The sequence below is a fragment of the Schistocerca piceifrons genome, chromosome 1 (genome assembly GCF_021461385.2).
Source record: "Schistocerca piceifrons isolate TAMUIC-IGC-003096 chromosome 1, iqSchPice1.1, whole genome shotgun sequence".
Lineage (NCBI taxonomy): Eukaryota > Metazoa > Arthropoda > Insecta > Orthoptera > Acrididae > Schistocerca > Schistocerca piceifrons.
In genome coordinates, this window is record NC_060138.1 from 23,724,827 (window position 1) to 23,796,915 (window position 72,089).

The following is a 72,089-nucleotide window of genomic DNA, read 5'->3' on the forward strand; positions in this document are numbered from 1 at the left end:
TTTCTGGCAGTGCTATCAGTCTTTAGGCGCTCCACCTTTGGTCCACACCTGTTGCGGCTCTTTTCTGAAGTAGTGGACATCCCAAGGTGTTCCCTATTGGGTCCACACCCGATAGGCACGATCACGTCACTATCATGGCTCTCTTGAAGTTCCTTATGGTGTCCACGACTGCAGCGAATTTCTCTCATGGCCAAGCCATTCTCCTGGCCGTCTGAAACCGGTATGCGCCTGTGTGGTGCACTTCCTGTGGCATCTGACTGCTGTTGGCCATCCTCCAAGGAGCTTGCTGCCACCTGGTATTGCGTAAACCGTTCGGTTCCGTTACTTATGCCCTTGGACGTTTGTAGTTCATTCCTGTAGGAGGGAACTTTCTACCGTTGTTTCTGAAGTAGTTCCAAAGCAGGATTCCATGCAGCACTAAGCTGATATCCTGTTTCCCGGTTGATCAAGTTCTCCCCATCTCGATTTCAATCGATCCATTAATGCCACTAGCGCAGAAGTGGGGGATCTGAGCCAGGATTCTGGTTTTATCATAATCCATGGTGTGCTCAAGGTCCAGGCAATGTTCTGCTGTTACATATTTAGTTACCTGTCGTTGCGTCTCTGCTGTTCTTTACATCTTATTTCAAGTGTCATGGTAGTCTGACCGAGTAAGACATCCCACATTGACAGGGTGTATGGTAGACACCAGGTTTCCTTGACCCCAAATCATTCTTGACACTTCCAAGGAGCATCTTTATCTTGTTAGGTGGGCAGAACACACTCTTCATATTGTGTTTCTTCAAGATTCTGCTGATCTTGGCAGATATAGGCCCAGCGTATGGAAGAAAGGCTACTTTCCTGGTCTCTTCTTCCTGCTCCTCTCCTGTTGCCTTAGGCCATCTGGTGGGTTGGAGGGCTTTGCAGATTTCCCTGGTCGAGTATCCGTTGTCTGTGAACACCCTTTGTAGATGTTCTAATTCTGCTGTCAGCCTGTCTGAGTCAGACAGTGTTTTGGCTCTGTGTATGAGTGTTCTCAGCACTCCTTGCTTCTGTGCTGGGCGATGGCAGCTGTCAGCCTGTAGATGTAAGTCAGTGTCTGTTAGTTTCCTGGACACACTGTGGCCTAAGGTGCCATCTGCCTTCCTCTTTACCAGGACATCAAAGTACAGGAGCTGACTGTCACTCTCTAGTTACATGGTGAACTTCATGTTGGGGTGTCTTGTGTTCAGATGGTCCAGGAACTCATCCAGTCTTCTCTTGCCATGTGGCCAGATGACGAACGTGTCATCAATGTATCTGAAGAAACACATCGCCTGGTAGGCAGCAGTTGTAAGTGCCTCAGCCTCGAATTTCTCCATTAACAGATTTACCACTACTGGAGATAAGGAGCTACCCACGGCCACTCCTTCAGTCTCCTCATAGAATTGGCCTTCACAAAGGAAGTACTTCAATGTCAAAATATGCTGTAAAAGCTCCAGCAACGCTCCATCAAATTTCCCACTAGTTATATTGAGTGTGTCCTGAAGTGGTACCCTGGTGAATTGAGACACCACATCAAAACTGACCATGACATCTGTGTCCAAGATCCATAGGTTGTTGAGACGTTCCACAAAGTCCGAGGAGTTGCGGATGTGGTGGACACACTTTCCCACATATGGTATCAACATCTTGTTAAGGTAGGAGGTTGTGGTGTAGATGGCTGCGCCGATATTACTGACAATCAGGCGAAGTGGTACACCCTATTTATGGGTGATCCATACAGTCTGGGTAGTACTGGTGCCTTAGCTTTTAGTTGTTTGACAACCTTCTCAGGCCATCCTGTTTCCCTAAGAAGAGAGCGGGGATTCCTGTCCATTTGATTGGTGGGGTCATTCTCTAATGGATTATAAGCAGGGTCCTCCAAAAGTTGACAGACCTTCTTGTCATAGTCAGTCTTCAGCAGTATGACAGTAGAGTTCCGCTTGTCTGCTGGTAACACCACCAAGACATTATCTTCCTGCAAACCCATGAGCACCATCCTCTTGTCAAGAGGACCCTGTCAGGGATGATTTGGGGTTAAGGAAAGCTGTGTCTACCATACACCCTGTGAATGTGTGATGTCTTACATCGGCCAGACTACCAGAACAGTTGAAATAAGATGTAAAGAACACCAGAGACACACCAGGCTTCGACAGGTAACTACATCTGCAATAGCAGAACATTGCCTGGACCTCAAGCACACCATGGAATATGACAAAACCAGGATCCTGGCTCAGACCTCCCACTTCTGGGCTAGTGTCATTAATGAATTGATTGAAATCGAGATGATTGAGAACTTGATCAACCCGGAAACAGGATATCAGCTTAGTACTGCGTTGAATCCTGCTCTGCAACTACTACAGACACAACGGAATAAAGTTCCCTCCTACAGGAATGAACTACAGACGTCCAAGGACATAAGTAACGGAACAGAATGGCATATGTGATACCAGGTGGCAGCAAGCTGCTTGGGGAGAAAGCCACAACGGGCACAGACTGAAGGTGTAACGCCTAGAGATTGATACCACCGCCAGAAATGGCCACAGTGGGTGCGGACGGCATAGGGAGCGCCACACTCCACCCAGGCATAATTATAGGACAAGGTCAGCTCATCAACCAGTCTCAAGGAACATCTGATGAAGACGCCGAGTTATGACATCAAAATATTGTGTTGGGAAGATGCATTCCACTGGTAGTACACCTGATTCTACGAGATGACAACAAATTGCTGGAAAAGACTTAGAAATTATAATTACTGTCATAATTGAAACATACTTCACATTAGAGCCACTTGTTACATTCATTAATCTGGTTTATATTTTTATATTTCCATAAGGCTTTTGACATCATTTCTCACATATGAGTCCTAATCAAATTGCTTGCCTATGGTGAATTGTCTAGTTGTGTGAATGGATTCATGATTTCCTGTCAGTAAGGTCATAGTTGACTGTAATCAATGGAAAGTCATCAAGTACAATAGAATCAATATGTAGCATTCCCCAAGGAAATGTTGTATGCCCTCTGCTGTTTCTGATCTCCATAGACAATTTAGGAGATGATCTGAGAAGCACTCTTAGATTGTTTGCAGATTATGCTGCCATTTAATGCCTTATAAAGTTATCAGATGATCAAACCAAAATGCAAAATGGTTTCAACATGATATCTGTATGGTGCAAAGAGTGCTACCTGACTGCAAATAGGGAAAAGTATGAAGTCATCCACATGATTACTAAACGGATTCTGCTAAACTTTGTTTAAAGGATAAATCACACAAATCTAAAGTTTGTCAATTCAACCATGTACTTAGTGATTACAACTACACATAGCTTAAATTGAAATGATCACATAGATAATGTTGTGGGGAAAGCAAACCAAAGACTGTGATTTATTGGCAGAACACTTACAATGTGCAACAGATGTACTAAAGAGACTGCTTACACTACGCACTTCCATTCACTTCTTGAGTACTGGTGTGCGGTGATAGTTCTACAGCAGATACAACTGATGGAGGACATCGAAAAAGTTCAAAGAAGGGGAACTCATTTTGGATTATTACAAAATAGTGGAGAGAGTGCCATGCGATATGATGCATGAGTTAGAGTGGCAGCCATTAAAATAAAGGCATTTCTTGTCACAGTGGGAGGTTCTCATGGAATTTCAATCACCAACTTTCTCCTCAGAGTGTGAAAATATTTTGTTGGCGCCCACCAATATAGGGAGAAATAATCATCACAGTAAAATAAGAGAAAACAGAGCTTGTATGGAAAGACTCAAATGTTCATTTTTCCTGACTGCTGTTTGATAGTGAAACATTAAAGAATTACCTTGAAGGTGGTTGGATGAACACTCTGCCAGGCAATTAACCATGAATTACAGAGTAATTATCTAGATGTAGATGTACCAAATAGTGATCTGAAGACTGCCAGCTCAGAATCGTTCACTCTACATAGACAGAGAAATTTGTCTTAGACTATGTTGTAATAATATGCATCATTTTTAAACAGACCTTATTACTATGAAAAATGACTATATGTATTCTCAGGACATGACTAAATATAATTCAAGAATCATTCATCAGCTTCTGCATATTTCACAGGGTAATACTTACCTGCTACAGACAACAATACATAAACCCATGTCACATAGTCACAAAACCAAATATATATCTTAAGCCTAAATTAAAAATGTCATGTTGTAAAATAAAAAAATCTTATTTTATGGATTACACTAATGCAATATTCTGCTCAGCCATTCCAATTGATCCTGTGTTCCTACAATGATGCACACTAATTCCACTACAAATAACATTTCCATAAATCTTGAAGAGGGTAAAATCCTTTAATTCAATGATGACTTGAGTTCCCTAACAAATATGCACCAGGATTTGAAATTCTTAGAATGGAAAAAATGTCCCATATACAGTGGCTGCCACATTTTGTTACTTTTGTTCAAAACGTGGGTGGCTTCTTAATTACATTTTCTTCACCACTAGATACCTTACTATTTTTTCCACTTTCTTGTCACACTTGTGCTTTCTTCTGAATGCTTTGTCTCTCAAATTGTTCAAAGCTTTCTGAACATTTTCTCCAACTAATCTCTGACATTAGCAACCTGTGTGATCTGGTCCATTGATTCATTCTTTCCCTTCATGTGAAACATTTAGCTCTGCTGTTGTGTAGTGTGTTGACAAATGAGGCAGATGATCTCTTCAAATGGTTTCATGTAGTCAATCTGTAGTATTAGCTCATCATGAGAATATGTCCTTATGAACCTCTTATGTTCTTGAAGCATCCTTCCAATTTCATTATCTAGTGCTTTCCACTGAGACCATGTGGTAAGATAGAAACCGTTGTACAAGGTCATATGTATTTCCTTGGATTATTACAGGTTTTTCTTCATTTGTATCCCCACACTGATTCCATGCTACTGCTGTCTTTCCTTGCTGGTGAGGTTCCCTAGCTCTTCTACTTTCTGTTATACTTGTAATGTGACTTCAACTTCTTTGTTCAACAGGATTAGAAATGCTCTTATCCTCTGTTGTTCCTTAACAATAGAATTTGACCTGAAAACTTGGACACTACCGTCTGTGGCTACCATCCTTCCACAGCAGCTCCACTTTAGCTCTTTCACTGCCAGTGAGAAAGAAAATCTTACCGGAAGAGAAGTCAATATTGTGTCCTCACAGATAAAATAAAGGCTCAGAATACAGTCAACAATCAAGTCTTCAGCTACTAGAAGGGTGCATGGTATTGCTACATTTTCTAGTTTTACTGACATCTCCATCATTCTAACATTTCTGGATCACATGCAAGTGCCTTCAATAATCTTGCAGTTCTGAACAGGAATGCCACGAAACTTGGTTTTTGTGGACAATTTATTGAAAGAACTTCTTGACAAAAGCTCCTGTGTCTAGAACAATAGTTACTGGAACATCCTCAATTGTAGTAGCATGCCATATTAAGTTATTTTTCAAAATATCGGCACAAGCTTCCAATTTGAAAAGGCTCTGAATAAAAACTTTCTTCCATAGTATTACCTGTACACCACTGAATCCTGATTGGGCAAGAAATACCTTTTGAAAATCCTCATACACTGAGGGGTCAAAAGAAATGTGATACCACCTAATATTGTGTTGAACCCGCTTTTGCTTGGATAATGGATGGAGAGGTTGTATGTGTGCACAACAGTAAGGTCTTCAGTGCCCGCTCCATGACAGATTGAGACAGGTGTCAAGAAAAGACTCAGAACAGTAAGATAAAACAGAACCTAAAACATAGCTAACAAGCTTGGAAAAATATGGGCCTACCTACACTGAAGCGTGGGACAAAGCATGCCGCCAGCAGTAAAACATGGACAACACAGGAAGAAAGTGGTGGAGGGAGCTAAAACAATATAGCAGATGGAAGTGGCTGGGTGACCGTAAGGAGTAGTGCACCATCTCAACATGGCATGGTCTCAACAAGTCATAGTACATCCTCTGCAGAAATATTGAGAGGTACTAACTCTATAACCATTCATAAATGCAAAAGTGTTGCCAGTGCAGGATTTTGTACATGAACTGGTCTCTTCATTATGTACCATAAATGTTTGATAGGATTCATGTCAGACACTCTAGGTGGTCAGATTATTCACTCAAATTGTTCCGAATGTTCTTCAAACCAACTACTAATAATTGTGGCTCAGTGACATGGGGTACTGTTATCCACAAAAAGTCTACTGTTGTTTAGGGACATGAAGTCCATGATTGACTGCAAAAGGTCTACAAGTAGCTGAACACAACCATTTCCTGTCAATCGTTGGTTCAGTTGGACTAGAGAACCCAGTCCATTCCATGTAAACACAGTCAACACCATTATGGAACCACCACCAGCTTGCAAAGTGTCTTGTTCACAATTGGGGTCCATGACTTCATGACGTATGTGTCACACCTGAAACCTACTGTCAGCTCTAACTACCGCAAATTGGGACTCATATGACCACGCTTCAGTTTTCCGGTCGTCTAGAGTACAGCTGATATGTTCAAAAGCCCAAGAGAGGTGCTGCAGGCAATGTTGTGCTGTTAGCAGAGGCAGTCATATTGGTAGTCGGCTGCCACAGCCCATTAATGCCAAATTTCACAGCACTGTCCCAACAGATATAATTGTTGTACATCCCACATTGATTTCTGTGATTATTTCATGTGACATAATTGTCTATTTGCATCTCTGCACAAATGCTGCTGCTCTCAGTCATTAAGTGAAGACTGTCGCCCACTGTATTTTCTGAAGTGAGAGGTAATGCCTGAAATTTGATATTCTCAGCACACTCTTAATACTGTGGATCTCAGAATATTGAATTCTCTAATGATTTCTGAAATGGAATGTCTCATACATCTAATTCCAACTACCATTCCACATTCAGTGTCTGTTAATTCCTGTCTTGTGTCCATAATCACATCAGACACCTTTTCACACCAATCATGTGAATACAAATGACAGCTCTGCCAATGCCTTGTACTTTTATACCTTGTGTATGTGATGCTGCTGCCATCTATATACATTCATATCTCTATCCCATGACTTTTGTAACCTCAGTGTGGGTTTCACATGAATCATTTATTTCAGTTACCCATAGGGCTCCATCACCATTTATATATTCATTTACATAACTTATCTTTTGTGTCTTGTTGCACGATCATGGCAACACACCTGCAAAGTAACAATATGTAACCATCTTCTTATCTGATGAAAATATTTAAAAATTTCTACTCTTAAGCATCTTCTATCATTACTGTTGGGGGTAGTATTGTTGCCAGCAGCATGTCATGTGTAGAAAGTGAAATATTTTGAACAGGTTGATTTGCATTCAGATTGTTATAGTCTGATCTGGGGCTCAAGACTGGACTCGCATTTGGGAGGACGATGGTTCAATCCCACGTCCGGCCATCCTCATTTAGGTTTTCTGTGATTTCCCTACAACCCAACCAACCCTGGGGCTCAAGGTCAGTGTCATTTTGTTTTCATTCTATTCACATTGACATTACTGCACTGCCCCCCTCCCCCTCCCCCCCTCCCAAACATCTATTACCTTTTTTTTCACAATTCTGTTTCAACTATTTTACATCTCCACTGAGAAAAAATGGATTCTGTTTGTTCCCTGATCTTGAGTAATTCATTATTTAGCCCACTCTCAACAGGAACTTTATCATCAGATTACTAACAGCAGTGTTGATTTCCTCATTCACGCATTGTGGGACTTGATCTTCCTTAGACTTTGTCTAAGCATCTATCTCTATTGAGACTTGCTCCTGTGCATGCTCAGCTGTTCTTGTATAATTTTTTTCTTGCTCTAAAGACTAATTCATCACTCAGTCTAAAAGTCAGCCTACCGTGTCACCTAGGGATTCCTGCCTACCATGGTTCTCATTCACTTTTGTTGGTAGCTTCTCCATAGATCCAGGAATTCTAATTCCTTCACTCTACCTTCCTGTTTCTCCGCTAATTCATAATTTGAGTGCGCACGAAAGCCATATCTTGCCTAATGCGTCTTGATTCCCCACAAGTAGTCATCCCTTTTTGCTTTGTGACTTATGCTGCAACCTGAGTGGCCATCTCTGTTTGTTCTGCAGCTAGAATTCACAACTGCAGCAGAATTTCATGTTAGGGATCTTGAGTTTGTGGTTGACATGCCTCTGCTTTCCACTACCTCTTCAGCTGAATGAATATTGACTTAGTCCACCAACTCCATATTATATTGAGCATAGGTTTTTACTGTAACACATAAACAAATTTGGATGAGAACCTTGTGCCTACTATTAGATTACAACACAGTTTATCCCTAACACAAATACACACAAAATATCCTCACATAGATATGGGTGCTATAATGATAATAGCTGTTAAAAATAGATCAGAAATACATATTGTGAAGAATACTACTCTGAAACTGGAGAAAAATCCCAGAAAGTCACAATCTGTACCAGCTCTCTACCCTAGAAGATTACCTAAAACCCTACAGCTTGGTACGGGAACAATCTAGTCAAGAAAGCAGGAGTTATATGCTCTGATTTTACTTGCTGCTGCGTTGTGAAGTTCATCTCTAAAGGACACGGACTCAGCACTGATTGCGCCTGACCTCCAACCAGAGAATTTTCAATACTTACAACAAAAAATACAATAAATGATTAACAACAGAATACGATAATACAATACAAAGTGATGTCTCCTCAAGACCTTTTTAAAGGGGTTCATTAGAATTTAGTTGATGCTGTAAAGGTCTACGAGTTGTACACAGCTGTACAGTACATAACACGTGCTCGCCAGCTGGTCTATCTGGAATGCTGACAATTTGCTTGGTCAGTAAACACAGCGTCCGGCTGGAGTGCAAGGCAGCGAGTACGCCACTGGCTGCAGTCTGCAGTATTAACTAGTGTGTCCTTGGGCGCGAATATGTCTCTTTTCTTAGCTCAACGTGGACCCTTTGAAAATGACCATAATTAACCGCTGTTAGGATGTCAGACACAATGATGATGGTTACGCAGGGTGTGCGTGTTTTATAATCTGCCCTTGTTAATAAGACTGTTTAAACTTACTTCTCAGTTTTTGCATATTGCTGCCGTACCTCAAAGATCCACAGCTTACAAATCCTGATAAAATATTCATGTAATCATCATCCAGGGCAACAATACACAACCCGCTTAGAGATGTGGTGTCAACATGGGGATAATTATGGAAAATCTACAGTTCTGAAGATGTGCAGCACAACATGAACTTTGAGCACCAACACCCTGAACATCTTTCGACTACTCAGGGACATCCAATGCTGGAATTCAGGTTGGCCTACTCCAGTTTGGCTAGAATACAAAAGGCAGTGATGGATTTTTATTTTACATTTGAGTGACTCATTGGTGTTAAATTAGACAAAACGTCGCAATCCAGTCATAGTAACATTCTCAATCTACAAACTGTTATTAATGAACTGCAATAAGAGATTCAACAGTTAAAAGCAGAAAGAAGTGAGAGTAACATTCCAAACAACTTGGTAAATGCTAGTTCATGCAGTACAGGTACAACTACAATAAAGAATTTTTCATTATTGCCATCAGTACCAGAGTTTAGCGGGAAACCTGAAGATGACGTGAAACTGCTTCTTTGTAAACTTGAAGGAGCCATCCTGTTAGGATCGTGGACAGATTCCGATAAGCTAGTGGTTGCCAAATTAAGAATTCAGGGAGCGGCACTAGATTTCATTATCGTGGAGCCTACATGCATGAAAACAGAAGATTACAATGACCTTAGAACGATTGTTGTTCAGAGATTTAAACGTAAAAACGCAATCAGATTTTACAGAGAGCAGATTTACAGTATTCGAATGCGACGAGACGAATCTATCAAGCAGTTTGTTGATAGAATTCAAAATATCAACTCTCAAATGTACGAGTTAGTAGAAGATGAAAATGAAGATCGCATTCAGTTGTTTGAAGCCAACCAGGGAGCCTTGGACACATTCACTCATGGGTTGCACCGAGAGGAAGTAAGCAAAGCTGTTACATTGGCACAATGTAAAACGTTTCAGGAAGTTGTAGAATCAGCTGTTGGTTTTGTTGCAGCACTAAGATGCCCAAATGAGATGCAGAAACAAGAATGCAGAGTTTTCAACACAACAGTACATTGTTACAGATGCAATATCTGGGTCACAAGCATAAGGATTGTAAAGGGAATTGAGAATAAAGGTAATGCAAACAACAGACAATTTGCCAGATCTTTAAACGAGTACATGGACGTACAGGCCACCACTTCGTCCGCTCCTTGCCAGAGACAGTGATTCCTGTTAGTTCCAGCGAAAATCAGACCAAAACTGACTTCATGATAGGTGCTGTATACCATGGGAGAAACATCAAAATACTTATTGACACTAGAGCACAGACCTCATTAATGTGGTCTTACATAGATAAAGGGGGTAAATTGAAACCACCACTATTAAAAGTGTGAGGGTCAAATGGAGGAAAAGAGATATTTGTCACACAAAGAAAGATCAGACTAGGCCGTAGCAGCTACAACCTAGGAAATCGTTCTTCAGATCAAACTCAAAGGAGCAGCAATACTGACATCATAGGAACGGACTGCCCAAACAATGCATCAGTTCAAACCATCCGAGTTGATGTTCAAATTGATCAGCCTCAGCAAATTACCAAGAGAGCAAGAAAGACAATATATGTTGAAGTTAAGTCACCCCGATGCAAGGAAGGAACTTCGTTATTAATTGAGCGATCCAAGAAAAGTGAGTTACTAGATACAATAAATTGTTATGTTGCTAGAAGTGTAGGTGGTGCTACTATGGTGAGACAGAATGTCGCAAAAGTCCCGGTTACAATACCAAATATGAGCAATGAGGATGTTGTTTTGCCACAAGGAACTAAAGTTGCTGAAGTGTTGAGTGTAAGTAACAGTGACGTAATACAGATTGCAGATGAGGTAACAAATAGTGCAGTTATAAATACAGATTTTTGTAACAGTACCGCAAAATTACAGTGAGGAGATTCAGTTGATAATGAACTGAAGTGCAAAATTTGGAAGAAGATTGAACATTTGACAGCTGATTAATGAAAGATTTTAGCACCTGTTTTGTTGGAGTATGCAGATTTATTCTGAGAACGTGCAAATTTACCTGTCACTCATTTAGTTCAGCACCGTACTCATACAGGGAATGCAGCCCCAATCACACAGAAACCTTACCGAATACCATTTAGTCAAAGAGAATTGGTAGAAGACATGGTTAAAGAACAGTTAGAAGCCGGAATTATAAAAACCAAGAGATCCTTTAGACCCACCGTGGTGTTCGCCTGTTGTAATTGTGAAGAAGAAATAAATTTCTGGAGAATCACAGTTCTGTTCTTGCATTGATTACTGATCTTTGAATGCTGTTACCATACCCAACATTTACCCCTTACCAAATTTAGTGGAAGCCTTGGATTACTTGGGCAGGTGTCGAATTTTTTCAGTATTTGATTTAGCAAGTGGTTACCACCAGTTGACAGTGCATCCTAATGATCAAGCAAAAACTCCATTTGTAACAGCAACAGGAGTATACAACTGTCTTCATATGCTGTTTGGACTTTGTAACACTCCAGCTACATTTCAATGCCTGATGGATTCAGTTTTGCAAGGGCTCACCCCAATACAAGCACTTGTTTACCTTGATGATGTAATAATGTTTCGTGAAAACATGAAACAGCATATTGAGAGACTACAAGCTGTTTTTGAGCGTATAAGAAGCACAAACCTGTCTTTATCGATAGATAAATGTCATTTTGTACAAAGTAAAGTTAACTATCTTGGTCATGTTATACCCAGTGAAGGTGTTCAACCTGATCCAAAATAAATTGAAGATGTAAAGAATTTTCCTGAACCACAAAATTTGAAAGAACTACAATCATTCTTGGGATTGTCAAATTTCTACAGACGATTTATGGTCAGTTATGCGAATATAGCATGTCCAGTGACACAGCTACTAAAGAAAGGAGCCACATTTAATTAGTCAACAGAGTGCAAAAATACAATGGAAGAATTTAAAACTGCTTTAACTACAGCCCCAGTGTTTGCCTATCCAGATTTCAGTAAACCTTTTATTCTTTCAACAGATGCATCCAATTTTGCCATAGGTGCAATCTTGTCTCAAGAAGTTGATGGTCATGAACGTCCAATCTCATTTGCTTCCAAACAATTAAACAAAGCAGAAAGTAATTATACTACCATTGAGAAGGAGCTTTGTGCTTTGGGTTTTGGTATAACACATAACAGATGTTTCTTAACAGGAAGAGAATTTACATTTATTACAGATCATGCCACACTTAAATGGTTATTGAGCTTAAAGGATCCAAGTTCCAGAGTAACAAGATGGGCATTAAGACTGAGTGAGTACCAGTTTAAGGTTATTCACTGACCTGGTGAACAACATGTGAATGCTGATGCAATGAGTTTGAGGAAATAAGGTATAGTTATAGGTAAACAACTAGAATTCTCTCAGATACAGATTTATTGGCACTTCTCTCTACACAGATACAAGTCCGGAGGCTAACTGCCGTTAGCGTCCAACATCCTCTCCAAAGCCCTCCCCTCATAGATATCACACTTACGCACTAAACAAATATCGATATTTATGGCGCTCTACGCCACAAGTTGAAAAGTCAATGTGTGTCTTACAATAAGTCGAGATGAAGAGTTAAAGGCAGACAAGAAGAAGATCCACAATGCAAATTATTGAAAAATGATCAACATTTTGTCAAAATAGATGGATTATTGTACAAAATCACTAGTAAAGGAAATTTCCCAGTTATTCCAGAAAGCATGAAAGAGCAAATCATGAGAGAGCAACACAATTCTTTATTATCAGGACGTAAAAAAGCATCAAACATTAAAATAGCTCAAATGTTTTGGTGGCCAAGCCACAAAGTTGACGTTTTTGAGTTTGTTTCACAATGTGATTCCAGTAACAGATGGAATAATGTAGGAAAAAGTACAGCACCATTGCAAGAACTGCCAGAAACAAATGAATTATTTGAACGAGTATGACCAGATGTCATAGGACTATTGTCTAAGACTAAAGATGGAAACAAATACATATTGACAATGTTGGATCATTTCTCTAGATACCTTCTCATGATACAAATACCTGATCAGAGTACTCTAGCTATAGTTTTTGTAAGAGAATGGATTCTTAAGTTTGGATACCATTAAGTGTAATTTGTGATCAAGGACCGAATTTTATGAGTGAATTACTTAAACAGACTTGTAAGCTCATACAAATAACTCAGTTAAGGACTACACCAGCACACCCTGAAGGAAATGGCAGAATCAAACGAGTCCACAGAACAATTATTAAAATGGTTAGCCATTATGTGAGCAGCAAACACAAAAATTGGAATGTCTGTTTATCATACTTGGTAAGTAGTTAAAATGCCAAAATGCACAGCTCAACTGGCCAAGTCTATATGAGATCGTCTGTGGAAGAAGAATGCATTCACCCTTGGACTTTGCATAATTAACTATCGGAATCAGCAATGAACACATAAGGGATCTAGGACGCAAGCTAAAGAAAGCATGGAGGGAAGTAAAACAGCGAAATTATCAATCCTTTCTTCAGCAAGGAAGACAACACGACCACCAAGTAGCAGTGTCTCAGTATCAAGTTTGAGATCTTGTGTATCTGAGCAACGTGGTGTTAAAGAAAAGTCAAGTCAAAAAGTTTAAGAACTTTTGAAAAGGACCATATTCGATCTTGGAGGTGTTGTTGCCAGCCGCTCTTAATCTCCAACTGCCCTTTCGTTTGATTGTCATACATGTCAATCGTGTAAAGCCATTTCTGGGTAGATTTCTTGTAGTATCGCAATAAGACGAGGATCGACCAAGAGGCTGACCTGCTGTTCTCAAACCCAGGGAGCAAGAATAGCGAGCTCACAGTCCAGATTTCAAGGCCAAGGCATGACCACGTTCTGACCAATCCTGTAATTTGAGTAAATGTGTGTAGTGTCTGAGAGTGCAATGGGAGTGTTTATTTTAGCCATGTACTTATGTGAATGTGAAATATTGAAGCTATTGCACAAGCGCACAGTGAAACTAAACCTTTTATTGCACAGGTTACCACAAGAAACTCATTTATTTTACATGCATTATTAACTCTAGTATTTAGAACTAGTTAACCATGTTCATTAGATTCATTTAGAGTCACTTAAATCTAAACACTATTTTGTTAAGGATTACTGATAGTTTATCAAATGCTAGAATTGATGCCCTTAACTTAGAAAAGCTTTAGAAAGCAGTTCAAATGATTGTTTGAACAGTGTACTACTACATCCAGAACAATTTTTACAGATCCTACTATCAATTGAGCAAAAGCTAGATGCAATCTATACTATGATTTACCCAGTTAACTCTTACAATTTATATGCTTACAATACGTTAACCACCACACACTCTTTAGTGATTGAAGATGAATTAATTGTTATTTTTTCTATACCCATTGCTAGATTAAACATAATTTTGAAATGTATAAGATTTATAATTACCCTGTGAAATGGAGACAGACAGGTACTCATGTAAAGTATGTACTGAATGATTATCACTGATCAGCAAGGATCAAATATATTTTGTGTCCCTAAATTAAAATGATCTGCATATGTGTAAACATAGTCATAAGTTAATTTCCCTGTACCGACAATATTCTTAGATATTAAAGTGTACAGCTGAGAGAAAGAATTGTTTATGAATCATCCTCCAAGAAATGATTGCCCTAGAATTTTAATGCATCTTTATCATCCATTTCTTAAACGATGTTCTGAAGGTGCAATTTTCTTATTTAACTCCACCTTTGATGTCACATTTACATGTAAAAATTATGATACACCTGAGCTACCCTTTACACCTAAATTGAATAATAGTGTATTAATCTTGAATGAAATGTTAACTATTTGATATGCCTAGTGTATTGCCAACTACATTTCATGCAACTGGACATTTTCCAGTAACATGAATGTTATCTGTTTATTACAATGATTCATACATATTAACATATGGAAAGCATTCCTTATCATGTTTTTCTGAAGACAACAATTTAATTAAGGACACCCATGAAAATGTAATTTCTTCCAATAATGAGTTAAACTTCATAGAAGCAGGGAATAGATTAAGTCCTATGATTCATCCAGTAATGTTAATGCATACTTGATTGTCAGTATTGTGTTTCTATTACTTTCGTTAATTTGTCTTTTGTCAACCGCATTTGTCATGTATGAAGTTGTCGTCCTGAAGGCACACTTCTCTGTACCGAACGTTACTGTGTCTGCAAATGAAATACATGTTGCAATGCCTTCTGATGCCACAAATGGCGAAATAGTTTATAATGCCCAGGAGGTTGTTTTGAGCGAGCTATGGTTGCACTTTTTCTCTGGGGAGAGTGATGTAAGGGTCTACAGGTTGTACACAGCTATACAGTAAGTAACACGCGCTCGCCAGTGAGTCTATCTGGAATGCTGACAATTTGCTTGGTCAGCAGAAGCGGCATCTGGCTGGAGTGTGGGGCACGGAGTATGCCACTGCCCACCATCTGCAGCACCACGTATTAACTAGCATGGCGTTGGGCGTGAATATGTCTCTTTTCTTAGCTCAACAAGGAGCCTTTCGATACGAACGTAATTAGCCGCTGTTGGGATGTCAAACACAGTGATGATGAGTACGCATAGTGTGCATGCTTTATAATCCCCCTTTGTTAATAGAACTGTTTAAAATTACTTCTCGGTGTTCACGTATTGCCATACCTCAAGGACCCACCACTTTCAAATCCTGATAAAATATGTAATCATCATCCAAGGCAACAACACAAACAACCCCTTTATAATGCAATTTTAAAAGATGAAGATTTAATCATTGTTATTATTATTTATGATGTTGATAATTTTGATTTTTAGATTCATCTGATTATTTACTAATATTAGAAACATTATGAGCCTACATTATGTGGTAGATAAAATGTTGGCTGCAAATTACTTACCTTATATGAAAAAATTCCAATCTTACACAAACCAGAGTTTTACAAGTAATGCAACACATAGCTCTGTCATTGACTAATGGCCACAGCTGCAATACTATGTTTTAGGGAGTTAAATGAAAATTTTCTCCAACAGGGCTTGATAAAAAGTGTAGGTTCTTGTTGCTGGTCCACTTTGCAATGATCCCTCTGACCTGCAAATTCATCTACATGTGAACATGGGTGAAGATAATTGTAATCATTGGTAGTTGAAATAACGATCTCATCTTGAGTTTTATTCTTGAGAAAACACAATAATGTTATACCCTTGCCTATTGCTGTTGTGAAAAATATTACTATTGCACACAAATCAGACAGTTTAGAATAATTATAACTTGTTTTGCATCACATTAAAAAGGAAGTAATTACTTTTTTGTCTACCTCACAAGATGTTCAATGATTGAGAGTAAATTTTTTCATTGTCCCCAGAGCCTATGCATAAAATGATGGGCGCCTTGTCTGCTCCGAGGCAGTAGACATACCTGGAGAAAAAAGTGTGCATGTTAGACAAAATATAAAAAGATATACTGCACCAACCAGAAAGGGCCAGAAGTATATTCAGGAACACATGTAAATGAAAAATTCAGCAAATTTATGATTATATTCTAACTAAAATTTCAGGAGAGATTTCCTAAAAAAGCACATACTGTGGAGAATCTGCGAGAGAAAACTTGGTAACAAGAGTAACAGAATGCTTAGAACATTCAAATACCTCAGCTCTAGCAAAGATAATGAGAGGGTCTTCTTACAGTTTTTCCTCAAATACAAAAGGACATATAAGAAACTGCTGCAAGATGCAAACAGAATTCAAATTAGTAGGGCCATACAGATGTTAAACAATTAGAGCAAAGCAATAACAAATATAGTAAAACAAGAAACTGGAAGCACAAAGCCAAAACAGACAAATACAAAAATCAAAAAATAAAGGTGATTAAATAAATAAGCCTAAGGATCTGAATGCCTTTATACACAGTTACTTTAGTAATGTAGCCACCAAACTGCAAGAAAAGTTACCAAACACAATATAAAGCAACAAATAACTATGAGCCTCACATAACGCTGCTGCTGCTGAAATGGGAGAGGAAATCACTCAGACCGTGTATTAATTTAAGAACAAATTGTCCACATTTCTACATGATGTTCCTGTGTGTCTACTAAAAGACTATATTAGCAGCATAAAAGCATATCTAAAATGTATCGTAAATAAGTCATTCCCATCAGGTTGCTTCCCTGATCACCTACAGAAAGCAAAAGCTCTTCCTGTCCACAAAAAATTGTGATAAGGAAAATGTAGAGAACTACAACCCAATTGTCTTCATTTTCAAAAATAATAATAAATATTATGAAAAACTGACTTATGGATTATTTAAATAAAGATCAACTTCTGCGGAAAGGATGGTTTGGTTTAGATCTTACCTAGCAAACAGGGTGCAGCAGTACAGATCTCTGAAATTTCAAATGGCTAAAATATATGGTACTGAGATAATTTACATAAGAAGTACAATAGGCACATTCTTACACATAAAAGACATAATTGCTCACTAAGTTAACAGTTATTGTCAGCAGTGTTGATTCAAGAAACTATTGACAGAAAAGATCACAATGTTACTAAACACCCATTGCAGGGAGACCACTTAGTCACGTAAAGGGCTCGTTGCAAGAGCAATCACTGAAAAACACTTAAAATAGTCCATCGCTCAGGTGAGAACTGCACTCACTGGCACATCCTGTGAAAAACGCTTAAAATAGTCCATCGCTCGGGTGAGAACTGCACTCACTGACACATCCTGTCACACAAGCAAGCACTAGTTTCAGTACAAGATCTGTCACTTGTGTGACAACTAACACCACAGCATATCACATCATCATATAAGTAACCACCTTTTACACTACACAATCCATCAATTAGACAACCATTGAAATCACAATGCATTCCATCATACAAGTGACCACTGAAATCACTAAACCGTTGGAGGACACACAATGAATGATCACATTCTGTCTTGTGCATGTGTGAGTATACGTTGTATGCAGGTCGGTCAATTGAAGTTGCAGCATTAGGGATCAATCTGAAACCTCTGCTCCGTAATTGTGCTGGACCCCCTCAAACTGGGCACACAGTGGGATAAATTTTTTTTGATATAACCTAGACACCAAACTTGCAGCCTCTGTTGTTTGGGTCCTGTATTATATTTCTATGTATGCTGCCACACTCGCTTACTGACATTGCTACAATGTCGTCAATGCTGTAAGCTCACAGCCTGACTAACTGTACTTCCAGTGCTACATTTTGGCCTTTGCTATAAGTGCATGACTTGGCTAGATCGTAGTATTGTGCCTGGTCAAACTGTGAAGTTGCTGGTTGCAGTGGCTACCCCAAACAGGGGAGTACCAGGATGTTTAGGCAAATTGACCTGGTTAACACACTTGATGCCCAGAGTTTTATAGGACCAGTGGTTGTGCTAACTGGGGAGGTGGTGGCAATGACATCTGAGGGGAGTGCAAAGAGATGGGCTCAGAATGAGGGTCAACAGAAGCATCCGATTCAACCCATCTGCTCTGACCCATGACGTAAGGGTGTTGTGGTATGTGACATCATTACAGCGCAGAGTTTATGAGTTGGTTGTGTTTGTAGAGTCGTCATGTTGTGTTTGATGGCGCCATCTGTGTGTGTGTGTGTGTGTGTGTGTGTTTGGGATGGTCAACCTACTTTGCAGCACAGAAATATGTTGGTGGTAAGCAATTGTTTTTTTTGGGTCTCTCTTTCTCAAGTTGTAATGTCTTGTGTATTTATTGTCTATTGCATGTGTTTTAATTTACATAGGGATGTTTGACTTTTGAATTTTTGAAATGTTACAGTTTTTCTTTTGTTTTTCGTAGTTGTAGGTGTTGGTTTTTTCATATCAGTAGCTATGGTTGACCTATACAGTTCAACGGAAATGACCGATTCCAATTTTCATAGTTTTATGTGTAGGTATTGGTGTTTTGGTACCGTCAGCTGTGGTCAAGGGAAAATGTCTGATTCCAATTTTTGTAGTCTTTGCTGTAGCCGTTGGTGTTTTGGTATTGTGAGCTGCAGTAGACCTATATAGGTCAAGAAAAGTGTCCAATTACCGTAGGTTTCGAAAAAAAATTTTTTTTGTTATTGTGTGTGTTTTGGGATCACGGAGTGTCTTTTTTTTTACTATTATATTTAGCTGTTCCTTACACCCCCCCTCCCCCCCCACCCCCCACCCCCCAGGGCCACTAATTTCCTGCAGCGGTCCCATTAGTTTGATTGTAGGGAGATGTTATTGTCTTATTTATATGTATTTTCATGTTTGTTGCCTTGTGTATGTGGTGACATCATAGGCGCCATATTGGAGACACTTAGAATAGCCATTTCCACCATACTGAAGATGTCATGGGTCAAAGCAGATGGGTGGAATCGGATAATTCCATAAGACCCAAATGGGAATGTGTATATCAGCTTGACATTGCCCAGTGAATCTGCCTGAGTGTTCCCATTTAAGGAAATTTTCACAGTATGATGACCTTATCTAAGAGTCTTATCAGGACTGGAGTATAGACATTGGAGATAAGGCATGATCTTCTCAACCCTGACCATTACACGCATGCCAGTGAGCAAATCTGAATGAATGAAGGAAGCTGGGATGCCATGCTGAGAGTAAAGTTGAGGACTGGTATGTGCAATATGGGAGTGCAGGCCATCCAGAAATGCTGGAATGTCAGAGACAGAAATGGCAGCAGAGAATTCAACAAATTCTCTGCTACCTGAAGGTGCTTATCAAAGACCATAAACCAGCCCACCCACTGAAGCCTTGAGGTGGGTCTTGGAGTGCAGTAGTCCATGCTGTGTAATGGAAAATTAGAGCTTCCATCAAAGTTTGGTGCCATCACTCAACCATATCATTGTGGGCTGGATGGCGATGATGAGTGCCCAAGAATTTGGGAAGCTTGTTGAACACCTAGGATTCAAATTGCCTTTCACATCCTGTGGTGATGCAGAGAGGGGAAACATAATGAGTGCTCTACTTACTGACAAATGCTCTTGCCACAGTTTCATCTGAGATGTATGGAATTGGTGTCACCTCTGGCCAATGTGGGATATAAGCAATGCGAGTTAAAAGATACCACAGACCATCAGAGATGAGGAAGTGACAATATTAACATGGACATGAGTAAGCCTCCCTTTAGCCTGAGGGAAATCACCAACAGGGGCACGGATGTGCAGGTAAACCTTACTAGGCAGACACACACAAAGAATAGGTCCCAGCTGCAACAGTCTGAGCAGAAGAAAGGCCACACATAGCGATGAATCCTAAAAGTAGCTTTAATATCAAGGTGTCACAGATTGTGGATGGTGTCAAAGGCCTTCTGGGGAAAAGTGTCTGGTAGGAAAGTTTGTAATTTGGAGGTGGAGGTTTCACAGTACAGTTTGTGTCTGTGCCAGTCTGAGGCCACTGTTTAGGATTTTGCAATAAGAGGCCAGCTCCGTGCTGACCTCTTATGCTGCAGTGTCTGTTGTGAAATTGATGCAACCAGTGATCCCAGTGGCACACGACAGACAGCTGCATTAATATTGTCCATTCTGGAGATACGCCAAATGTCTATGCTGGACTGAGAGATCTAATCCAGGTGGTGCAACTGACATGGTGAGCAGTGATTGTTGTCTGCTGCAACATATCCATGATGGGCATGTGGTCTGGAAACGTAATTAAGTTCCCGGCCTCCAGCAATGGGCAGAAGTAGCAGATTGGCTCATTGATGACAAGCACCTTCCCATCATAGGCACTCTAATGGTGTTTTAAAGCAGAAGCTTCTTTGAAAAGAAGACAAGTGGCTGCCATGAAGCACTGAGGTGTTGTTGCAAAGCTGCACCTAAGGCATAGTCTCTGGCATTAACCACCAGTGCCAACTGGGAATCACGTGCTGCATGAGCCACAAGTGCAGAATGGGCAAGGCTCTTCTTGACAGCAGTGAAAGCAGTATTAATTTGGTCCATCCAATAAATGAAAAGACTAGGAAGAGCATCGGTCAGTAGCTCTTGAATTGAGGCTGTGCTAGGGAAGAAATCTCGTGGGCCATGAATGTCACCTGGAAGACACCAAATATGCATTTGGAAGGATTAATGGTAGCCCCAAAACTGTTTAGCCATTAAAGTACTGCCGAGTTAGTTAGTTACAATATTATGAAAAAGATAGACTGCCCCTCACTATATAGCAGAGACGTTATGTCGCAGACAACACAACAAAAAGACTAGAAAACACCTAAGAATTTGGTCAGAAGGTCTTCCTTTGAAATAGACAAAACACTCAAACACACACACACACACACACACACACACACACACACACACACACGTGCACACTCACGCATTCAGCCAAACACAACACAAACACATGACCACTGTCTCTTGCCTCAACAGCCAGATAGTGGTCATGTGTGTGTGAACTGCATTTGCATGGGTTCGTTTAATGTCTATTTTGGAAGAAGGGCTTCTGACTGAAAGCTTACATGTTCAGTAGCCTTTTGATGTGCCTGTTCATAGTATTGTCATTATTCCATCCTGAATTTTCCATTGCTTGATTTAGTTAGTTACTTTTGTGTTGCTGGGATCATTTTGCATGAGAATTTGTAATGATGTAGAATGAGAAATTTTACATTACATGCTGAACATTTATAAGGCTTTTTTAAAAATACAGGTTTGAGTTAGTCATTTTAATTTCTATCCACAACCTTTCACACATTAAGATAAAGAAGTTCTCCTGCTGAATAGAAGCAGACGTGAAGGAGAAACTTTTTAAGTTTGCTTTCAAATTTAATTTTGCTGCCAGACACTTTATGTTACTGGGCAAGTAATTAAAAATTTTGGTACAGCACTATGCATCTCTTTTTGTGCAAAAGACAACATAAACTAATAAATGTCTTTTTTATTCTAGTATTGTAATTATGTATATCAATGTTCCTTTAGAACTGTAGTGAATTACTTACAACAAACTTCATGAGAGGAGAAACTCATATACTGTGAAACAGTAGTCAGAATGCCCAACTCTTTAAACAGTTTACAAGATGTTTGTGGGTGAGCACCACATACCATTCTTACAGCATGTTTCTGAGCAAAGGAGGCTTTCTTTCTTATACATGAGTTACCCCAGAATGTTATATGATATTATTGAACGAAAATACACAAAATGTGTCACTTTACTGATTAGTCTCACCACAAGATCTGCTATGATTCTAAGTGTAAAAGTGGCTGAACTAAGTAGTTTTAGGAATTACAAAATGTGCTTTTTCCAGTTTAAATTCTCATCAATATGGATACCTATTTATTATTTCCTTGCTGTGTATTACACTTATCAGTGGTGCAGGACACCTAGATGTGCAGAACTGAATATGTCACATATTTTTAAAATGAAGGGTGAGACAATTTGCAAAAAACCAGTCAATCATACTTTTAAGGAATTTGTTAACCATTTTTTCAGTTTCTGTATGTGTGATGGGATTGATTACAATACAGGGAGTACATGGACAAGAAAAAAAATTCCATTTTTTTCCATATCTCTCAGTTAAAAATACACTATTTCCTGGGTGAAAATACACTATAACTCTGGTAAAAGTACATTTTTTCTGTGTGACTATGTACATTGGCTCAGAGCTGTAAATCTTGTCATTCCTTTGAATGGTGAATGTGTTATACAGTGGCAAAGAATATCCTGGCTCTTTGGAAAACAAAACCCAGCAAAAAAAATGCATTTTGGAAAGATGTTTAATGCACAGCAACATTTACAGTTTATACGTTTGCATTATGGAAGTATAATGGAACTCCTGCAAATACAGCATGGTAACTACTGAAACACTGAAATCAAGTTTCGGATGTGCTTTTGTGAGACGGTCAGAGTTCATGTCACATGATCCTGCAAGCTTTTGACAGCAGGTATTCAGAGCACAAGACATGTGATGTACTCCCCCTGTAGTGACATTACTGTTAAGTAGTGCAGACACACAAATAGGAAAAGTTGGTTATTTAAATTAATGTACATACAGCATAGCTGCAAGAAAGCTAAGCTTTGACATAAAATATTAGTCCCCAAAAATTTTTTGCTGTTTTTCTTTTCTGATCTTATGATTATGCAGGATCCTAAGAACACAGCTTAAATTGGGCGGCTGAATATTTCTGACAAGCCTTACTATAAATTTCATTGCTGTGTGTCAAATGTTTCATGGGTTACTTGCCTGAATACATGTTCCGTTGAGCATTTTTACTTTAGCATAGAAAAGCCAGTTATGTATGTAATTGCTCAAGAACTCACTTCTCCCATTTTCATTTTTAGGACAATTAAACTTTTTGCCAGTCTTATTGCCTAATTTATAATCTATGAAAGAACTAAAATAAATATGAAGAACTAATCTTGAAACTTGGTGTTTTTCAACTTGCTTTACCCTTTAAGACATACCAGACTACAAATATGCCAGTAAAATACTAAATAACAGCATAAATGTCAGGTCTTCACTGTTAATTTGTGAATGAGTGTCTAATGCTCTGTGATTTAAGAAATGCATTGCACATTCTTACACATAACATAATTGATCTTGTATAAAAAGAAATATATTTTTAAAGTAATACTTCTCCAACCACCATTCATTGTATTTACCGCCGGCCGAAGTGGCCGTGCGGTTCTAGGTGCTGCAGTCTGGAACCGCGAGACCGCTACAGTTGCAGGTTTGAATCCTGCCTCAGGCATGGATGTTTGTGATGTCCTTAGGTTAGTTAGGTTTAACTAGTTCTAAGTTCTAGGGGACTAATGACCTAAGAAGTTGAGTCCCATAGTGCTCAGCGCCATTATATTTACCCATAACTTGTAACAAATTACACTGATTGAAACAAGGGCCATGAGAAAGACATGTTGAAAGCAAGTTGTTATGAATTACTGCTTAGTCTTTGATGTATTTTGCTGCTGGCTGAAACTTGTGTGTGCACTGTGTACTTTTTTTCTTTGTTAATGGTGCTTTTTCTTTGTAATTAAAGTTTTATTTTTAAGCTATTCTCTCATTTATGTTTTATTGCTGAAATATTATGCTGCAGCAGTGGCCTGAAGTAAAACTCTTTGTTAGAGATATCTATTACCGCCAATCGAAATTAAAAAAAAATTAATTGAAAACTAATAAAATGAAAAACTCCCAGAAGTCTAAAAAATTCCTAGGTTTTACCAATTTGCCCTAGGGTGGACACAACCTGCAATACTACTGTTATCTGCCTGTTGTGTATTTGCTGGCATATTGTTTCGACTTAGAAGAAATATTTGATTTTTCCCTGTCAGAATTATGTCTCTGGACTATACGGCTATATGTACCATCGATACCATAAAATGTCAGTTTATATTAGAAAATACTGTGATCCACACAGTAAATTCCATAGATAGGTCACAGAAAACAGATATCAACCAGGACTCTTAAATGAAGACGGCATATGTTCAGCCGCGAGTAATGGGAATAATGGCAGGGGCGCTACGGATGTATTGTGTGGACTGTAAGTTGAGAATGTGGGTCTCATGGGGAGCATGCTGGCAATAAATCCCTGCAATCGCACTATCCTCTGTGCCCTCAGTGGCTCAGAGGGATAGAGCGTCTGCCATGTAAACAGGAGATTCTGGGTTCGAGTCCCGGTTTTGGTACACACTTTCACCTGTCCCTGTTGATATATATCAACGCCCATCAGCAGCTAATGGTATTGATTTAATTGTAATTTCAGAACTATTTTATTATTTAATGCTTATAAAATTTGGCTAGTGAACATGTAAATGGCATTCTCAGTAAAACAACTCTTCTGAATCCCAAACTATCATTTGGTGAGGATTTTGTTGTGAAGGTAAGTTACTATTTGAGAGAAGGAAAGTTGCCACTTACCATATAGCGGAGATGCTGAGCCACGATAGGAACAATAAAAAGATTCACACAATCATAGCTTTCGGCCAGTAAGGCCTTTGTCAGCAGTAGACACACATAAACACATGAACACACACACAGATGCAAGCGCAACTTGCACACACATCTGCAGTCTCAGAGAGCTGAAACTACACTGCGATCAGCAGTGCAAGTGCATGATGGGAGTGGCAACTGGGTGGGGGTAAGGAGGAGGCTGGGGCGGAAAGGGGGAGGGATAGTATGGTGGGAGTGGTGGACAGTGAAGTGTTGCAGTTTAGACAGAGGGTAGGAGAGAAGGTGCGGAGGGGAGAGGGAGTAAGTAGCGCAAAAGGAGAGAAATAAAAATAAAAATAAAAGAAATTAAAAGACTGGGTGTGGCAGTGAAATGATGGTTGAGTAGTACTGGAATTGGAACAGGGAGGGGCCGGGATGGGTGAGGACAGTGACTAACGAAGGTTGAGGCCAGGAGGGTTACAGGAATGTAGGATGTGTTGCAGGGAAAGTTCCCACCTGCGCAATTCATAAAAGCTGGTGTTGGTGGGAAGGACCCGTATGGCACAGGTTGTGAAGCAGTCATTGAGATGAGGGGTATCATGTTTGGCAGCATGTTCAGCTACAGGGTGGTCCACTTGTTTTCTGGCCACAGTTTGTCGGTGTCCGTTCATGCGGACAGACAGCTTGTTGGTTGTCATGCCTACATAGAATGCAGCACAGTGGTTGCAACTTAGCTTGTAGATAACATGACTGGTTTCACAGGTAGCCCTGCCTTTGATGTGATAGATAACATTCGTGACCGGACTGGAGTAGGTGGTGTTAGGAAGATGTATGGGACAGGTCTTGCATCTAGGTCTATTACAGGGGTATGAGCCATGAGGTAAGGGACTGGGAGCAGGGCTTGTGTAAGGATGGACAAGTATATTGTGTAGGTTCGGTGGACGGCAAAATACCACGGTAGGAGGGGTGGGAAGGATAGTGGGTAGGACATTTCTCATTTCAGGGCACGACGAGAGGGAGTCGAAACCCTGGTGGAGAATGTAATTCAGTTGCTCCAGTCCCGGATGGTACTGAGTTATGAGGGGAATGCTCCTCTGTGGCCAGACTGTGGGATTTTGGGAGGTGGTGGTAGACTGGAAAGATAAGGCACGGGAGATTTATTTTTGTACAAGGATGGGAGGATAATTACAGTCAGTGAAGGCTTCAGTGAGACCCTCGGTATATTTAGAGAGGGACTGCTCGTCACTGCAGATGTGACAACCACAGATGGCTAGGCTGTACGGATGGGACTTCTTGGCATGAAATGGGTCGCAGCTGTCGAAGTGGAGGTATTGCTGGTGGTTAGTCAGTTTGATATGGATGGAGGTACTGATGTAGCCATCTCTGAGGCAGAGGTCTACATCTAGGAAGGTGGCTTGTTGGGTTGAGAAGGACCAGGTGAAGCAAATGGGGGAGAAGATGTTGAGGTTCTAGAGGAATGTGAATAAGGTGTTCTCACCTTCAATCCAGATGGCAAAGATGTCATCAATGAATCTGAACCAGGTGAGGGGTTTAGGATTCTTGGTTTTTAGGAAGGATTCCTCTAGATGTCCCATGAATAAGTCAGCATAGGATGGTGCCACATGGGTGCCATAGCCGCACCGCGGATTTGTTTGTAGGTAATGCCTTCAAAGGAGAAGTAATTGTGGGTGAGGATATAGTTGGTCATGGAGACCAGGGAGGAGGTTGTTGGTTTGGAATCCATAGGGCATCTGGGAAGGTAGTGTTCGATAGCAGTAAGGCCATGGGCATTAGGAATGTTAGTGTACAGGGAGGTGGCATCAATAGTGATGAGCAGGGCACCATGTGGTAAAGGGAGAGGAACTGTGGAGAGTCAATCGAGGTAATGGTTGGGGTTATTTCTCTCCTTTCCGCTACTCACCCCCTCCCCCCTCCGCATCTTCTCTCCTACCCTCCGTCTAAACTGTAACACTGCACTATCTGCATCTTCCACCATACTATCCCTCCCCCTTCCCACCCCAGCCACCTCCTTACCCCCACCCGGTCGCCACTCCCATCATGCACTGGTGCTGCTGATCGCAGTGTAGTTTCAGCTCTCTGAGACTGCAGATGTGTGTGCAAATTGTACTTGCATGAGTGTGTGTGTGTGCATGTGTGTATGTGTGTCTACTGCTGACAAAGGCCTTACTGGGTGAAAGCTATGACTGTGTGAATCTTTTTATTGTGCCTATCACAGTTCAGCATCTCCACTATAAGGTGAGTAGCAACTTTCCTTCTCTCATATTGTTACATTCCAACCTGGATTTTCCAAGTTAAGGTAGGGGAAGAAAAAAGTCATGAAGCACACCATCAATGAATCTGTGCTACATTTATGCAGAATTTTGGAGATAAAATGATGTTCAATGTGACTCAAAGAGGCCAAAGGATGTGCTGAAGGCTGTCTTTGGACTGTTTCCTATGGTGACTGGTACCTGGATGAATGAGTTAATTCAGTGAAGAATACTGAAGTACAGCTTAGGGCAAAGGTTGAAGTAGCAAAGTTGTAGAATAGCATACATGTCTGGGATGATGCTTGCATTAGGAGTGCAATATTTGCCACAAATTTGTCAGTGTGAGGTGGAGAAGAGAGGAATACAGTTGAGTTGCTCTAAGTTGATCCCTGACAGTTGCAGTGGGCCAGCTATGGTACCTTCACTGGCTTCTCTCAACCAATATCATAATGCCATTTTGTAAACATCTCTGTGGCAACACCTCAGTAGATGACTGCTGTTGTCACCTGCAACTGTTAGTGCTTCACAGGTGAAAGCTGGCAACAGAGTTGTCAGGGGCCTTCTTATGCTGTCTCTACTATAGGTTCCGTTCAGATGGCAAATGAGGCCATTCCAGTGCATAAACTCGAATTCGGCTTTAGCAGCAACAAGTTGCTCCAGTGTGAGGTGTCATAGTCTGCTGAAAACTGTAGGGCCATGTGTGATGTGAATGTGATGCACTGTGCGGTGTCATATTTCTCTTGGTGCTCTGGGTGGGAGTGCGATGGCTGGATAAAGGTCAAGAAGATCCTGCTACTGCAACATGGATGAGCTTGAGCACAAAGTTTTGCATAATGCGACAGGACCACTGTTATGCCACTGGAGTCCTTGTCAATGAGATGGGAGACAGGAATGCTAGGGAGCAACTGAAAATGTGTTAAGAAATCAGCACCAATGACTGTTTCTGTGACAATAGTGATGGTGAATTTACAGCTGAAGGTACATTGCAATCCTAGATCCAACTGGAAAGAATAGACACCACAAATGGTGACAGATGAGTTGTTGGGAGCTGACTGCTAAAATAGTGTTGGTCAACACCCAATGATCACGGTGTGTGTGGGTAGTCTTGCAAGTCAGACCATATGTCTATAAGAAAACAAGGGTCAGATTTTCTGCCTGAGATGAAAATGCACTCTGAGGCAGTGTGACAACTGTATGTTCTCATTTGCAGATGCTGCTGGCATTTGGGTGGTTGCACAGTGGGCAAGATTGGGAAGTTAGCTTGCCAAAGGTGGAGTGATTCCAGTGCATAGTGGGTTGGTCTTTGGAAGGACAACATTCATGAGTGTGCTGGTGAGGATGGGGTGGTGTGGGAACAGCAGCTGGCTATGCATAACCTGCAGACACTTGAGCTGTGAGGGCTTCAATCTGGGCCGTAAGCAGCTGGAATTACTGGCTGACCAGGTGGGTACTGAAGTACTGTAGCCTACTGTGCAGAAAGGTGGTGTAGTTATCATGTCAGAGGTGGCGTTGCTTGGTTTGGTAGTGGCAACATGGGGCATGAGAACATGGGGCTGCACTTAGGGCCGCAGCTACAGTGTCAGTGCTGGACGCTAATTCTTACAGTGCAAGTGTCTGCTCAGTTGCAAGGCTGGCACATGCCTGCCAAGGCAACCAGATCAGCAAAAGCACTTGGAGCAGCTCGTCTGGAGCTTTTCTAATGTTTGACTGCAACAGAATTTTGTACAGGCATGTTTTAGAGTCATTCAAACAACATTGGAGGGTGAGTACTGAAAAATACTGAATTTGGAAAATAAGTGGCACCCTAATAACACATCCCATTGGTCAAGTGATCAGTATTTATGCTACCATTGAAGCCACAAGAGGCCCCATCACACAAGTGGCCACTGAAATTATGACACCATCACACGATACATCAAAAACCAGTGCATTCTGCCTTGTGTCTCTGTGATTAAACATTATACGCAGGTAAAGTGAAGTTACAGCAATGGAATCACATCTGAAACCTCTGAATCATACACTTAAATTGGGTGAAAATATTGCTGATATACATTGGACTCAAAACTCTCAGCCTCTATCATTTGGCATCAAGTGTTATATTTTCATGTGGACTGGTGCATCATCATACTAGCACTGTTGCACACTGGGCAATGCTTTAAGCTTGCTGCTTGACAAACCAGTGCCATGTTCGGGCCAGTGCTGTAAGTTCACAATTTGCCCATTAGATAGCAGTACTATAGGAGGCTGAACTGTGTGACTGTCAGTTGCAGTCACTACATGGTGAAACATCTTTCAGGTAAAATATAATTGACCATTCTAGCCCCTCAAGGGGATGTGTTAGGCACAGTACGCTGTTTCTCATTTATGATGCTAGTTTGAAAACTTCAGAGACATCCCACATAATAATAGGTCACCCTTTGTGGGTAATCACATGATGTGTCAGTGCTCTGGGTAGAGGTCCATGGTGCAGATGTCTTTCTTAGCCCGGTAAATGGAACGAAAAAAAAGGGTTGCTTAGAGGAAAGAAATGATACAGTCACAAATTTTGGTACAGTGCTAGAAGAGAGTGTCACAAACAACATACTAAAAATCCTGAGTAGTGTGGTTTAAGGTGGGGGGGGGGGGGGGGGGGAGTTGTTGAAAGTTTGCTTTCTCATGTTTTTCCCAAATAAATAAAAAAAATTGTGTCCTAGGAAAAACGTTTCCCAATGAAAAATCAAACTACATTATATTTCCTACAGAAAAGTTCCTTTCATTTTTTTTCTCTCTAGGCCCAGTAGTTCCTGCATTGTAAAGTATGGAAAAACTGCATGCTGTCAAAAATATTGATTTAACAGCCTACAATTAATGTTTATTTTTAGTGGTGTTGGTTGAAAACATATATTAAACGTGTGTACAACATCTAAGTGCCATAGAGCCCTATTAATGGATGAATTATGTTCCGTGTGTATAACAGGGTGAAAGTGGAATATCTGGAGTAGAAGAACGAGGGAAGGTAGGTTGTCAGATTGTGTCCGGGGATTACCTTCCTTCAAAAATTGGCAAACTGAATGTTGAGCAGGTTATTCCCCATTGTATCTACCCCACTATGTCATAAGAAGAAACTGCAGGATGTTCCATGAAATTATGCTGATTCTCCACAGTGGGCCTTATCAGCCACTGGTGACACAACTCACAGACATATACGGGGGTTGTTTATTGTATACTAAATACATTAACACTACATGAAATGCAAATATGAGTTACTAATAACACTAACACAAGAAATGCACATGGACATAATATACATAAATATATGCATACTGTTCTACACTGCCAGAGAGAAAACTGATTCTTAGTCATTCTGTAAGGCAGCTAAAGTGTTCTTCTGGGAAAGGCGATTTTCTTGACTGTGAGCACTGCTCAATTGTCAGGTTACAGATGGACTTTACTCTTCCGGATTTCCTATCCTGTTCTCTTATATAGACAAAATAACTTCACTAAGCTTGTGTTTATGTAGTAGAGGTACTTTCAGTTTACTGAGTACTTATTCACAGTTGTTAAGTGAGCTAGTATGTGAAAATGCTCAACAGCTGGAGTTATCAACAGTCTATTATACAGAAGATCCTATCCCAAGGGTAAATCTGTCAGTATATTGATTTCATTGTATCCGCTTTCATTATCTGGAATAATTTTCAAATCTTGAAGTGTATGCCTCTGGTCTGCCAACATCTGAACTGACTCAGAGGAATAAACTCCAAAACTCTATAATGTAATTGGTTGGTTACATATGTGTTATAGAAATTCAGATATTTCAACAGGCACTGAGGTTACAAAAGCGATGGAATAGCAATGTTCACATATGAACATGGTAGGAGTATTGTGTACACAAGGTATAAAAGGAAATTTCATTGGTGGAACTGTAATTTGTACTCAGGCAATTCATGTGAAAAGGTTTCTGATGTAATTAAGATTGCACAGCGGGAATTAACAGATTCTGAATCCAGAATGGTAGATGGAGCTACACACATGGGGCATTCATTAAGGAATTCAGCATTTCACAATCCACAATATGAATAGTGTGCCAAGAATACCAAATGTCAGGCATTACCTCTCATCACAGACAAGGCTGTGGCTAGTGGCCGTCATTTAATGACGGAGAGCAGTGGCATTTATGTAGAGTTGCCACTGTTAACAGACAAGGAACACTGCTTGAAATAGCTGCACAAGTCAATGTGGGATATACAACAGATGTTTCCATTAGGACAGTGTGGCCAAATTTGGCGTTAATGGGCTATTGCACAGACATCTAAGGCAATTGCCTCTGCTAACAGCATGAAACAATCCACCAAGATACACCAGTAGCCCAGAAGTAACTGCAAAAGAGCATAAAATTACCAGGAAGCAATGCCAACTGAAAGTGCAAGAAATTGTCAAAGATATAGGGATGTCATGTGAATGGGCATATTACACTTTAACAGTGGAATTGGACATGAGGAAAATGTCTGCTAGACAGGTGCCATGACTCTTTAATGGAAGATCATAAATGCATTGTTATGGAAATGTCTGATCAATGTTTGACCTCTTTTCAGAGCAACCAACAGGAATTTTGTGCCATGTTTGTGATCACAGATGAATAGTAAGTGTATTACTACAACCCAGAGACAACACAATAGTCAAAGCACTGGAGACATAATGATTCATCACTACTGAAGAAATCAAATGCAATTCAGTCAACAGGAAAGTAATGGCATTAGCTTTCTGAGATGCAGGAGTAATTCTGCTGATAGATTACCTTTACTGTGGACATAATATTACAGGATAATACCATGCTAACTTCCTGGTCCAATTACAGCTAACAATATGTGAATATAGGTCAGGTTTGGCTGAAATGGAAGTCATCATTCATCAAGAAAGTGTGTACACACTCATACCAATGTTGCTGCCATGACAAATCATATGAGCTAAGATAAGAATTATTGCCTTATTTGGCTCCATCAGACTTCAATCTCAATATTTTCCATGGTGGACAGAGACTGTCTACATACAAAGAACTGACAGCCAAAGTTGTTGGCTTTTTGCAGGCATAAGGGATCTAATTTTTGAGATGAGATCAAGGCTGTGCAGTCTTAAAGCACTAATCACGCATCGATCAGCACAGTACCGAAAACAGTATCGAGTAGGTACTGTCTCATATGCCAATTGGAAGAGTAGGCAGTGCCACACCTCCAGAAACTCAGAGTTTGTCTCCGCCTGTCAATGTTGATTTAACCAGTGACCCATAGTTGGTCAGCCCAGTTTGGTTACAGACTTCAAGAACATCAGTACTGAGTATTAGAAAGACAATACTTTGCCTGCATTCTGTGAGTAGTAATAGACTGTCAGTTTACTTGCACATAGGAGGTACAACAAGTTAAGTAATAGTTCTCTGTTTTGTAGAAATAAAGTGTTATATTAATCTTCAAGTGTTTTGTACATGATTTTGGATTCCTGTCACCTACCTTTGTTGTACTTTTTTCTGTCGCAGCATGGGATTAATATGTCTCCCTTTTCTTCGAGAAGCACATTGCAACTAATTGTTCTTTCTTTTGCCTGGCTTCTACGTATAATTTTTTGTGGTGCTCCTCTCTTTAAAATGCCCTCTAGTCCAGCAGCTCATTACAACCTCCATGCATTCCATCATTCCTACCTTTTGATGCAAAACAACAGGAATGGAATGAGTACTATGCTCAGTTCATTGCTCATTGCACCAAACATCAAATGTGAGGTACTGTGAAACTTCATTATTTCTTGTCAATGGCTGGCACAGGAGTTTACCACCTCACCCAGAAGTCATTCCCAACTAGTATGCTAGAGTTGCTGGATTTTAAAGATTGTTTCCTGCCTCACTAAGTATTATGGGAATCAGGTACAGGTTGTTGCAGTTCATTACGAGTTCTTTTGCTTGAGGAAAAAGCCAGAATGGTCATACTGTCAGCAGATCACTGAACCTCAGGGTTTGACACAACAGTGTCCTTTTCATTGTAGCTGTGGACAGTACTATAGTCCCGCAATGATCTGTGATGCAGTTGCACATAATGTGCCAGACAATAGGTTTCATTAACAAATTCTCAAACATTTTGATCTTAAATTGAAACAAATTATTGAACATCAGGACTCATGATATGTCATGCAAAACTTTGAGGTAGCTCGAATTTGCAGTGTAATGCAAATTGACAAATAGTTATGGCCTTGCAACTGACCTCCACACATATTGTAGCTGTGGACAGTACTATAGTGATGCAGTGATCTGTGATGCAGTGATCTGTGATGCAATTACGCACAATGTGCCAGACAATAGGATTCATTAACAAATTCTCAAACATTTTGATTCTAAATTGAAACAAATTATTGAACTCATGATATGCCATGCAAAACTTTGAGGTAGCTCGAATTTGCAGTGTAATGCAAATTGTCAAATAATTATGGCCTTGCAACTGACCACCACACACAAATAGGGTATGTTGCTGTAGCCAGAGTAAAGGAGTTTCAACGAGTGTGTCTGCTGTGAAATCATGTCCCTGCTGCCTTCCACACATAAAAGACAACATTACCCTCCATGGAATATGACTTGCTTTGCTTGTGGAAAGCCAGGTAATATACATTCTGTGTGCTTGCAACAGAAAAAGAATTCCACCCACATTCACTCTTGTAAGATCACTCAATGAATGGACATTTTTCTAAACCAGCTACCGGTACTGGTAACAATCAAACTAAGGATGTTCCTTCACCCTACCTGACTGCTGTGCAGTATCAGTCAAATAAACTGTCTGTGAACTTAGTCTGTGCTGGACGCTGTAAGCAACTTCAGTTAGACATTGGCACTTCCATTACATTGCTTAATCAAGCCACTTATGAACAGTTGGGCCAGCAACAGTTGACAAAATCTTGCATGCAGCTTACTGTGTATAACAGTTTCACACCAGAACAGTGACATTTACAGTTTTGAGTTAGCAAGACTGTGAAGATATTACTGGGTGAGATTTAATTGATCTGTTTAGTCCTTGTATTCAGGACAATGTACTCTCTGTTTCTGCTTTCAACCCAAAAGACAGCATTACTCAATTGATAGAGCAGCTTCCTGATTTATTTTCTGAAGGATGTGGCAGAGAAAATAATTTTGTGGTGCACATTACAAATGAAGGACAATGTGCAACCCAAGTGTTCTTGGTGCATCCCATCCATTATGCACTTAGAGAAAATGTTCCAAGTGAACTTAAAGAATGGCAAGACAATGGTGTTATTGCTCCTATCCAGGCTAGTCAATAGGGTTTTCCCTTAGCAATCTTACCAAAGGCCTTCTGGAAGACTTTGTCTTTGTGTTGATTTTAAATCCACGGTGAATCCACAATCAATAATTCATACTTATCTGTTGCCTCACCCTGGGGAATTGATGCACAGGCTTCGTGCCAGTCACCATTTTTCAAAAACTGACTTACACAATGTGTATTTGCAAATTCTGCTAGTTATGGATCTCAGAAAGTTTTTGTAATCAACACACATTTTGGGTTGTTCAAATTTTTGTGGGTACTCTTTGGCAGTGCTTCCACACTTGGCATATTCCAATACTACTTGGAATAGCTTACTGCAAAAGTTCAGTAGCGTTCAAATTACATGGATGCCACTGTGGTTCCAGAATGTTCACTGGAGGAATATATCAGTAACCTTCATATGCTTTTTCAAGTACTTTCAGCTGCACGTTTGAAGTGTCAGTAGGACAACTGTACCTTTCTCCAGACTGAAATTCAGTATTTAGGCCACATTTTTAATAGCCAAGGTGTTCATTCCCTTCAGTCACATTTGTTGGCCATCCAGGACCTCTCTGCCCCATAGAACATGACAGAATTGCTGTCAGTTCGTGGAAGTTGACATATTGTAATGACAGGTTGTGGCTCCACTGCATCATTTGTGCCAGAAGAATGTGCCTTTTGTTTGACCTAAGAGTGTCAGGATACGTTCCAGAAACTTAAAATTGCCCTGTTGAGTGACAGGTGCCTTGTTCATTTTGATCCCAATAAGACTGTGATTTCGGAAATGGGAGCTGTGCTCTCATACAGATTTTGTTCACAGGACAGGCTGGTTACTTTTGCTTTCAAGTTATTGACCAAGACTAAATGGAGCTATTCCAAAATCAAGAAGGAATTGCTCACTATTATCTAAAGCATGATAAAGTTTCACCGTTATCTGATTAATGTGAAGTTTTGCCTAGTGATGGATCATAAGCCATTTCAGACTTTGTTTCATCTGTACCACCATGCACAGCTTAGAAGCTGCTTTCTTGTTGTCACAGCATAAGTATGAAATACTGTATCACCCACATCAAAGCATACAAATGCTGATGCTCTTTCTCTCCTTCCTGTTGGTCCTTACTCTGAATCTGATACACAGGGTGCTGAACTTTTACAAACTTTTGCCCTGAACTATAAGAAAACTGCACTGGCCACAGAAGAAGACCCTGACCTGAATTACATCCCTACTACTTGGCCTTGTTCAGCGAAAAACATTCACAATTCTTTTCTGTGCCAATATTTTGCTCATAGGCATAGCCTCTCCATCCCACACAGCGTAATTTTATTGCAACGTGACTTTGGGCAATTGTGTGTGCTTATTTCTAAAGCACTGCAAAAAGATGTGTTGCAATTGCTTCACCAAGGACATTGGGGAATTGTATCCACATTGGCACTGTACTTGGACAGTCATTGATGCCCACACTGAGCATATGAAGTCAGAGTGTAGCACTTAAGCTGAGACTCAATTGGTTCCACTGCAAATGTTTTTAGCTTGGCCAAAGTCTCAATCGCCATGGCAATGAGAGTGTACTTACTTTGCTGGTACCTTTTGAAAGACTCATTGGCTTATTGTTCAAAAATGACCAAATGTGTGTGAATTCCTTAGGGACCAAACTGCTGAGGTCATCTGTCCCTAGACTTATACACTATTTAAGCTAACTTATGCTAAGAACAACAAACAAGCCCATGCCCAAGGGTGGACTGGAACCTCCAGCAGGAGGTGCTGCACAATTTGTGACATGGCACCTCAAACTGAGCAGCCACTCCATGTTGCAGCTCATTGTTATGGACTATTTTAGCAAATATCCATTTGCAATGCCCGTGAACTCGACTACATTGCATAGTACCATCCAGGCAATGTCATATGTTTTTTGCTTGGAAGGTTTGCCTGAAGTGTTGGTTACAGCCTATGTACCACAGTTTACAGCTCAGGACTTTGAACAGTTTTGTGTGGCCAATGATATCACTGCTATTACCTGTGCTCTGTTTCATCCTCAGTCGAATGGAGAAACTGAGCGATTTGCGCATACGTTCAAGTAACAGATGACCAACCTATGTGCCTCCCACACATGGGAGAAAGCATTACTACTCTCCCTCACGGCTAACCAATCCCCCCCGCCATAGTTTATCACTGGAGGGGCTTCTACAGTGCCAGTGCCACCGCACACTGCTCCAGTTGGTGCACTCACTCTAGTGCATGGCACCTCCCACGCTCTACAAATATCGCTTTGTGCCTAATGATTCCACTCTTTTCAGAGTTTTTGGTTGCACCGGGTGCTAGAAGAGGGGAACAATTCTTTGAAATTTGTGCGCTTGCATATATTTAACTTGAGGATCTGCTGGGTTGCTGTGCCACCATCAGAACAAGATTCGTACTTGTCACTTGTGAGAAATCTTCCACAGATTTTGTGTCCCCAGATTCAGATCCTATCAGGATCCTGTGGCTGATATGGCTGTAACTGGACGCCTCTTCAGCACTGCCTGCGAAACCGGTGGAGCTGGATCCCATCTTCCTCAACACTGCATCAGCTCACCTTCTGAGCACTCATCCCGGTGCTCACCACAGACTGGACACTGTCGTCATCACTGCTATCTCCGTTTTTCATCATAACAGCTCAGGAAGAGAATGGACACCTTTCCAGGGTTTTCCAACTGACATTCCAACAGAGCACTGGAAAAATGTTGGAGATTTGGCCAGGGGCCTTGTGTTGGTCCTAATTGTGGCTTCCCCTGCCATACAGCTTCCTGCCCCTCCCCCATCACTTGTTTCTGTAAGATGGCTCCCTACACAACAATGGTGCAGCATTTTGGGGGGAGGAAAGTGCAGTCTAAAAGCATTGTCTCTACACCAAGCAGAGCAGTACTATGGAATGACATCAAGACTGCTGTGACCCACATATCAATGGAAGGCTCAGCGTGATTGCAGACTTTGAAAGCATCAGTACTGAAAATTAGGAAGGTTATACTTAGCCTGTGTTCTGTGAGTAGTAGTAGATTCCAACGTACTTACATAATATGGGGCACTACAAGTTAAATTATGGTTCTCTTCTTTGTAGAAATAAAGTGTTACAGTAATCTTGAAGTGTTTTGTACAGACGATTTTGCACTCCTGCCAGCAACCATCACAACACCCTCCTTCCTTGTTGGTGTCAGTGCTGACTCCCACGGTAGCTGACGCAAGAAAGGCATTGGAACGTCATTGGGGCAAAAGTGTTAGTATGCAGAAGACAACATTGAAACATAAAAAAGTTTCCCTGTAGTGAGTCGTTTATTTCTATCCGTTCAATAAACTTTCCAAACTACCTCATACATTAATGCCTTCCCATTGCGGTCACAGGAGGTGAAGAGTGTTACTTGCTGACAACAGCAATATAAAAATTGAAAACAGGACACCAGAAATGTTAGGAGTAAAAGCTAACAAGGCACTTATATCAGTCCCAGATGGTTACTCTTAATATAAAAGAGACTAATAACAGCCGGCCAGAATGGGCGTGCAGTTCTAGGCGCTACAGTCTGGAGCCGAACGACCGCTACAGTAACAGGTTCGAATCCTGCCTTGGGCATGGATGTGTGTGATGTCCTTAGGTTAGTTACGTTTGATTAGTTCTAAGTTCTAGGCGACTGATGACCTTAGAAGTTAAGTCGCATAGTGCTCAGAGCCGAGACTAATAACAAGAACTTCTGTACAAGTAAAAAACCTAATACACTAAGCCTTAAAGTACAATATGAGACCATAGGGTCTGTAGCTAGCACAAAATTTTTAGGTATGTATGTTGATCAGCAATTAAAATGTGATGAACGTTTGTCATTTTCGTACAAATGTGGGTTCCAGCTTCCACGTATATAAGCTTTTCTGTTGTGTATGTGCACTTTTTGCAACAAAAACATTTGAATATCATTGCAAAGGCTGCAATTCCACCCCCCCCCCCCCCCCCCCGCAAAAAAAAAACAGCTGAAGACATTTATGTGAGTTGATATCACGTGACTTGAATTGACTTGACACGCAATGACGTGACGGACAGTGTCAATACACCTTGACATGATGGTGCCACGACATGCCAGTGCCATGACGGCCAGTGTGAAATGGCATTAAATAAATAATATGTTACCAAAAATGCGAGTAATGATTTGTGAATTCAAGCACTGTATAAATTTCGGATTATATGTGGGGAAACAGTGCCCGAGTATAACGTGGCATGTATTAAACTAAAAGTTAGTTATTCAGGAAACATTCTAACATCTTGGAAGAGTAGTGTGAGTTCAGATGATATTTACTTGCCAGCTGTTGGTAAGTTTACCATAGCAGGCAGCATTTTCATCTCTGAGTCTTATTTCTTTTACAAATGTGTTTGTGACGTCTGATTTGTCCCTTCATGAAATCTATTTTTGGCTACAACATTTGGATTTATTCTTACTTGTATTTAACTCTTTGTCACAGCTGTAATACCATAATCTACGGTATGACATTGATTATTTCAACTGACACCATACTGAAAGTTGTGAAACTATACAAAATTTGTTGCATCCTTTGTTAATGGTAGCTCGTGGTAGTATTACACTGAGGGCACAAGGTGTGGCGTCATGTTAGCTACATGAGTGATCCCAGCTTTACTAATTGTGTATTATTTTCAATCCTCGATGGCGACTTGTTACATTCAGTTCAAAAAAATATCCTGGGAGGTGCCGGAACGCCATTCTTACAAGTACTTGTACCTGTGGGGTAAAAAAAAAGGTTCAAATGGCTCTGAGCACTATGGGACTCAACTGCTGTGGTTATCAGTCCCCTAGAACTTAGAACTACTTAAACCTAACTAACCTAAGGACATCACACACATCCATGCCCGAGGCAGGATTCGAACCTGCGACTGTAGCAGTCGCACGGTTCCGGACTGCGCGCCTAGAACCACGAGACCACCGTGGCCGGCCCTGTGGGGTAAAGTGCCGACAATTTACATGTAAAAGATCACGTTATTACAATGTAAAGGAAGGAAAAGCGAATGCAACATAGTGGATTAGAGCGAAAATTTGTTCGTTTTCTGCAGTAGATAGCATTGCGATTGCTTAGTTCTGGAAAAAGAAAAATCACATCTGACAGAGCAATTAGTTGAAAGACAATTCCAGCTTACCAGTAGACACTTTCATAAATTCGTATGCGTCGAACCCCTTGTGCAACATGACACATGTTCCGAGTTAGACCTGGTCTACTTTTTCTGTTCGTGTCACTATGCGGGCATAAAGACACTGATATTCTCATACTGCAAGTGTTCGGCATGTAAACATTGTCAATTTGTTAACAATGGTAAACGCCTACTGCATTGGAAGTGCCGGCTCCTACCTGTTTGGAAAAAGAAGTAATAATAGTAATAATACAGTAATAATAATAATAATAACACGGGACAACAAAATTTAACTTTTTTCATGCTTTGGAAACAAAGTTAACTTGCATGTGAAATCGAGGGAACTGAATACGAAAATGACAATAAAAATCCTGAATTGGTTCGAGTTTACGGTGATTGTAATGTGTCTGAACTATCTAGTGTTAGTGAGAAATAAACAGCAGTGCACACAGTGGAAGTGGTAAAAAAACGACTTATCTAGATATTAGAAATGTGCGTTTTTGTCTTTTGCTTGTACTGTAGGTCTGGAACATCTCTAGCGATCGTTCAACAATAATCAGCAAGCATAAAATTGCTCCCATGGCTCTGATATCGTTTTTACATTGTGGGTATCACTTGGTGGAAATGTTCCTCTTGTTCATCGCTGATGGCACCGCAGTTTTCACGGAAGAAGCCTATCAGTAGTGGCTAGTGTTTTTTACTAATGGGAAGCCTTATGTTAGTTATCCCACTCGCACAGAAAAGGGCAATATCTTGTACAGTCGAGCTGCAGGCTAAGAACTATGGCTGAACTCTAAGGTATTTCAATCCTGTTCACTACAATTCACAGCTCCCAACAGTTTCACAAGTTGGCCTGTGTCTCCTTCCGGCGCACTGGATAACCAATTAGATTTGTTGGCAACACAATTCCGTTGTTCACTAACACAGCTTTCAGACGTATTTTTGATGCATCTATGAACAGTTAACATTCATTTATCGGGATTTCGTTCTGTCTTAAGTTTACTCATAAGACCATTTACATTTTTACAACAGTCTAGATCACTTCCCACTGAAAAACAACATTTCAGAGCCTTTGGTGTGTCTGAAAACGTCTTCGGCAAGAGCTGCCCACTGCTTGAGTCTAGATGCTAGCAATTCTGCGCCACTTTCTGACAACCTCAGGTCCCTCACAAAATCATTTTATTCTTGCTGAGTGACCAGATGGCGATTAGATGATCAGATTTTGATTTTGAAGTCAGGATCAGTGGATCACGACGAAACTACAACAGCTTTTGGCACACCTGTGTCGAGTTTGCCTGGTGGCTTCATCGGGTGAGCCACTGTAGTAAAATGCGGGAGGTTGTGGAGCACATAGTTCTTGAGAGTGTGGCACAGCACGAACGGTTGAAGGGATGTTGGGACAAATGGAAGGCCACTTTTTTCTGGATACGCATTTAGTTGGAGGAATCATGTTAAAATTGCAGTTTGTAGAATGATCAGTCGGCTCTCTCCATATCAAGGAAACAGCAAACGGCATGTTTGGACTTTTTACATGAAGCCAGGCCCACAAGTCTGTAGAATACGTACCACTACAAATGAACAGCACCTACTGCTCGTCCATATCTCCCACTTTACAACAAAAACACAAGTAGTTGGCGTTCTTTAACATTGGCAATAATTTCTTTTTGGACTGGTGGTGTTCTTTAACATTGGTATTAATTTCTTTTTGGATTGGCAAATGTTACCTCACCGCAAATATAGCAAAAATTGACCGCACTGTTCACATACTCACGCGACATGTTTCTGGTCAGCATATATATAAAATTCTCACTTCGACCACTATAAACATACAAGTCCTAGAAGGCGTTCACTTTGACTTGTACTAAATTAGTTTTTTGATGGTCAAGGGTCACCTTATCTCAAACTAGAGTCCTGCATGACCGAGTAAGCGAGCACAAAATACGAGATGGGGCGAGCACACCCTAACTCGATAGGCTGCCCGCACGAGTCCATGTGACCGAGCATAGCCGTGACCGAATGCGTAGCACGTAACTTCAGACGCATTACACATGTCATTATCCGTGTGAGACTGCAGCCAGTACGGGCTTCTCATTTCTGGTGTGTCTCTCTCTGCAATCATGCAGCGCAAGGAAGCCAGTGCAGTAAGACGTAAGATTGAAACCAATGTTTACACAATGAACAAACAGAAGGTCTAAAAAGCCAAGTATGGAGTTCATTTTTGTTGGTTGAAGACGAAAACAGTGCGTCTACTGGGTTGTATCGTGCATAAACTGCTCCACATTATTGTGTTTCCACTCGGGAGCCACGCATTTAAAGAAACACAATTTCAAGAAACCTCACAAAGTTACAGCTCCTTCAGGGATACCGGCAGTAATAAAAAATCGTATTACAGCAAAGTGTGTTGCAATGTGTGCTAACGATATGAAATCTTTTAATACTGATTCCGGTGAGGGTTTCAGAGAACTAGGCCAAGAATTCAACCAGGTGCGCGCTATGGAGAAGTTAACGTGGCAGATGTCAGCCAGTTAAATACGGAACGCGTATCTGAAACTACTGCAGATGTGAATAGGCCATATCGCATCTGAAAATCATTTACCTGAGAGCAAAATAACATGTACAAATTTCATGAAAATTACTCTCTCTCGGCTAGGAACATCGTAGATTGCAAATAGTCCTACCAAAGTGCTTGCGGTCGTAGACTTACATTGGTCTTGCACATTTCTTTTGCGTTAGGCGATGTGTGTCAAATTAGCCAGTTCAGCTAACGATAAAAGATATAACACAACAAAGTAACCTAATATCTCACCACTACCACCTCTGTGAATGCAAATTATAGCTACGCAAGAACTCTAGGCAACATGTTTTCCCAGTTAAAGTTTTTAATACGAACTAATGTATGACTTTCAGTGTTGTCAATTAATTTCAAGAAAAAGCACCTAACGGCGGTAAAATATCCACTGTTATGTTTTCTGTGTAAAAATATACCTTTTCACTCTTAGCAATAATTTAGAAAGCCGCTTAACTACCACATAATATTAATGTTAATTTAGGAAGATTTTTCTGACTGAAGAATGTCCCAAATCCAGCAGATTTAATGGAAAAAAACTACTAAATTGGCAACACTATGTGGTTGTTGATTTTTCTTTGTCGATGTAAGGGTACTAGCAATAAGATCAGCGATATAGCTAACGGCCAAAAAATGGATGTTTAATAATGAAGCAGACAATTGCTGTTGTAATGAACGCTTATTTTGCGCACATAGCCGTATCCGGCAATAACATATTACTTCGACACACGAACCAACCCTCGAAAGCTTTATGTCAGCGCCCTCAAATTAATAAGAAATAAACATTTTTACATCCGAAGCATTTTCACTGTTAACCCGTGTAATTTACGTTCGGCAGCCGAACTCGCATCTTGCGGTGCCACACAGACAGAGGCGTTGTTTGAAGATAGCTTGTAGAAGATAACCTATTTACTGCAATAGTAAATGTACCTCATAGCCTTTTGTAGTGAAAAAATTATTCTCCTCGCAAGCGAAAATGCTACATGATTCTGAGTTTCACACTAATAAATTAGTACCTTCAATTTCTGTCATCAGCGAATATCTGAAACTACTGCAAATGTGAATAGGCCATATCGCATCTGAAAATCATTTACCTGAGAGCAAAATAACATGTACAAATTTCATGAAAATTACTCTCTCTCAGCTAGGAACATCGTAGATTGCAAATAGTCCTACCAAAGTGCTTGCGGTCGTAGACTTACGTTGGTCTTGCACATTTCTTTTGCAAGAAAATACGTTTCCTTCATCGCTACCTTCCCAACAAGCTGTTATGACTCGAATCCTCCTATCCCTTAACCATCTCATATCCAGGATACGCACTGATGACAAACCAAAAACTGAAATACTTTTACACCGTACTTTCATAAAATGCTCGACTTTTTCTTTTTGAAGGATCTTCACAAAACAACTTTTCATCTCTTCTCAATATTGAAACAAAAAGTTCATAAATGTAATAATTTTTAACTGTATTAAATGAAATATTGTAACCTAATACGGCTGTAGTAAGTGGTAGAGTTGAAAAGCAATACTCAAAAGAGAAAAAAGGAAAGCCACTTTACTGCGTGCATTACACGTTTGGATGCAAGTGTTCGTCAAAGACAAGTAGATTATCAAACGAAAGAACCTGCAGATTAACGTAATAGACTGATCCTTCAATAGTCACAACATGTAGTACAAAATTCATTGTATCGAAACAGTGTTGAAAAGTGGCTTTCATTATGGATACTACCATTTTTTAAAGTCGGAAAGTATTTATCAACAAATCTGTCACAGTACACATGTTTGGCGACTAGTTTCGAACGAACTTGTTCAATCTCAAGCATGACTTACTGAGGCTGCACTAAAAGTGCCTGATCTTAATAGCTAATATCAAAATGGCTATACACGCTTTAAAAAGTAATCGTACCTGACTGTCGGATTCAACTAGTACCTATTTAGCAAGTCAGTATCAAACTGTTTCATTCTGAGTTGCTAAATAGGCACATATTAATTCTGTCAGTCTTCTACGATTACTTTGTAAACCATCTCTTGCCATTTTGATGTCCGTTATTAAGATCAGGCGCTTCCGTTGCATTCTGAGTAGGTCATGCTTCAGATTGAACCACCTGGTTCGAAACTAGTCGCCAAACATACGTACTGCAACTGCGACAGCTTTTTAATAAACATTTATGAAAATATACATATATAAAGAGGTTGCTGGTCCTGCAACAACTAAACGTAGAAAATGTAAAAATAAAATAAAACCTTCCAAATGCTTGACACCAATAGTTCCATTTTGGGGCTACTGTAAGAGTCATAATCTTTCCCGCGCGTGTCTCATCAACCATGGTCACGGCTGACAACAAAAGAATGCCGACAATACGGCCACTGCCCGGCAGCAGCCTCTGCGAGGCACGAGAAAAGACTTCAGTCTCTGCAGCCCTGCAGCGCCTGCGACACGGCAACCTGCCACACAGCTCAGATTTACGGTAGCTCCCAGGAGCTATAGCAGTTCAAGCAACTGCTGTGAACGATGACGGGGTGATATTAAACTGCGCTTCGCTGCAGTCCCGTTTGCAACCATTTATCACTCCTCATGTTTATCGAGTCTTTGAGCATACAGAGCACCGCACTTTCCAACGACGCGAAAAGTATGTACCTCTTGTCCATTCACCTGCAATTGACGAAAGTTACAGCGTAAACCGGTCCAAGTCAGAACTGATGTTAGCTTAAAGATATTAAGTACGAAAGCTTCTGAATGGTTGCCTCGAGTCAGTGATTACCGAAATGTTGCTCTCTCAGCCAAAACCACGCTGTAATGTGCCGACCTGCCACTGTACGTTATTTTAAAACGAAAGAAACTATTCATAATGAGATAAAGCTTCCAAGGTTTTCACTGGCCAGTTAAGTGGCTACAACAGTATGTTTGCTGAGAAAGGAAATTTCAACAGTACTCTTACGCTCTGGTTTGGGGTGAGGAAAGGAAGCAGTTTCTTACAAAATAAACCTCAGAACTACTGAAAGACTTTTTATTAATTAGTAAACATTGTAATGCGGCCACTTTATAATAAGTAGACTTACCTGCTACCTGTAATGTACTGACACTGAGAAAGTAAAAATTTGTGTAAGATATCGGTATGTAAATGTTATTTTGCTCTCAGGTAGGTAAAATTTAGATGCACACGGCTACTGTGTACGTTCACATTTTTAATAGCGGTGGGAAGTTTTTACACTGGCTAGTAAAATGAAGAAAAAATCGTGCAAAGCCACTTGAAGCTTGCAGTACCCAGAGCTACCTGGAATTTCAGTCGCAAAGAGAATAGCGGCGAATGAGCTTACGACGGATGCCTGTGACATACACTTTCTACAGGTAAATATAGATGACATGCAGCTTTATTGAAACTAATACGAGTATTCTATGGATACGTCTCTCACTCTCAGTTGCGAAAATAACTATTTTTCTTTTGCTACAGCCACTTTCCTCCATCCCTCGCTGGGACGACCAATTTATCTAATTTTGCAATCATGGTTAACAAAGAGAAGAACAGCTCACTAAATGAGGATCCTCCTGAAAGAATTGTCTTATAGTCAGAGAACAATTAACCTTCGTTTTTCAGAACTCTCATATTCGAATATTTCGGAAAATAGAAACAAGCATCCTCAGCCGAATTATTTGTATCTCCTCCACAGTGAGTGAGACAGCTAAAACAATAGTTGTTCCGCAGTGTTAACACTGTGATGTACAACTGGTCATAGACTCCTTAAGATTGGCATTCTATCTACTTCTCAGTTATTATTGTCACCGAATAGCTCACTCAAACGTACCCATTTGTCTGTTTTGTAAATCATTCAAAATATGCTGAATCCCTCCATTTTAGTATTATTTTTGCATCTCGTTTTTTTCTGTAAAACTGGATTAACGCAGTATAGCAGTCCGCTGCATTCCAATTACACTACAGTTCAGTCCTCTGAAACAGGCTGACAGTGTATGCAAATCTTTATAAATGATCTTTTACTTATATTAATTTACTTTTACCGACATGAACCGATAGAGGAACCAATGTTTTAAACAGACTGGCCGTGTATTCTGGGGCTGGAGATTATAGTCTTCATCTCGCCACCCAGGTTTAGATTTTCTATGGTTTCCCTAAGTTAGGCTTCTTCAGGCAAATGCCAGGAGAGTTTCCACTATAAGGCTACTTCATGTCCCACCGTTGTCCACTAGACTTATAATACGTAACTGTCTGTAGATGTGAATTACGTTGTCTTCGTTGTTCTGAAGTTATAGTAGTGTGACCAGTGCAATGTACCTACAAAACTTATCCACGGATGAGTAAATCACTACTACTAATTTACATGCTAAAGTTTATATTAGTGCAATGTCAAGGGAGAGAAAACAAACTCAACATGGAGGATTAGAGCGAAAATTTGTTCGCGGTATTCTGCAATAGATAGTTTGCGACCGCATAGTTCAGGAAAAACACGGTTAATTGTTGATACTGAAACACATCTGGGGCGTAGGAACTATCTGCTCCTGCTTGTAACTAGTTGTTTAGAAAAAAACAAAAACAAATAAATAATAATAAAAAATACGTTTGGCAACTGAATTTGCATCCTGAAACGTCACACAGATGGACGTATTGTTTAAAGAAAGCAAGAAGATCTATAGATAACATGTTTACAGCAGTAGCAACTATACCCCAAATACTTTGTCGCGATATCTGAAAACTATTGTTTCGTTATTCTCCTTACGACTGAAAATGCCACATGATTCTTAATTCCACAGGATTAAATCAATACCGTACCTTCAATTCGTATTACCAGCCAATGTCCAGAACTACTCCAAATGTGAATAGGCTCTACAGAAAGTATTCACATATTATCTGGCTGTAACTTGTCTGACAGCAAAATAATATATTCACATCTCATACGAACCACTCTCTCTCCGTTACTAATACTGTAGGTTGCCAGCAACCGTACCTATCACGAAGTGGTAGCATTAGCAGGCCTACGTTGGTAATCAATAAACGGTCTTAAACTGACGTTGAGTTTTATTTGTAAGAAATTATGCCTCGTTTCCTCCATTCTATCCCCCCCCCCCCCTTCAAACAAACTAATATAGGCCGAGCATCTCTCTGCCTAACCATGTCGGATCCTGGATACACACAAATAAACAAGCCACAAGCTGAATTACATTTATATTTTACTTCCTTGAAATAGTAGACTTTTTCTTCTTAAAGATCTTTACAAAACAACCCTCATCTTCTATCAAAACCTAAACAGAAAATTATTCGTACAGGAATATAATACTTTTTAACTGCACAAAAGGAAATATTGCAACCTTATACGAAAGTAGTACGTTGAAGAGTTGGAAAGTAGCACTCAAATGGAAAAAGGAACGCCATTTTACTGCTTGAATTACACGTTCGGATGCAAGTGTTACTGTCAGTTCAGTATCAAAGGAAAGAACCTGCAGGTGAAAACTAACAGAAGAACTGATCCGTCAACGGGCTCAGAATGTCGTAGAAAATGCGTTGCAGCTAAATGTTTGCTGTAAAGAGAAATCCATTTTGGATGCTTTAGTTATTTAACGTCAGTCGTAAAAGCTTGAAACCTATAGTGTTTTTTCCGTGCGATTCTCGTTAGCCGCGTTCACGGCTGAGAACAAAAGACTGCCGACAATTAGGCCGTTGCCCGGCAGCAGCCTCCGCGAGACGCGACACAGACGCCGGAGGCCTCTGCAGATCTGCAGCGCTCGCGCCGCGACAGCCAGCCGTACAGGTGAGATTTATGGGAGCTACAGCAGTTATATTGTCTTTCGTATTAATATCAAGCACGTAAAGAGAACGACGGGGACTGAAATTTAATTGCGCGTCGCTGCAGTCCCGTCTGCAACCTTTTATCATTCCTCACTGTTTCGCCAGTCTTTGACAGCTCATTCCACCGACACGGAATATACGTAGCTCTTGTCCACTCTGCTGGAACTGACGAAATTAGGCTACAGCGTAAATCGGTTCAAGTCAGAACTGAAGTCAACTTAAAAATACTAAGTGCGAAGTTATTAAATGGTTGTTCGAGTCATTGATTAGCGAAATGTTGCCCTCTCGGCCAGAATCACGCTGATGTATTGTGTCAGCGTGCTACTGCAGCTCATTTTAAAACGAAAGAAACTATTCATGAGGAAATAATTTAATGCTTACTGTATTTTCACTGGTGATTTAAGTGCCTACAATAGTTACGTTAGCCGAGCTAGGAAATTTCAACAGCACACACACCGTCTAAGGCGGTGAGATGGAGGAGACCAAACATTTTCTTGCAGAATAAAATTCAAAATCATTGAAAAACGGTTCATTAATTAGCAAACATACGAATGCGGCCACTTTATAATAAGTAGACGCCCCCTTGCTACGTACAGTGTACTAAAACTGAGAAGGTAGCGTTTGTATAAGTTACCAGTGTGTAAATATTATTGTATTTTGCTGTTTCACTGATAATATGAGGGAAAAAATGGCAAATTAAATGTGCAACCCTGCTTTTAGCTTGCAGAAATCATAGCCACCTTGCATTTTACTTGGAAGGAGAATAGTGGCGAATGGGTTTTCGAATTTCAAGACGAACGGATCTGAGATACACTTGCTATAGGTAAATATCAATCACATACGGCTTTCTTCAGACTGATATTGTATAGCCACATCTCTGACTCTCAGTTGCGAAAATAACTATTTTTCTTTTCCTAGCGCTAAAGCCACCTCCCACATCCCTCGCTGGGACGCCCTTGTTTGGCGATGAAAGCAATTCAGCAAATTTTACAGTCATTGGTAGCAACGACTCGAACAGCCCAGTAAATCAGGACACATTTAAAATAATTCTTTTCTTGTAATCTGAGAACTAACCTTCCGCATTTGAACTCTGGTATTCGAATATTTACGCAAATAGAACCAATCATCGTGTCAAATGATTTGCCTCTGCTCCACAGTGCAGGTCTTCCTAGATTCCGTAAAATTTCAGTGTTATGTACTTATTAGTTATTTTGTGAAGTGTCACAGCAATGTATTTATTTTTTTGATTAAGTATTCTCGTCACCGAACAGCCCACGCTACGATCCCCACTTTTAAATCGTATGCTGAACCCTCTATATCAGCATTACTTCTGCACCTTGTTTTTTTCTGTAAAACTGGGTTAATACAGCATGGTATTTCGCTACATTCCAGCTACAATGCAGTTCAGTTCCGTAACACAAGATGATACCGTATAGGGTTATTGATATACGTTTGGCGAAAACAAACAATATTTCAACAAAAGTTACGAAATTTGGTGACGTTCTACTAACTGTCAGCATACTATGAGTTACTGCACTTTCAGTACATCTCTCCATCAGACTGCTGTTGTATTCCAACCATAAATTTCCACAAATTTCACTTACGTCTATGCCACTACAACGTCGGTCAACATATAATCGATATATTGGGAAGCTATTTAGCCACAAGCTGCCATACATGGAAAGTGTCGCATTGTTCCAGTTATGGTTTAAACAGTCCGTAAAAAAGAAATGGAGGTCTCTAATGACTGGCAACAGGTAACGTCTTGGAACTAAGGAGGTTTCCAGTGTCTTCATTGGAATGGATCTACTGATTGTGTCGAACGACTTGCTGAAGTCTACGAAAATTGCCTGAAGCTTTCCCCATCGGTTCGCTACGGCCATTTCTATATCGGTTTGGAGACAGTGTACAGCTTGTGCCGTTGATCTTCCACATCTGAAACCAAACTGTGAATCGGGGAGTTTCTCATCGATGATATCTCTAAGACGCTTGCACAGTAGTGTTGTAAAGGTCTTGAATAGAGTGTTCTGTAATGCAATGCTTCTATACGAGTTTGAGCCAGCCTTGTTACCTTTTCCCACGCTCAGTATTGTCACGTTTGAATGTTTCCACTGACCTGGTACAATTTCTCGTTTCAGGCACTCATTCAGGAGCGCTGTGAGGGGAATCACTAGTACAGGGAACTTTGTTTTCAGGTTCTCGCTATAGATGTTGTCTGGGTCACATGCTTTACTGTTCTTCGTGCTCGTAATTCTACTGATTATTTCTTCTTCTGTGAAAAATTCAATCTCCTGCGTAGGGGCTGGAGTCGCTGTAGGGCTTCTTGCCGGCGGGCGTGTGTCGTTAGCCTGAAGGATTGAGCTTAAATGTCTTTCCCACACTTCCATTGGGATGTTCCCTGGGAATTTCGGCTGCTTCGGCTGAAGAGCCTAGTACAGTCTCTGTCTCGCTGATTCTATTAGACGTTTTTTCTCTTCCTCCCAGAATATCCTTTTGTGCTTCCTTAACCTAGGTTCTATACTCTCTCCTCGGCTTACCATAGTGGTCCAAGTCATCCCGTGATTGAGCTCTTCTGGCTTCATGTAGGACGTTGATGGCTTTCTGACTGACTTCGTAACATTCCTTGTTGAACCCCGGTTTAGCTTTCCGGTTTGCGATGTCTACTGTGTGAGTTGTCTTTAGGATGAGTCCTTCTATCCATGATGTTGCTTCATTGACATTCTCTCCTTGTAGCACAGGTGTCCATCTGTCGCCACTGCCCAGTGCTGATATGTCTACCTTCCTCCTTAGCTTGACTGGATTTTTCGGCCTCTTTTTTACTGTGTTCTCCAGCTGTAGTGATATTTCCACTGCTAGGTGTTTCCTTTCCACTCACAGGTTTCAGTTTGGAGTTCACAAATATGAGGTCAACTGTGCTTGCACCGTTATGACAGAAATAGGTGTGGGTTGCTATATTATTGACAAGTGCAAAGCCTTCCTCTTCCAAGTAGCTCATGACATCTGTCGTTTCCCGTGAAGGGGTGTCTGCAGGGTAATCCAGGTCTCCTGCCAATATGACTGGGTCCTCCTGAGTGGCAGTATCCAAGCACAAACTGATTTCCTCTATAATATTTACTGCTGTGAACTCAGGCTGAAAGTACACACATATAAGAACACCGACGGCGGTCGTTACTACTAGGAGTGTCTTGATTTGTGGGAGACTGAGAAGGGCGAGAAAATTTTCGTGATGAGACATGTGATGCCGCTCTTAGGTCTACCCTTTGGGCATTGTTCCGCCGTGACGTTGACACGTAATGCGTGTTTACTTTGTTACTGTATTTTGTAAGGAACGTTTCCATCAGGAACACTATATCATAAGGTCTAAAGAAATTACCTTGAACGCGTGCTATTGCTGTGAAAAGGCCTTCAATATTCCAGTTTAAAGTTTTTAATCTGAGTTTGCTGTGAATGGTATTACAACCTGGCGGCTTCGGGTCTCCGCTTTGTTTCCAGTTCATCGCACTCGATTTCTCCCGTTATTCCCAGTCCATTGAGGTGTCTGATGATTTCCTCCTTTGTTGTGTCTCGATGGGGTTGGCCCACATAAAGTCAGGTGGTTCGCTCTCCTGCTCAAAGCCCCAACCCTGTTAGGTGCACTGTCCCTAACACGAAGAGACTTTCATTGTTTTCTCTCCTGTCTTGATGTCGTTTCCTGCGTCCTCCACTTTCGACTAAAGTGTAGACCTCATTTTCTTCTTCTTTTTCTTCTTCGCCCTCCGCCGGTGGCAGCGTGACATTCCTATTTGAACTTCCCCCTCTACGATTGGCCACTTCCGCTGGTGAGGGTGTGGCGGTCCTTATTGCATTCCTCTCTCTACGACTGGTCGCTGACGATTGTGGTGTTGCCAGCCTCTATTGGCATTCTGATCCCTCAGGCGCCAACACGACCTATCCCTGAATGAAGGGAAGACGCCTCCTTGACATTCTGAAGAGGAGGAAGACCCGGCACTTTCTACACTGGAGAGACACCACTAAAGTCAGTCATATCTTTACTTACCTAGGAATTACGCTTCAGTCACAGGGAACAGTATTCACACGCCACATAAACTAGAGAGCAAGCACTGCAACGAGAGCCATAAATGATATCAAGTCGATAGGCAAAGTCTCCTTGTAAACAGTCCTACGACGGTTTGAACTTAAAGCCTTGTTGCAATTTACAGACTGGAAAACATATGGATTCATTTGAAGAAGACAGACCTCGAAAAACTAGAGAAGCTGAAGGCTACTTACTTAAAAAGGGTGCTATGTCTCTCCAAATACACACTCACGTCGCTTGTGTATGAATTGGCCAGGGATCTCTTCTTCATAGGAGAACTGTGGCTGAAGCACTTACTACCAGAGACGACAGCCTACTAGGACTTATTGACGGAACTACATGAGAAGAAACGCAAGATATGGAAGGATTTGTATGTGACAGACGCCATGTCAAACTGTGAATGGGCGCAGGGGGGATACGAACTCTGCCACGTAGTGACAAGTCCCTATGTGTATGGATTTCACCACAAACTGTGCAACACCCAGAGTTTTCAGAAGCCAAGCAGGAGCTGTATATGTGCGAGGTGCAGTGACCAGTGTGAGCGATATCATGTCTTAATCTGTAGGATGAGAACAGAATCGCTGGTGAAACTCTGCAGTGACCAAGAATAATAATTAGCACTCCGTCTTCAGGCCACAAATGGCCCATCGGGACCATCCGACCGCCGTATCATCCTCAGGTGAGGATGCGGATAGGAGGGGCGTGTGGTCAGCACACCGCTCTCCCGGTTGTTATGATGGTTTTCTTTGACCGAAGCCGCTACTATTCGGTCGAGTAGCTCCTCAATTGGCATCACGGGGCTGAGTGCACCCCGAAAAATGGCAACAGTGCATGGCGGCTGGATGGTCACCCATCCAACTGCCGACCACGCCCGACAGCACTTAACTTCGGGGATCTCATGGGAACCGGTGTATCCACTGCGGCAAGGCCGTTGCCAAGAATAATAATAGCGAATAGAAAATAATTCTTGTAATTCATGCATTAAATGTCCAGTTTAGCTGCAATAAATCTATTATTAAAAGTAATGGAGATATATGGAGAGCTTGTCCACTTGCAACACAGACTCCTACTTGCAAACAATACCTGTCAGTAGCTCACATCTAGTATCTAAAAGTTGATGCATCTAACAGAGTTCACATACATCTGAACTTTTATAAGATTTTGTTTATTCCAAGTAACCACACTTAAGTTTCATATGTAATTAATACTGGCAATTTTTGATACTGGCAATTGGAACTATCTGCCACGTTCATAGCCTTTCCTTCGACTGCCATGCTAACTGATATGTGCGAAAATGCTTCGAAATCATCGTAAACCAATAGTCTTGATTGGTATCTAGTTTCATAACTACTAAAAACATCACAAATTAAAAAAAAAATAGTACGTTAAAAATCGCGAACAGTAAAAATCTCTTGTAAGAAGGTTATGTGCATAACGTCATGTACATTAAGTAAAGCTTCATCAAGCATGTCATCATCATTGCCACAAGGTGTTGAGACTCTATGACTCAAACTTTCAATCCCGGATGCTTAGCAGCTTCTCTTAGAGCCTGCTGATGAGGTAGACCAGACCTTTATTTTACCGGCCCACCTGCTAATTGTTCTCCCCCTTGGTCTCATGTCCTCGATCTTTCCCTCAATGATAATCTTCTCCATCTGTTTCCAAAACATGGTCAAAGAAATGGAGAATTTTTGTTTGACACAAGAACAAATGTGCCTGAAAATAATGAGTTGCTCACAATGGACACATCTGTCCTCTTTTAGTGAACTGTATGTGCAGTATTCTGCAGCAACACAATGCATCAATACATTGCTTGTCTTTGGTCTAAAGACTCCAGGTTTCACAATCATGAGCCATATATGGGAAGTGAACTTATTCCCTGCCTGCCGTTTGATGATTTCATCTTGAAATCCCATTTAACAACATAAGCAGCAATAGCAGCTACATCAACAGCAGAGCCACCTCTGGTACCAGCAGCAGTAACAGAATCAATGGTAGCTGGACCAACTCCACCAAAAGTAGTAAAAACATCAAGAACAGTTACACTAACAACAACAAATGCAGTAACAGCTCCATCAACTACAGAGCCAGCCCTAATACCAGCAGGAAAATCAACAGCAAAAGGAACGGAATCATCATTAGCAACAGCAAAACCATCCACAATAGCAGCAGAATCAACTCCAACATTCTAATAAGTTTTGCAGATCTACTATCAGAGGTGAGGGTGTGTCAATTTATGTAAAAAGCACATTTGATTTTAATTCTGCAAATGCAAGTAAATATTCATTAGAAGGAACAATTGAATTATGTGCAGCATGTATAAAGGTACCAAATGATGAAATTTATGTTAATGTTTATACAGACCGCCAGGTGGAAACTTCGAAGTTTTCTTAACAAAGTTTTGTGACATGATAGAGAATGTTTTTATATCACACCTGAACAAGTTAGTAATTATAGGAGACTTCAACATAAATGTGTTGTTGTTGTTGTGGTCTTCAGTCCTGAGACTGGTTTGATGCAGCTCTCCATGCTACTCTATCCTGTGCAAGCTTCTTCATCTCCCAGTACCTACTGAAACCTACATCCTTCTGTATCTGTTTAGTGTATTCATCTCTTGGTCTCCCTCTATGATTTTTCCCTCCGCGCTGCCCTCCAATACTAAATTGGTGATCCCTCGATGTCTCAGAACATGTCCTACCAACCGATCCCTTCTTCTAGTGAAGTTGTGCCACAAGCTCCACTTCTCCCCAATTCTATTCAATGTGATCAACCCATCTAATCTTCAGTATTCTTCTGTAGCACCACATTTCGAAAGCTTCTATTCTCTTCTTGTCTAAGCTATTTATCGTCCATGTTTCACTTCCATACAAGGCTACACTCCATACAAATACTTTCAGAAACGACTTCCTGACACTTAAATCAATACTCGATGTTAACAAATTTCTCTTCTTAAGAAATGCTTTCCTTGCCATTGCCAGTCTACATTTTATATCCTCTCTGCTTTGACCATCATCAGTTATTTTGCTCCCCAAATAGCAAAACTCCTTTACTACTTTAAGTGTGTCATTTCCTAATCTAATTCCCTCAGCATCACCCGACTTAATTCCACTAAATTCCATTATCCTCGTTTTGCTTTTGTTGATGTTCATCTTATACCCTCCTTTCAAGACACTGTCCATTCCGTTCAACTGCTCTTCCAAGTCCTTTGCTGTCTCTGACAGAATTACAATGTCATTGGCGAACCTCAAAGTTTTAATTTCTTCTCCATGGATTTTAATACCTACTCCGAACTTTTCTTTTGTTTCCTTTATTGCTTGCTCAATATACAGGTTGAATAACATCGGGGATAGGCTACAACCCTGTCTCGCTCCTTTCCGAACCACTGCTTCCCTTTCATACCCCTCGACTCTTATAACTGCCATCTGGTTTCTGTACAAATTGTAAATAGCCTTTTGCTCTCTGTATTTTACCCCTGCCACCTTCAGAATTTGAAAGAGAGTATTCCAGTCAACATTATCAAAAGCTTTCTGTAAGTCTACAAATGCTAGAAGTGTAGGTTTGCCTTTCCTTAATCTTTCTTCTAAGATAAGTCGTAGGGTCAGTATTGCCTCACGTGTTCCAACATTTCTACGGAATCCAAACTGACTTTCTGTCGATCTCATTTTTGAGACGTTTGTATTCCTTTTTGCCTGCTTCATTTATTGCATTTTTATATTTTCTCCTTTCATCAATTAAATTCAATATTTCGTCTGTTACCCAAGGGTTTCTACTAGCCCTCGTCTTTTTACCTATTTGATCCTCTGCTGCCTTCACTATTTCATCCCTCAAAGCTACCCATTCTCCTTCTACTGTATTTCTTTCCCCCATTCCTGTCAATTGTTCCCTTATGCTCTCCCTGAAACTCTGTACAACCTCTGGTTTAATCAGTTTATCCAGGTCTCATCTCCTTAAATTCCCCTTTTTGCAGTTTCTTCAGTTTTAATCTACAGTTCATAACCAATAGAGTCCACATCTGCCCCTGGAAATGTCTTACAATTTAAAACCTGGTTCCTAAATCTCTGTCTTACCATTATATAATCTATCTGATACCTTTTAGTATCTCCAGGGTTCTTCCATGTACACAACCTTCTGTTATGATTCTTAAACGAAGTATTAGCTATGATTAAGTTATGCTCTGCGCAGAATTCTACCAGGCGGCTTCCTCTTTCATTTCTTAGTCCCAATCCATATTCACCTACTATGTTTCCTTCTCTCCCTTTTCCTACTGATGAATTCCAGTCACCCATGACTATTAAATTTTCATCTCCCTTCATTACCTGAATAATTTCTTTTATCTCATCATACATTTCATCAATTTCTTCGTCATCTACAGAGCTAGTTGGCATATAAACTTGTACTACTGTAGTAGGTGTGGGCTTCATGTCTATCATGGCCACAATAATGTGTTCACTATGCTGTTTGTAGTAACTTACCTGTCACCTATTTTTTTATTCATTATTAAACCCACTCCTGCCATACCCCTATTTGATTTTGTATTTATAAACCTGTATTCACCTGACCAGAAGTCTTGTTCCTCCTGCCACCGAACTTCACTAATACCCACTATATCTAACTTTAACCTATCCATTTCCCTTTTTATATTTTCTAACCTACCTGCCCGATTAAGGGATCTGACATTCCATGCTCCGATCCGTAGAACGCCAGTTTTCTTTCTCCTGATAACGACATCCTCCTGAGTAGTCCCCGCCCGGAGATCTGAATGGGGGACTATTTTACCTCTGTAATATTTTACCCAAGAAGACGCCATCATCGTTTAATCATACAGTAAAGCTGCATGCCCTCGGGAAAAATTATGGCTGTAGTTTCCCCTTGCTTTCACCCGTTCGCAGTACCAGAACAGCAAGGCCATTTTGGTTAATGTTACAAGGCCAGATCAGTCAATCATCCAGACAGTTGCCCCTGCAACTACTGAAAAGACTGCTGCCCCTTTTCAGGAACCACACGTTTGTCTGGCCTCTCAACAGATACCCCTCCGTTGTGGTTGCACCTACGGTACGGCTATCTGTATCGTTGAGGCATGCAAGCCTCCCCACCAACGGCAAGGTCCATGGTTCATGGAGGGGGGGGGGGGGGGGGGGGGGGGAACATAAATGTATTAGAAGATAAGATTATTCAAATGAGTTATATTTTGGTCTGTATTCATCCTAATATATCTATAGCAACTGTGTGTAGGAAACTTTTTTATGTGCACACTTAGTTCTACTGCATGGTGGTCTGACAAAGCACTTATAATAACAGAAGATGTAAGATCATAAAGACGAATACCAGTGATTATGTTATCTATTGCAGACTGGCATGTTTCTGTCTCCCTGGTTGCAGTGTTTATCAGGTATCTTACATTATATTCAAGCAGAGTATTCTTGAATTGTCTAGTGTGTAAACATAAATGTATTAGAAGATAAGTTACACACTAGACAATTCAAGAATACTCTGCTTGAATATAATGTAAGATACCTGATAAACTCTGCAACCAGGGAGACTGAAACATGCCAGTCTGCAATAGATAACATAATCACTGGTATTCGTCTTTACGATCTTACATCTTCTGTTATTATAAATGCTTTGCAGACCACCATGCAGTAGAACTAAGTGTGTACATAAAAAAGTTTCCTACACACAGTTGCTATAGATATATTAGGATGAATACAGACCAAAAATAACTCATTTGAATAATATGCTAAGGAATGTGGATTGGAACAGTGTTCTAATGACACTTCATAGTTAGGCAAATTCTCAAGTGAACTATTCTACATTCTTAACCAAGCCTGCCTATTAATAAAAAGGAGAATTCAATCACACGTTGTAACCTGAAACTGGATATCAAGTTCAGTCACCGAGGCTAGAGAAAAACTAAGATGGTATGAGTATGCTATGTTAAATGACTTGAGCAATAAAAAATTAAAAGAAGAGTTCAAAAAGTATCAGAAATACTATGTAGACCTCCTAATTTTGGAAAAACACAAACATTTTGAAAGTGTCATTCAGAGCTCATATAATATCTCCCAAACATCATGGTCACTAGTAAATAGAGAAATAGGTAAATCTGAGAAACATAGAACTGAAAATCACTTACTGATAAACTGCACAATGGAAACTGATCAGAATAAGATAGCAGATATATTTAACAATTACTTTGCCTCTGTTGGCTCCAGCATAAACAATCAGCTTAAAAATCATAAATACAAATTCAGAGGAACACCAGTGTCAGGAAGTATATTTTTGATGCCAACAAGTAAAGAAGAAATAATTAAAATAGTGAGTAGCTTAAAGAATTCCCATGCAGCATGATATGATGGTCTTAGTCTGGACACTCTTAAGAAATGTATACATAAAATTGCATTACCTTTATCAACAGTTATTAACTCTCATATGGAAGATGGTCTATTTCCAGATGAGTTGAAAATTGCTTGAGTTGTGCCTATTTTTAACAAAGGAAACAGGAATCTAATAGAAAACTTTCGACCCATTTCTGTTCTTCCAATAATATCCAAAGTCTTAGAGAAAGTAATATACGTAAGAATCTGGAACTTCCTGGTATGTAAAAAAGTGATTTCTAAGGTGCAGTATGGGTTTGTCAAGGGGTCGTCCACCATTACAGCAGCATCCAACTTAATCGAAGGTGTCACTCAAGCAATAGATTATAAAGAACATGTATGTGGCATCTTTCTGGACTTACAAAAATCATTTGACTGTGTTGATACGACCATATTGCTGGACAAACTGTGAAACTATTCGAGGCACAGCCCATAACCTGATGAGGTCCTACTTGACAAATAGGAAGCAGTTTGTGTCTATTAGCACTACAGAGGGAGCATACAAATCAAACACCACTAACATAAATTTTGGTATTTCACAGGGATCAATATTAGGACCACTTCTTTTTATTATTTATGTTAATGAAATTCAGTCCATAACAAACCATGCAACAGCTATCTTATACACAGATGATACCACGTTAATATGCTGCAATCCAAGCTATTCACAGCTGAAAGTGGAATACAATACTGCAGCAGGCTTAATTCTGCAGTATTTTAATGAAAACAAACTAAAATTAAACACAAATATATCTGTCTATATTGAATTTGATCTTGGGATGCAAAAAACTCATGAAAACCAAATCTTAATGGGTGATGAATACATTAAAAAACAATACTCGACCAAATTTCTTGGCTTGACACTTGATACAGAGTTAAACTGGTCTGATCATGTGAATGATATTTGCAAAAAGCTAAGTACTACCACATATGTCCTAAGAAAACTGCCACCTATTTGTAACATCACCACTCTGAGGCAAATATATTTTGCACTATTTGAATCCCATCTAAGCTATGGGATAGAGGTATGGGGATCCAGCAGTAAAGGTAATATGGAAAGTCTACTTAACTTACAAAATAAGGCACGAGAATTATGGGAAAGAAATGTGCCAGGGAGTCCTGCAGAAATTTGTTTAAAGAATTTAAAATACTAACTGTGCATAACCTGTATGTGCTGAAGATAATCATTGTGGCAGTAAATAGTAACAAAACACTTAATAAAGAAATACACGATCACAACACTAGAGCCCCACATCATCTCTCATAGAACAACACTTTATGAGAAAAGCCCTAACTATGCAGGCATAAGACTATTGAATTGCTTCCATCCTAATATCTCCAAATTGCCCATTACAAAACTAAAAATGAAATTAAAATTATGGCTCCCAAACAATCCTGTATATTCAATAGATGAGTTTCTAGATTTAGTAAACTCGTATGATGGAAGACCATCTATCTCAAAAAATATGTAATCTCAGATCTTAGTCTGTGCCACAAACTGTAAATATTTGATCTCAGATCCGAATACTGTGTCACAACCTGTAAATTCCTTAATCTAAGTGTGGCAATAACAATTTTTTATCTATAGTCTATATATGTAACTCTGTTCTCTCAACTACATTTAGAAAAAGTTGTGTAGATAAAAGTGCCAGACAATAATATATAACCCTAGTAAGTAAGGCTCTAACTTATCCAGAAGACTAGAACAAAAAAAAAACCTTTTTTGGTAATCAGTTGATGTTGGATCAAAATAAATAAATTCTCTATAGAACCGACAATAATTTGTTTGATGCTCCCTTCTTCCTTATGATTGCTTAGTACAGTCTAGTGCCCTAATGACTCTGAACAGGAGCAATTTTCAATGGTTCTAGGTGAATATTACACTTTTCATTTGCTTTCCAACTGCTCACCTCCTTACTAACCATTGGAGAGAACGTAAGTTTCAGTGCGATATTGTCATAATTTTGATACCTGCCACCTCCCAATTTGGTCCTAATGAGTCTCTTCACTATAAAAGCATGTAAAAAAACCACACATGGTCTAAAATAAAGTACCAGTAGTGAAAAAATTTGAGAATGTTACAAAATTCTGGGTTGGCTAAGTTTTGCAACTTCTGCTAAGCTTCTGAATGCAAAATTGCCAAATGATATTGTCAATTCTAAATGCAAGGGAGACACGGAAACTGGAAATAAGAATGACGTACAAAAATGATCAGTCACCAAAAGTAAAAGTAGATGTATAAAGTGGAAAGTAGAATAGAAGCAGTCAAAGAAACCACAATAAAATAATTTTATACGGATGTGTGGTATCTGTTCTTCAGGACATGTCCGAAAGAGTAGACACCGTGCAGAATCTGTGGTTGTGATACTTATTATGTATACTGATGGTGGAGGGGGTTGAAAGGAAAGGGAACAGGAGGAAATACAGATAGTGGCTGCATTGGGACTTAATGTGGAATTGCAGTGATGTATGAAAATGTGTGTTGGACTGTACATTGAACCCAGGACCTCCTGCTTACTATGCAGTGGCATTAAGCACTGCAACACACCAGACACAGTGTTTATCACAAATGCATGGACTATCTTGCTACATTCCCTGGCAAACTCATTCGCACCCAGCATCTTGTATCTGCAGTCCCTGTTCATGTCCTCCAGACTCACTAATTTTCCACAGGAGGTAGGATATTATCCACAATCTTTGGTGAGAATACACATTTATGTTTGACCTCTTGCGGGAATTTAAACTTAGTGAGCGCCAAGGACACGAACAGGGACTACAGATACCTTTGAGTCCCAGTCTCCCACACATTTTCGCTCATTGCTGCTGATTCTGCATAAAGTCCTGATGCTGCTGATATCATCAGTTCCTCCCCTTCCCTTTCCTTTCACCTTGCTCCACCTTAAATTTGCATAACAATAAAATATGCCTTGACAGGTAAAAGATGGAACAGAACAGAAAAAGACCTGCAAGGAAGAACTAATGAGGAGGACAATATAAATTGCTAACTGGCCATTCATATTTAATTTTACATGGCTTTCCTTAAAAACTTCAGACAAATGACAATTGTGTGTCTTCAAAATCACTGCTGATTACCTCTGTTACACTTGTCCAAATGAACTGTGTAGTATTCTTCATTGATGATGTCTCTAACATTCTGTTCTACCTGAGCCTACTGGCTCATGGAACTCAAAATATGTCAGTTAAAAATAAATTTCCTGAAGTTACCATCCACATAAATAAAATTTATTCTCATTTTGTATCTGATATGGTCTTAATAACCAGGTCATCTGCCTACTAGGAGATTGCGTCTTGGGCAATTTCTACAGGTTCTTCCAGCTGTAATTTAGTTCCACAACTGTGTATTTTGTACTTGGTTGTGTCTAAGTTCTATTTGGTTATTAAGAAAACACTAACACATATATAGAATCTTCACTAGATATGTATTAAATTTACAACCTTAAACTGCTTCCTATCACCATTTAGTGCAGTGTAAAAGAACACCTCACAATGTCAAAAATCCTCTGTGTCCCAACATCACAGAGCTACACCACTGATCAATTGAACCGTTACTCAGTGATGTCTTAAATGTCCTCACCATTACTAAAATGTTGTGACAAAAGCTACTTTTTTCCATGTACAGTGGAAGAAGTAGTAATCACTGGTTGCCAAATTAAACCTTTAACTGCTCTGGATGTGTTAACGCCCGTGCCTTTGTGCCTGTCCTGTGTGCTCCAAACGTGTTTACACGAGCCACAAGTCCTTCTGTCTTGTACTCTGAACATGCTTACATGTAGACACGTTCAGAGTACCAGGTAGGACTGTTGGTGTGCATAAACACATTCAGAGCACACAGGGACAGGTACAAAGGCATGTGCATTAACACGACCGGAGCAGTTAAAGGGTTAAGGGTGTACAGAAGATGCCCAACAACATCTATTCATTCTTATCAAGCTTTATTTCATTTCTTGTGGCATTATGTGAACAAAAATTATTACACAGCAAAACCATGCAAGGACTTAATAGGCCATGTGACATGCTTTGAACTGGTATTTGTAACTTCAATATTTCACTGTGCACTGTTGAAATGATCATTGTGATTCACTCCATAAATATGCTTTTCCTGTCCCGAAAATGGTAATTGTAATCTACTATGAAGTGAGCAGCTTTGAAATAATCAGCACTATTGATTGACAATGCTATCACTCATAACATTTTCTCTGTACATTACACAAAAATGTCTGGAGGTTAAAGGGTTTGCCTTTCTTACACTGACAAAATTGACTGTGTAGTTTTCACAGTTGCAAGATTTGTGATAGCAGAAGCCATTCCAAATTTTAGTCACACAAAGCACAATATTGTAGTGGATACTGACCCAAACTCCATGTCACACATATACTCATACGTGTTCATCAACAAAATTGAAGCTACATTTTCAAAGGTATTTGGTGTTTCAAGGTTCAGTTATTTGGCAATATCAATAGTATCATTCCTAAATAACAATTCACGATTAATTTATTATACATTCTTGCAACAGAAATGACTTTCTTATTTCATTCTATATAATTATATAAAGTGAATTATCAATGTGACTGTCGTAATCATTTATATTTTTTATTTCAGAATGTTTTAAGAAGAGACAGCAATATTATTATTGTGCATCAGCTTCTTCTTGTTGCAGCTGTGAAACAGGCAGGTTAGGGCTCCATGTCTGCTAACTGTGTGCAACTGTACCACAGGAGGCAGCCAAGCTAGCAGGTCAGTTCTTCCCAAAAAGGTCAGTATCACATTTAGTGTGTTTAATTTCTTATTATAGCTACAGGACACTTTAAGTCTCTTTCTCTGCTGATGCAATAGACATTTCCTGCAGATGGTCTCACACCCAAATCAATGATAAAAATTTGCATTGACCCAATGTAATGCTGCAGTGTTGATGTATTTTACATCTTTGGTATTGTTTAGTAAATGAAGCCTGTACTTTTGTATTCAGTGGTTGGCCATATTTACATGTCTAGCCTCCATCAAACACTGATGTACACTGTGTCATATTTAACAAAGCACATGCCTTCTTCACATGTGCGAAAGTTGGTTTTTCACTAAATCTCAGCAATCAAAAACACCACTGTAAAGAGACACAGTGTTATCTAACTTCACTATAATTAGGCACACACACACACACACACACACACACACACACACACACACACACACACACACACAAAGTCACTGCAGTTTTTTTTTTTTTACATAAATTTAGTGACTCAATCACAAAGTCCTACTTCTTCACTGCCTCCTCCACTCCCTTTTTCTTTGCTTGAGAAGATAATTACCTAATAACTGTTCCCATGACCATATGCAGCTAGACTTAGGGAAGCTAGAGTTTAATGCATCATAGACATCTTTGCTATTATAGCTGCAGCTATGAAATGAGTCGTATCAAGATCATTGTTGATGATTCCACTCCTGACCCTGTAATGTTGGTATGCTACTTACTAGCTTGTCATTCCTCACAATTCACTACCTGTGTATGTTTAAATGTGTCTTTATTTCATTTAAAGTTTAGTATCAATAATAACAAAGATTAATAGTCAATGCACAGCAAAGTTGCTGGTCCAAGTCATCTAGGGTGTGTGTACTCTAAGACTGAATGAAAATTATAAAACAAGGTAAACACATAATAAATGTGTGTATAGGTTTTCCAATATTATGACCAATCACAATACCATAAGGTGAATTAACATAACACTTGATAAGAGTGCAGATGGTTACTGAAAAAGTAAACATTTCAGAAATACTCTGTGAAGTGAGGAGTCTTGTGAGAGAGGGAACTATGTTACTTTGAGAAGAAATGGAAATAAATAGGGTTTTCTAAAACATTGTATTAAGATCTTATTTGTACAATAAAGGGTTAACTTTTTCCTTCTTAACTTTTTGTCACATACTTTGTGCAAAAGGAAAAATTTAAAGTTTAATGTAAATAGGAACCATTACAACATTGTATGCCACAACAAATACAACAATTTAAAAAAAAGTTATACACACATATCAAAAAGTTTTATCCTGGTTGATATACTGTTGGCCAACTGTAAATCGTGTTATCAGGCTTCCATTTCAACAAAAAAAAAAAAAAACGATTTCATTAAACTCCAAGAAGAACTAGAGAAATGTATGGAATTAGTGGAACAAGGTCTTTTAACTTCAGGGTTGATCAGGTCTTCTGTGTGAGAAAAATATTTCCTCAAGAAGTTTAGTCATATAAGGATAATCAGCCACTGGGTCTATTCTTGTTTTGGAGCAATGACCTGGCACTTTTTTGAAGAGTTCCAGCCCATGTCACTCTTCCATTGTCTACCAAATTTTAGAGCACCAATTTTCCTACTGTTAACGGTAACACCATTTCCTACAACACAACTCCTAACTACTTTATTGTTCAGCTACTGATAATTCCTGAAATTTTCTTTTGACCTTGGAATGACCTTAAATGGGTTTACGACTCTAGCATTTTTCACAAATTCACACCACTGGTCAGCTGTGTATATATGATCTGTTTTTCAGATTTTCTTTTTTATTGTGTCAGAATCTTGGCCAGTGCATAAACAGGTACCTCCAGGAACAAGGAAATAATGATGAATGGTGTCATAGAGTCCTTTGAAAATGAGAGTACACATCAAACATGGTATTGCATTTTGTTTTTTGTCCAGGGCAAGATCTGAAAAAAAAAATCAACTTTCTTTTATAATGAATATTTGAGGGATCACTCTGCACTTTTATGATACATGATGCATTTTCTGATGAACTGCATGACGCAATATCATCTGGCCACAAGCACATAATACCTGAAATGGAGTTGCATATGTAGATGCCAAGTTGCATACCCACTACCTGTCTTATGTAGCACAATGTCTCTCTTTGAATTTTAGGTCTCAGCAGTGATTATTGTAAATCATAAGTGATTACAGAGCAGTCACAATCATTACTGGAACAAGCCTTTGTGTTTTACCTCAACATAGCATATGCTTTGTCAGATCAAAGTTGATGTAGCCTGACATCCAAAGGTATATCATTGTTTGGAGTAGCACTGTACTCATCATAAGTTTTGCATGTGTCTGTATGTGGTAACTTGAAGCTTATAAAAACTTTGCACTGAAAATTTTATTATATGCTCAATATTTTACACATAAAACTCATGTTTGTAGGAATTCTCCTCCATAGAAATGGTGCATTTCACATTTACAATGTACACTGAAGTGTACTCATAAGGTAAGGAATGAGGGGGTTCTCCATAAAATTGATGAGGATAGGAATATATGGAATACCCTGACAAGAAGGAGGTACATGATGATAGAACGTCATTAAGCCAGCAGGAAATAACTTCCATGGTACTAGAGGGAGCTGTAGAGAGTAAAAACTCTACAAGAAAACAGAGTGTGGGACATCCAGAAAATAACTGAGGATGTAGGTAGCAAATGATACTCTAAGATGAAGAGGTTGGTAAAGGAGAAGAATTCATGGTGGGACATATTAAATCAGTCAGAAGACTGATGACACAGAAACGTACACCTAACCTGTATTGTCTTTCCATGAATAATGGAATCTGTATTTCTGCAACTTTAAAATATAGCCTCGAACAGTATCCAACCTGGTAGGTTTTCTGCATCTTATCTATACATGGCATGCGGAGATATGATGTTTTAATTTCATCAGTATTTTCGTCCCTAATTAATCTTCATGAACATTAAACACTTTCCTGTCCCTCTAGCTGTTGATGCCCTTTTCTGTGACGGTGCAAAAATTGCTCAAAATGTTTCTAAAACATACATTGTGTTTTGTTACAGTCACCAATGTTCCCCTGTAAGCAAATGACAGCTTTCTTCTGAACACTCCTACATCATGTTTTTTTAGTGTAGCTCCTACAGTAGCCCTTATGCTCAGCAAGGCCTCTGAGATTTTTATTCTGAATATTTTAGTCCTGCAGCTTGTAAAACTCACAAAATAATTATGTTTCAGAAACTTCATGTAACATTAAATGGCTGCTCCAGCTGAAGTTAGATCCATCTGATTTTTTTTTCAGTCACATCCAGGTCCTTATTGCTTTACTGTTACTTACTTACTGGTTTTATCACTCACATATTCATGTCCACTGCTTCTTTCCCCTTCACATCTGCTGTCATTCATTTATGCAGATTATGATTGCATTTTTACCACCTTTTCAACATTTTCTGATGCTCAATGATCCATATTTCTCTCACTATTGTAAAACATTGTTACCAGAAGTGCAACTTACATACACAGAAGAATGACATACCATGTTCATTGCAATGAAGAGATAAAATGCAAATTAAGTTTAAAATTGAAAAAGAAGATGGATATAGAAGCCACAATTATATTTTGGAACAATATGTTATTCCCATATAAGTGATAAACCAATCTGTAACAGTTCTATGTTGGTACATCTGCAGCTCACACAGTAGACAACATCGTTATGTATCACAGCCCTTCATCTCATTCAAAATGATGCATTCAAGGATTTAGGACAACTGCTGCAGAAAGGGCAGCAGCTGTTCTACGTGGTTCTAGTTCAAAGGATAGATGCAAGGTGTCAACAAATATTGGAAAGAGCCAAAGCCCAGTTTTTAATTTTTTGTGGCATGGCTCCCTCTCACACTACACACCTCAATTTTTCCTAACTAAAGTCACAACAAACACAGCCTACTATGACAATATGGAAGAGGTGACTTATCAAGCTTATACTCAGCTAATATTGACAGTGGAGCTCAACTTACCCAGGGTCAAATTCCTGTAATTACTTTTAGGAAGTGTTCACTTTCTTTCAGCCTTTAGATTGTTCAGAAATATTGCTGCTCAAAGAAGATTCCCGCAGTAGTAGGAAATTATTAACTAAACGTGGAATGTTAATCATAAGGTTTAGTGATTTGTCCCTTTGATGTTGATGTACCTTAATTCTGATATTACTTGACCCTTAGAGTACCAGGAAGGTAGGGATGAGGTGTTTCTTAAGGTGGTATATCTTTGATGATTTCTAGTAGAGGAATTCTTGGCAGATTGATCAAGAGGCCATTTATGCTAAATCTCAAATAAGAAAAATATGAACTATTTGTAATCTGGAAGACAGCTACACCTCAGTTACAATTATAGTACAGAGAATACCTCAAAGTATGAAAGTACATAATTGTGACATGCTAAAATGACGTATTCCAATCTCTGAAAACAAAATTACAACCACATGGCCCGCTGTGAAAAAAATATGAGAACAGAGAGTGTGTATTCAACATATTATACCTTTTCTTAGAGAAAATGAAAATCTCAAGTTATCAACCAAAGTTAAGTAGTTTACTGATTCTTTTAATCTTTTTGTACATCAAGTACATTATAGTATTGGACAGGTCACATTTCTGGAACTTACTACAGACATTCAAAGCAGCCAAAGTTAATCATGTATATTAAATATGACACTAAGTACAAAAAAATTGCGAACAAATTTACATATGCACAGTTAATTTTCATCACAGCAGACAGTAGTTGTCATGCATCTGTTCAGTCCACTCCTGAAGTATCTTTTCTCGTTTTAATGTCACAAGGTAGTTTCTTATAGAGCTTGGTTGCTGTTTGGTGTGGTCCATCTTCTTTAGTTCTTTATTTGAATATTGGGCATATACAATGAGCAAGCAGTAAAGGAAACCAAAGAAAAATCTATAAAGTGAAATTAAGTTGAGGCTGAAGAATTTAAAATCCAGACATCTGCAGACGGCACTCTAATTCTGTCAGAGAAAAAATGACTTTGATGAATAGCTGAATAGCATGAATTGAAAAGATGTTACAAGATCCACATGAACAACAGTAAAATAAGGGCACTTAAAGGTGTTAGAATTAAATCAGGTGCTGCTGAGGAAGCTAGAAAAGGAATTAAAACTAAAAGTAGAAGTAAAGTGTGTTACTTCAGCAACAAATAAATGACAATGGCCAATCAGAGGATATAAAATGCAAATCAGCAAAACCAACATAGGATGTCTGAAAGAAGATACATTTGTTAATGTAGAATAAAAATTTAAATACATGAAATGTACTCACAGATGTGATTACAAACAACCATTAGCTGTATAAGGAATGTCAACAATGAAATCTATTGTGGACTGTAACCCATGCAAGGATTTTCTGAATTATGTAAGTGGTAATCTTAACCACTTTGGCTTCCTGTGCAGGACTCATACCCAGATCCAAGCTTCCATATGTCATCAATCTTGTGCTGAATGTTGTACTCACACACATATCATGTAGTGGTAATACCTGTACAGGGGAGGACATTTTAATTGAAAGTCAGTGAATGCTATCAGCAGAGAAATACGATATTACAATGCATGTGTTGTTAAGAAGAATGATGCATTGGTCGTTTGGACACACATGCATTCATGCATGTGGTTGTTCATATTTGCAACATCAAATAAATTTCACGTATTTCATAACGGCTGAAGTAGCTGCTGTAAGTTTTCCTTGAGACATATCTGAGGGAACATTATATTGTTCTTCATAACAACACAAGCACCACAATATCGTATAAATTTAAATCTTAGGAAATCTTTTCTGAGCACATTTGTCTGGAGTGCAGCCTTGTATAGAAGTGAAACTCTAATCATAAGTGGTTCAGACAAGAAGAAAATAACAGCCTTTAAAACGTAAACCTACAGGAGAAAGCTAAAGATTAGTATGGTAGATCATGTAACTAATGAGAATGTACTGAATCAAATTGAGGTAAAAAGAAATTTATGGCACAACCAGAGCAAAGAAAGAGATATACTGATGCAGAACCTCTTGATGCATCAAGGGGTTGTCAATGTGCTAATTGCGCAAAATGCAGGGAGGGAGGGGGTGGAGGGATGGTGGTCTGTAGCAGGAGTATCCATGCAGATATGTGCACATTACAGACTACTGGGGATAGGTGCATAGATGCATTAAATCAGTCTTTGATCTGAAGACCAAAATGACAACATCACAGATTATTATATATTGCCCATTCATCAAAAATTAAATGTTTTGTTCAAATGGATTTTGCAGCCACATGTGCAAATGATAAAATCACATTTTCCCATATGCAGAACTGTCATTGCTGTTTTTTAGATCTCTATGACAAGTTGTGGTTGTTAAGTTATTTTAAGAGATTAAGTATAACATTCGTAATATCATATAAGTCTTACTGATCAACCCTCTGGTTCAGGCAAATGAATTACAAAAGTAATATTTGAGCTTTAATGTACAAACTGAGAAATTTCACTGGACAAGTAGTGCTTCATCATTTATATCTTATTTAGACAGAGAGACTGATTACATTATACGTTTTCATAAAAGATGTCCATAAGGTGGAGAGCTTATTTATAACATGTAGGAAACTTGAGATATCTCTGAAGATTCTAAATTCACAATATTACACTGAACAGATAAGTGAATCCAGTAATATTAGTAAAACATTATGAAAGAAGATTTTAGTAAGGCATACAAAGAAAATTGATGAATCAACAGCACAAATAATTTCATCCGAAACAAGTAATTCAATTTTGTCCTAATGGATGTAACAGAATGTGAGATAATGAAAATAAGAAAACAAAATAATTGGAGCTTTTCTACATCTGGCTAAGGCCTTTGATTCAGTGATCATGGAATAATTTTATCCACATTAGAAACTTATCACATAATAGGAGCGGCAGCAAATTTTTTAAGTTCGTATCTCCATGACAGAAGACAGTGTGCAAACGTACATTATGAAAACGAAGGTAAGATCCTAATAATAAAACTGAAATACATAACTCAGCTATGAAGTCCCCCCAGGGAAGTATCCTTGGCAATGTTTATTTCTTGTACATATTTATAACATAACACAGTCACAAGATTCAAAGCTAGTGGACTACAAATACAAATGTTTTATTCCAGCATTGAGCATTTTTACATGCAATTGGTGTCATCAGTGTATACACAATAATAATCACCGACATGACAAATGTTATTAACTAAAATATAATAATCCAGGACGGATGCAATACATATTTGTGCAAATGTAAATAACAACAAGAAGTTTCCTAATTGATCAATTACAAGATAAATGAACTACATAGTTCAGTGAATGACAAATAAATAATCCAACAGATAATTAACAATAAGTACATGAAACAATAATAAAATAGTTGCACAGTGTGGCATAAGTATAGTTTGCAGTTCATTTATAGTTCATTCTCATAAGCAAAGTGCGTCATTTGCCACATACTCAAGGAACTCTTGAGCAGAGTTAATTACTCTACTTTTGATCCACCTTGAAAGACTAGTTTTAAATTTATTCACTGGCACGGTGTAGGCATTTTCAGGTAATTTGTTGAAGTAGGCAGGACCAAGATGTGTAGCTGTTGTGTCTCTTTTCAAGCCTAGCATATGGCATATTAATGGTATGTCCACTTTTTATGTTATGGTCATGAACTGTTCTCCTTAAGTCAAGTCAGATTCTCGGATTCTCTTTAATGAAGACAAGGAAGTTGTAAATATACAGGCCAGGCACTGTCATTTATCTCGACATGATTCACAAGGGCTAAATTCTGCTATGCACCTTATGGCTTTCTTTTGCCATTAAAACCGTAATTTTGAGACTATGCAATTGCCCCATAATTGTATTCCATAACTCAGGTGCGAATAGAAGAAAGCAAAATATGCATACAACGGAAGTTCTTTACTGACACTGCTCCTCAGCTGACACAGCAGATATATGGCACGTGCCAATTTGCCACATATCTTCCCTGTGTGAATATCCCAGATGAGCTTTTGATCTATATGAAATCCTAATAATTTTACTGTTTTGTTACCATGACTGGGAGCATTCAGGTTGAATACAACAGCTTCAGTTTTACTCTCTTTCTTCTGCAGTACATTTGCCTCAAACCAAGTAATGCACCTCTCCATTGCCACTGCCATGCTGTGTTGCACATTTTCAAGATTGGTATCACATGTGGTGAGTGTTGTGTCATCAGCATGTAGCACTGCATACACGATACAACTGCAGGTAAATCATTTATGTAAATAATGAAAAGGAAAGGTCGAAGAACAGATCCTTGAGGTACCCCCTTTACAACTGGGAGACATTCTGACATCAGATTATTTACCTTAACAAACCTTTTTCTGTTATCCGAGTATGACTGCATTAGGCGTAGAGCATTCTCTCTCATTCCTTAGTGGTAGCTTTTTTATGATAGATTGTGGGAGACCATATCAAAAGCTTTCCTAAGGTCCAACAATGTTGCACAGATATCGTTGTTATTTTCAGAACAATTGTATGTTTTTGCTACCATACTCTCAACTGCTTAGACTGTAGAAAGGCTGGATCTGAAACTATACTGTGAGGAAGAGAGTATATCATTAAGTTCAAAATATTGATTCATCTGCTTATTCAAGCAGAATTCTATTAATTATCATATTATGGGTATAAGCGATATTGGTCGACAGTTACCTGGTGATGCTGTATCTCCTTACTTATGTACTGGTTTAACTACAAATATTGTTAAACATTCTGAATAATAACTTTCATTTTCAATATTGTTGAGTATTTTAGTCAATGA